The sequence below is a fragment of the Trichoplax adhaerens genome, genomic scaffold (genome assembly GCF_000150275.1).
Source record: "Trichoplax adhaerens TRIADscaffold_14 genomic scaffold, whole genome shotgun sequence".
NCBI classification, from domain to species: Eukaryota; Metazoa; Placozoa; class Uniplacotomia; order Trichoplacea; family Trichoplacidae; genus Trichoplax; species Trichoplax adhaerens.
This window is the reverse complement of record NW_002060956.1, coordinates 140,721-212,809: the sequence shown is the minus strand read 5'-3', so window position 1 is coordinate 212,809 and position 72,089 is coordinate 140,721. Positions and strand designations below refer to the sequence as shown.

The 72,089-nt window shown below is 33.4% G+C and overlaps 7 protein-coding genes across 7 annotated transcripts; 4 read left to right on the top strand and 3 right to left on the bottom strand.

Annotated features, from left to right (window-relative positions):
* Positions 1-13,533: 13,533 nt before the first annotated feature.
* TRIADDRAFT_30534 (uncharacterized protein) lies at positions 13,534-13,899 on the top strand (the record flags this gene model as incomplete). The annotated part of the gene is made up of 1 exon (XM_002116204.1): positions 13,534-13,899. A coding segment is annotated over one exon (366 nt), but the record flags the coding sequence as incomplete, so codon positions are not given.
* A 7,209-nt stretch (positions 13,900-21,108) lies between these two features.
* On the bottom strand, positions 21,109-25,374 carry TRIADDRAFT_30634 (uncharacterized protein; the record flags this gene model as incomplete). Its single annotated transcript, XM_002116110.1, has 18 exons — positions 21,109-21,285; positions 21,381-21,468; positions 21,550-21,725; positions 21,822-21,932; positions 22,001-22,091; positions 22,175-22,263; positions 22,359-22,648; positions 23,383-23,459; positions 23,533-23,597; positions 23,675-23,820; positions 23,900-24,056; positions 24,131-24,211; positions 24,335-24,496; positions 24,620-24,732; positions 24,822-24,885; positions 24,986-25,040; positions 25,111-25,223; positions 25,324-25,374. The coding sequence occupies 18 exons, from the start codon at positions 25,372-25,374 to the stop codon at positions 21,109-21,111; spliced, it is 2,106 nt and encodes a 701-aa protein (XP_002116146.1).
* Positions 25,375-34,890: 9,516 nt separating this feature from the next.
* Positions 34,891-39,298, bottom strand: TRIADDRAFT_50808 (uncharacterized protein; the record flags this gene model as incomplete). Its single annotated transcript, XM_002116109.1, has 14 exons — positions 34,891-34,953; positions 35,095-35,163; positions 35,345-35,441; positions 35,740-35,858; positions 35,954-36,013; positions 36,120-36,187; positions 36,254-36,358; positions 36,463-36,544; positions 36,661-36,771; positions 36,929-36,976; positions 37,062-37,123; positions 37,203-37,290; positions 37,755-37,799; positions 39,236-39,298. The coding sequence occupies 14 exons, from the start codon at positions 39,296-39,298 to the stop codon at positions 34,891-34,893; spliced, it is 1,080 nt and encodes a 359-aa protein (XP_002116145.1).
* A 2,428-nt stretch (positions 39,299-41,726) lies between these two features.
* On the top strand, positions 41,727-45,642 carry TRIADDRAFT_60127 (uncharacterized protein; the record flags this gene model as incomplete). Its single annotated transcript, XM_002116203.1, has 4 exons — positions 41,727-41,922; positions 44,077-44,274; positions 44,534-44,868; positions 45,592-45,642. 4 exons carry the CDS (start codon positions 41,727-41,729, stop codon positions 45,640-45,642), a joined length of 780 nt encoding a protein of 259 aa, XP_002116239.1.
* A 2,530-nt stretch (positions 45,643-48,172) lies between these two features.
* TRIADDRAFT_60126 (uncharacterized protein) lies at positions 48,173-56,067 on the bottom strand (the record flags this gene model as incomplete). Its single annotated transcript, XM_002116108.1, has 36 exons — positions 48,173-48,309; positions 48,417-48,486; positions 48,593-48,697; positions 48,800-48,938; positions 49,030-49,184; positions 49,275-49,328; positions 49,419-49,544; positions 49,663-49,719; positions 49,870-50,066; positions 50,153-50,255; positions 50,358-50,415; positions 50,861-50,941; positions 51,007-51,089; positions 51,478-51,557; positions 51,693-51,756; positions 51,831-51,889; positions 52,018-52,063; positions 52,226-52,293; positions 52,367-52,508; positions 52,586-52,659; positions 52,735-52,769; positions 52,881-52,990; positions 53,099-53,152; positions 53,268-53,402; positions 53,479-53,562; positions 53,701-53,802; positions 53,889-53,954; positions 54,109-54,151; positions 54,242-54,330; positions 54,451-54,498; positions 54,598-54,699; positions 54,819-54,849; positions 55,088-55,129; positions 55,545-55,624; positions 55,771-55,857; positions 55,966-56,067. The coding sequence occupies 36 exons, from the start codon at positions 56,065-56,067 to the stop codon at positions 48,173-48,175; spliced, it is 3,108 nt and encodes a 1,035-aa protein (XP_002116144.1).
* A 1,802-nt stretch (positions 56,068-57,869) lies between these two features.
* Positions 57,870-58,855, top strand: TRIADDRAFT_60125 (uncharacterized protein; the record flags this gene model as incomplete). Its single annotated transcript, XM_002116202.1, has 2 exons — positions 57,870-58,131; positions 58,644-58,855. 2 exons carry the CDS (start codon positions 57,870-57,872, stop codon positions 58,853-58,855), a joined length of 474 nt encoding a protein of 157 aa, XP_002116238.1.
* Positions 58,856-61,318: 2,463 nt separating this feature from the next.
* TRIADDRAFT_30550 (uncharacterized protein) lies at positions 61,319-63,690 on the top strand (the record flags this gene model as incomplete). Its single annotated transcript, XM_002116201.1, has 11 exons — positions 61,319-61,429; positions 61,753-61,829; positions 61,930-61,967; positions 62,118-62,218; positions 62,368-62,459; positions 62,608-62,683; positions 62,767-62,868; positions 63,020-63,131; positions 63,210-63,331; positions 63,413-63,471; positions 63,561-63,690. Coding segments are annotated over 11 exons (1,020 nt in total), but the record flags the coding sequence as incomplete, so codon positions are not given.
* Positions 63,691-72,089: the final 8,399 nt, after the last annotated feature.

Here is a 72,089-nt window from a genome sequence, read left to right as displayed (position 1 = left end):
GGTAGTTTGATTAAAATAGTCGACTTAGCAATTATTAAAATTAGTTTATTCAATGCGTTGTCTCGAATAACAAATATAATTTATAATTTCATTCCGATAAAATAAAGTCTTACATACATAGATCACATATCTAGTAAATATGAAATTGCCTGATTTTTTTCGCAGCTGTAATCATTTTAATGGCCGTCAATACCCATAAGAGATATAGATTTTACTGTCTGATCAGTAAAACTAGTAAATGTGGATAGCAAACTCTACTTAATTCAACTAAATTAATTACATAAGCAATGCCGAAATATCAATTGTTATTCTTAATAAAAAATAAAAGAGGAATGAGGAAGGAATGTAATATTGATAAAATTAGAAATTCCTGTTTAATTGACAAATTGCTGCATTATGTCTACGAAAAACAAATTATTTTTGTTTATTATTAATTAATTTTATCTTACGTATAAGGAAAGATATGTGAATAATTTTTCAGATTTAATAACAAAAGTTATTTGAATATATATTATCCAATACATTTCTATCTCTTGTATTCCAACTCAAACAGGATGTAACCTGATTCTCAAGTATAATAATTTTTTTAATGTGCCGTGCTCAACAACTTTTTACTCTCTGCATTCCTACTCCGATTGGATGTAACATGATTCTTAGAGAATTATTTTTGAAAGCCGTTAGCATGACAAATATGTATATATATATATATTATGCACAGATCAATGTTCTTATTTTGAGCAATTTAATTTCTTGCATCGTTCCCTTTTTACTTACTACAATGCCTCTGGTAAAATAAAGTAAATTCCCAGGAAGTAATTCAATTTTTTAATTGATATTGAGTACAATTGCGGCAAACTCGGAATATAATCAAATGGATAGAGGATACTCGATAAGAGTTTTTTTCAATTGTATAAAAAATGCGGCGCAACTGCTACGTATCCATTTTATGTTTATCACAGTTGATATAGTAGAAATAACAATATTTCTATTTCCCTGCTCGGACTCTTTATTCTAGTTTACCATTATGACCATTTCATAATTGATCAGCTGTGGAAAATGACAAAAATAATAATACTTCAACTACGTATCATAAGAATAAACTCTCTTATTTACATTATTTTATTTGTTGGCTACTTCTAATTCACCCTTACACTTATTTGATGGCAAATATAGATATCGTCTGGAAATAATTGGCTTTATTTTAAGTTATATTCTTACCTCATATAGTTTATAGGATACAAATAAGCTTTTTCTGAAATATTCGCAGTGTTTAAAGAATCAATAATTGAGACTAAAACGAAATCAAGCAAGAAATAATTGGCTTTTCATAAAGCTAATATTAAATAATAATTGCTACGCCTATCAGTAGTTTAAGTATGATAACAGTGAATAACTATTAAGTTAACATAATATAGAAGGGTATTTTTCCATGCTAATTGCTTTATAAGATATTATATAAATCATTACTGTAAAACTGAACGTAAATTTACCTAGATTTTAATGGCTTCAAGGTTCTCATAAATGAGGTAGGAAAAACGCCATGAAAATGAGCTTAGCTGCTAGTCAATCTACTCTAGCATTACTACTATATCGACAGACCGCAGCGCAGATAAAGAAGTATTATCAATTTCACAATTAATAATTTTTCATCCTATATACTCTAGCTGATAAGTTAAGGTAACAATCGAAAAGCTGTAAAATTTTGATCCATTGGCAATTCAGTAGTAATAAGAAATTGTTTGGATAGTAATAAGCTATACATTTGCGGTATAGCTACATGATGGTTACGTCAAGAGCCACTATTAGTTTTATTAAATAGATCAGTGGTCGGAAAGTTTCTGTGTTTTCGAAATGAACAGAATATTGACAGAACCTTACGCACATAGAAATTAGATAATAATGTAATATTTACTTTGTTCTATCCTAGTAAAAAGGAAAATTATGGTCAGATTGAGAATAAGTGAATTATATTCCTACTACAATGATGCAGTCATGCTCATAAAATAGGCGTACTGATGGACCAAGTAGAAAAAAGTTTAACGCCATGATTAAAGAAAAACTTTTTGAATATGCAGATTATGTCAAAGCTTGGATTCACTGGTGCCAATTTATTCTTAGCTGATTTTCTGGAGTATCTCAATCAAGAATGTGAATGTTTATGGTAGTAATAATTGCTCATTTATCGATCACTACTCGTCTAACTGTTACTTTATTTGTCATCTGCCAACTAATAGAGGTACTGAAAAATATGCTTAGATAGAAATTTGCCTTATACACTTTATTGTCTCCGTTTTAGCAAGAGTTCATAAAGTGATTATTCCAACCTACGAATAATGATGCCTATATGATACAATAGTAAATATTGGGGAATAATATAATTCCTCCATTTAGGCTGTCAAATAAGCTATCGCCTGTTCTTATTAATAGCCTTAAATTTTTTGGACCTCGTAAATTAAATTAATATCATAACAATAACAATAGCAATGGTCTTAGTGGCATGAAAATAAATTTTCTAGTGTTAAAAATTACATTTGTGATTTAAGTAAAATTTCTGAGAATGCACCTTCCTAACTAGCTACAATAATATTTCTACTAGACTTTCGGTACTGGTACTCCATTTAGTTATTGCTCATCCTAAACGGCAAAGTTTATTTCACAGTCGGACTACTGTCTCCAAAAATCCAATAAGTCACGTTTAATAAATTTTTTATTGACGAAAGCAATGAAGTAAACAATGTGTTGATTAAATTAAAATTTTATTTATTAGTACATAATATTAAAGGCATAAATAAAGGCTTCGAGGTAGAATTACTATAATTACTACAAATATGACGTTGCTATTTTTATTAGCTGCTCAGCCTACTGGTAGGAAAGTAATAGGATATTTTCTATCGATTTGATCTGAGTGTTTTCTAATAGATTTTTACGGTGCATGCCAATGGTATTTTGACCGATTGTAAAATAAATAAATGATCCAATCAGCACTAAAGACTAATAAAATTAAATTAGGCCGCACCCCGATATGTTGTCGCCATTTTGTGTACTGCATTTTACTACCCTAAATTATATGAAAAAGATATAAGTTTATTTGCTATTGAAATGCTAATCTAGCGACTAGCAGACATTTTTAAAGCTAACTTGAAAGTAAATCGTCGTTTCTATCCAGTTTTATCCAAGCTGATATGTATAATGTACTCCTTAAAAATAATTTAAGAAGTATTAAGCTGCTGTATAGTGAACTGAATAAATTATTATGATCATATATTATTTTACTACGGTGTAATATCTTACAAGCTGAGTGATGATTTATTTCATGTCAGCCAGCCCAAAATACTTTATTTACAGTATTTTTAAGCCTTGCTATTTGCCACTATTGGATTGACTTTCTCAGGAATTAAAATAAGCAGGTGCTCAATAGAATTCCATGAAATTAAATTATTTGGACATTTCACTGGAATTAGGATAGATACGCATTCAACACTGAAAGGAATTTCCGTGGAACCAACTGAATTATTACGGATAGAATAGGGCGAAGAAGGATAAATTCATTCCGCTCGAAAGCAATTTTTTATGCAATCGACTCAATTGACAAAGATAGATAGAAGATGAGAAAAGATTATTTGTCGAGAAATTTGAGACTAGAAATGCGTGTCGTGTCGAGTTGATGATTTTAGCGATGTGATTTCCTGAAATAAAAATAAAAATCCTACATATTAACTTTGGTAAAAATTACCGAGAACTAAGAAAACAAAATGAATATACCTTAATTATTAAGTTCATAGGCTGCATTTATCGATAGGTTTTACAGCATATTTACTATATTCTACCGTAGAGTTGACGAATTATAATAGCATCTTATTTTCATTCCATAAAGGATGACTAAATTTGTCAATAAATACAGTCATTAATAAATAAGCAAATTAAAACTTCTTGTAAAACTTGAATCTGGAAACTCTAGTCATATCGGTGTAGTATTGTGCTGATTGATACTAAGAATGGTATTTAGTAGTATATAGAATTATGATCGCAAGATCTTCAATGGCATTTTTAACTCGTATGCGACAAAAATTTCAAAATTGCCAACAGGATTTGAAGCTTCGATATACAGTACTAATACACTTCCTCATATCCAGTTTATTGTTTTAGTGGCCTGAAATAGCTCCAGTAAAAATACCTATTAAATCAATATTTATCGGAAATAAAAAGGCATTCATTTTATTTATTTTTATAATAATAATAGATTCTTCATGGTTAAATTTCAAAGTCCTTTCTCAATCTATTATTCCTAAAGGTCATATTTATATTGATTCTAATGCTTTAAAGGCAACAGCAACATCAGTAATCATGATTATGTAAAGCATGCGGGAAAAAATTATTAAGACATTATTGATTATTTCTCATTAACAATAATTTTACTGGAATGTCATAATAACTTTTATTACGATATTAAGATGTCGCTGCAATGATGATGTTGTAATCTTTCTATATCTATGGAACATTTTATACGTTGCTGATTTGACAGTAATTGCATAGCATCCAGCCGCGTGTGATAGAATATTTGCAAGGTATAACTAGTCATGTTCGGCTTTACAGATTATCCAGTCGCTATGAATTTAAATATTTGTCTGTTAAGGTGTGTTATATGAGGACCGAGCGAGAGCTGTTAATTCAGGATAAGAATTCAGGATAAAATATGGATAAGCAAATATATTTAAATCAGCGATCCTTCCCGACCACCTACTTAATTAGAAAAGTTAAGCAATAAGACTACCGATTTGTTATGATAGTCCATCACAGAGTGCATTAATAAGCAATATTGGCCATTATGCTGGTATTTATTAAGTCTACTAATTCTCGATGTTCAATTGAGCGATAAAAAATATTTTAACATGACATAAATGTCTCGATTATTCTTACCCGACAGAGACCGACCTAATTTAAATATACGCGTACGAATATCTTGATGGTTTAAAATTTGCCTATTCCATTTTCCTTGCTGATATAGACCATGCAGCAATCGATGAATACATAATTTTTATTCAATTGAAGGTGGTAAGCGTTTACCAAGTACGATATATCCTAGAATTTGTCAGGGAAAACGGCTACAGTATTAGCCTTTCTGCGAGGGTTGAGTTTATAAACAATATTAGGTATCATCATTGTTAATACCTGATCCTCTAGATGGCTGTGACAAATACAAATTTATTATCAGTACGATCATGAACCATTAGAGCTAAACTCTATTTATATAATAAATAGAAAAGTTTAGTAATTCATAGCGTATTAATGTATATCACATTTGCTATATATTAGCACACAACAGAGGAACATAACGATCGTTATGTCATACAATAAATATTTTCATTCATGTTCTTAAGAGCTCATATTTCTTCCCGCCTAAACCAGGCAATATTTAAATATTCCAACTGTAGACTTTCCGGAGTTACTATCATAAGATTATATTTCTATGTAATGCAATTCAATACTATTAATAAGATTCAAAGATGGAAAGACCTCTACTAGTTTTCCTGATATCGACTATATACCGTGGTTATCATATGTATGACATAAGCTAGAAGACAGGTATAAGGTATGCAAATTTCAAAATGGCCACTCAAATAGTTCCTTACTTGCCCAACCTCTCTGACTCATCCTAATTAAATGATTACTTGTAGAAAATGATAGTTTAAGTTAATTAGTATTCTGTTGCGGTCCAATCTGACAGATAATATTTATAAAAACTGGAAGGCAAAATCTCTATCAGATGCGTGTATAACTATCATAAGTGTAAGAAGATTAAATCATAGAATTATAAGCTAATTTGTAAATGGTATAACTGCATTGACTTCTAGATGCAGTGAATATATTTAGTTATACAGTACAAGGATTACTCAATAAATGCCTAAAATTTCATGTAAACTTTAGCGTTCTACCAAGTTATGGATAAGGTAACAAATGAACTCGCTATCGTATAAAAATAACTATCAACTTACTGTAGTCTGCAACCTGTGGATTTAGTAAAGCTAAAAAAACTTCTCTTATTGCTATTTGTTAAAGCATATTTCAAATGCATAGAATCAAACTGTGTTTCCAACTTGTCTTAGATTCAAAAAAGATTTTAAAGAAGAACTCTAGTCCATATTTTTAACTTATGCTCGCGTTAGATATATAGAAAATATGAGGCCATCAAAGTAGTATTCTGATCTAATGTAATAATTTATTGAAGAATGATGCTATTAAATGATTATGCCTCTATACATAAATATTTTTTTTCTTATACGTTTCCCATTAATTTAAATGGATGTTATTTTAAAATAATTAAAGTATAATAAATCTATTTAATGGCTATACAGTTAATCATTATAACTGCTATCCATAATTTATTATCGTTGAAAGCCTATCGTTTTATCCTTGGAATGAATAGGAGAAATGGGTATTTCTTTTTTTTTTATCACTACTTTTTCTATTAATATTCAAAATTTATTATGAAAGACTGAAATATGTTCATAGTTATTTCGTACTTATTATAAAAAATATTTCAGTCTTCAATTGAGATTTTCTCTATGGGTTGATGTTTGTTGTCTCTAAAAATTATTACGACCTATGCTATATATATATATAGGATTATAATTATTGACGCCTGGTATTGGGATCTAATTTACTTTGTTTCGTCTGCAATGAGTTAACTTACTTACTCAGTGCCCATGAGTTACGCCCATGCAACAGGAAACTCTCTTGAAATGCTGCTGCTATTGCATCCTAATACAATCAACAACTAATAGTAAAGGGTATATATCTATTTTGTATTTATTTTCTCATAAATGCCACCTATACGGTATGAAGGCGTATATCCTGCAGATTGAGCTATTTTGATATTTCTAATAATATGATAACTACATTTATTATTTATTAAAATAGAAACTTTACAATTTTATTTATAGTAATGACATTTCCGTTTTTCAATTTTTTTACGTTTTTAAGTAATTGCATAAGACTTGTTTGCGGGTACGCATATTGCGAGTCGGAATCAAAAAGAACCTTGAACCTGATATTTATGCATTTCCATTAATATCTGGCAAGCTTAGGAAAGAATGATTTTTACTATCGCAATGACTAATAGCTTTTCCCTGGGTAGACAGTATTTAAAAATTTTGAATAGATTTCTGATGCTGTAATTCAATTACCGTGTTATATTCCCGTTAGGAATCTCTATGGATGACATTAACTGTAAACTGAAGAATTAATTATCTTGCAATTGTATCATGCATGCTTTAGACCTTTAGCAGTAGGTCCAACGACTGTATTTCATATTGTAAATTTCAGGCTCGCTTGATATCAAACTGCCTAAAAAGTAATGATAGTATTGGTTACAGTAGAAGAACGAAATTAAAGTAAGCCTTCACAAATATTTTGGAGGGGCTATAAATGTTGACAAGGGTGTAACTTACTAAAGATCATGATGCCTGCTGGATATCGAGACTATGTAAAATCATTTTATTTTTCTAATTGTTGTATTATGAACTACAGCATTTTAGCACTTTTACTGCTAGAAATTTAAATAAAAAATTATAAGGAGTTATCTGTGCGCGTATATACTAGGCAACCAATGTGTGCCGTATCTGAGAATCTTTCGGCATAGAATAAATTGAAAGAGTAAATAATTTTAGTCAGACATAAACTTGATAATTCAATTAAATATTTAATTTAGGCACATTATGAATGAAAAACAGCAAAACATCACTTATGTGCATGATGAATGTTCTTTATAGCTGAGACTTAGAAGTTAATCTTGATGTTTTGATAACATCAATATGCGCTATAGTATTGCTTTCAACAGGTTTATGCAGCTAGAGTACATGATAAATGGTAAAATACTGTTTATGCAACAAGCATGTACATAATATTCTTTTTTAATGAATGTAGGTATCTTTTTTGACAAGGCCATCAATTAGATTGCAGACTCTAGTTCTATTGGTTATAGAGGTCACTGAGGAGTTGATTTTGTAAGGGTATAATAGTCTAAACCTTAACCAGTCGGTCGGAATATTTTTAAGTCTTTGCTACAAATACACTTATAAGAGGTACGGTTACAGTAAAATTTATAAGCTCTTATACTGTATTTATTAGCTCAGACAGAAGATAATAAATATCTGTACTTCTTTAGGTATCATGTATGAGGATAAATCGGCCCATTTGCGACGTATATCGATGGTGTTAGATAATGTACGATTCGATTAGATATCAGGAATATAAAATTGATTCTACTGCGTTGGATGATTTTAGAACTTCATAACGATAGCTGCTGCAGTGCATAACTTGATTACTACGATTTATTAGCATGCAGACTCATTGAATACTTCAAGACTGTTATAATTAGCAGGGCTGTTTGCCAAAGCATGATGCAAAGATTGCAGCTACTGTACGTATAAGTATTAATGACGTGATCATAATTAAATGGCTCTACATGTCTATTCAGAGATGGGTATGAATGGATAGCCATATGGCCTATACAATATTATGGGGCAGGGATTTAGTTTAATAATTTATTGCAGAATGGCAAATATCTTTCAAGTATTCATTACATAATTATGAAAATAAATTAACACCCATAATCACAACTAGTTGAAAACTGTGTCCAACACTTGTAAATTTTTTATACTAAAAATTTATGAAAGCTATGAATTACGTAATATGGCTAGCTAATTATATTATATACTCGCAGTGCGATGTAGAAAATATGATCAAAATTTGATTTCTTTCAGAAATTAATTACATCATTACTGAATTAAATTGACGCCCATGATCAGAAATAGGTGAAAAGCTGACTCAAAAACAACCCTTGTCATTTATTTTGACTTCAATGTTATGAAATCTATTGCACATATATCGCTAGATGATTATGGTATACTTACACCACTTTGCAGAAAATATGGTTAAAAATTAAGTAGATAGAATTATGCTCACTGCTTAAGACATGAACGACTAAATATTGTATCAGCACCTACTAGTCCATGCTTCAGATGATTGCCGATACCAACTTGAGTTAGAATCTGTCAATAGGATTGATTATACTATTAGAGATCAATATCCTGCTTATTAAGCCCATCAACGCTTAATTTGAAGACTATGACAATCAAGACTGCATATTATAAGTACAGAAGAATTACTTGTTAAAATGGGATCAATGATAGTTTAGGCGATTTTCATTTTAAAGTTAACGCCTAAAAACTTCCATATTTTACGTACAATGGGAGATTGCCATTACTCTCAGCTAAATGGATCAGCGGCATCAATATTATGCAGGTATAAGCGAGAGATTCATTAAAATGGAATTGCTCATGGATAAAGCGCGTTTTACAGTATTTTAAGATTAAAGTCTACGTATTTGTCTTTTGACCATAAGAGGGCATATACATTACTTTCAACTAGGATAGATGCCTCGTATTTTGAACTTCAGATCCTAGCCATTTTAAGGCAGATAGAGATGCAAAGGTATCTATTTGATCAATGGCATTATGATATAACTGGTAGCAATTAGAAACTTAGTTAACATGACGTAATAAAATGAATATGCATAGATCAATTGAATATTGGATAATGTCATAAATCCAAGTTTAACTTGAGTCTATACACGTAGTTTCTTTCGTTTAGCATTACTATTCAGTCCGCATAGAATGAAATCATTGCAGTAGTCATAATGAATTATTTCTCTATTTCTTAGCCGATAGAGATGATAGAATTCTACTAGCGGTTAATCAAGGATCAGAAAACGGGAAGGTAGGAGTACTGTGATTAGAATTCAATTGAATACCGGTAATGAGTCATGCCTTAATGAGGGGAAGTCTAAAGTTGTCTGTACGATACTAGTTAAAATAAATCATGCAGTTAACTTATGACTGTCATGCTGTTATTATTTCCTGAAATTGTTCCTATACATCATCATGAAGAATATTTCAGCTAGTGATGACTACAATAACATACATCACTGTAACAACTAATGATCAGCCGAGTTGTTACCAGACACCATGTATACATCACGTTTTATGTATTTGCTTTATTTTTCAGTAGCCTAGCAGACGATTAGTCATTACCGTACCTAATTTAATAGGCTACAGCCTTTTATCACAGTAATTAGATCTAGTATAGAAGTAGGGTACAGTAATGGTTATGAAGGCGGTATATAAATACTATAAAATCGGGTATTAAATTTATTAACGAAATACTGTTTCTAATAGCAATCTACAGTAGACTTGAAAAATTTTGCTACTAGTACGGTATTATCGACTATCTATGTATTGGTTATAATAATATTTTACGGAACAAGTGATGTTCTAATTATGATTATAGAAATATTCAATAGTCTAATTCTCAGCCAGCAATATAAATCAGCGTAAAATTTCCGCTTATATAGAATAGGAAATCATGGCCAATGGATTCATGAGTGTATAGGACTGATATCGTTATTAAGATCTTTTAACATCAATTCCCGGTACATCTATGGAAGGCTTGTAATCTAATGCTTGTTGGTAACCATTTTTATTCTCTTGCCCATCTAATCGTGATTTCCGATTTTATTTATTTAGGCTGTATTTACGTCAGCGCCAAGTCTTTAAGACTAGGCCCCCCGTGGATGATGATGACGAAATCTCTTCGTGTCCGATCCTATTTTTGACATATCTGCTTGAGGTGAAGTCATTCAAGGGTAATAAAAATAAACAATTTTACCACCTGCTTCTACAGGCCAATATTAAGTTAAAAATTAAAGTCGTATATAGTCATATATTTAAAAATCAAATTGATTTTTTCAGTCAATAATCTAGCCAGTTTGTGACATCGCTGTAGATTATTAAATCACCGTCTATTAATAAAAGTCTATTTCAACGATCGCTATAGCTTGGATCACTTCACTTATTCGATAACATATACGGCTGAAGTTGAATATTCTCTATCTTGAAAGCCATCAAATCGTTTCATCTCTTGTAATTGTTCTCATTGAATGTAAGTATGATTCAAAATATTAATTATACGGTATCCAACAACATTGACATTATAACAACGTTGAATTGAGAATGTTTTTATTCTACTCAAAAAAGCATGTTTTATTTTTTCTCCTTATACATGTAATTCAGGTATATCTTTTGCTACAGAATAACAATTGTATATCAACGATAATCTCCAGTAAAATAACTTAATAAGTTGATAATATTCACTCATATTGACAATTATTATTATTATTGAAATTATTGACCATTTTTATTTTCAATATTGCTGCAATACCAAATCGATTAATCAAGACAATCAATATTGATGATAATTGCAAATATATTCAATTGTCTACTTTATAATTAAATTCTTTATTTCATTCAAGACAATTTGCTAATAGGTAGCCAATAAATTGTGTACCTAGAAGTTTATTTATAACTTGATGATGTAGAAGTTATAGGACTTCGTAGAATACACCTACAGGAAGGTCTTAACATAAACTTTATTGTAGTCACGTTGAAATCCCGATAGTAGTGATAATTAATTGTTAATAATAATCCTAGCATTACTTAAGCTAGGTATCATTGTATTTAATTTTTCAAGAGTCACTTTAATTTTCTGCCGCTAGCTCTATAACGTGAGATTGAAATAATTATTTACCAAATATATTGGTCATACCGTAGTACATCGTCATATCAAAGTTCAAATTGTTACTTCTAGTGATCGCTGAGTTATTGTACGTTACTTGGTTGACGGTAAAAGTGGAAATTTGCGCCTAAAAATGCGTTACAGTTGGAAAAAGTAGAGCGAAAAAAAATGAATTTATATTCTAGTCCCTTCCAAGTGGCTGGTGAATTTAATCATGTCTAAATGTGAGCGACAACTGTTTTGATTTACGGTAGATATTGCGATAATTTGTATATACAATTAGAAAAGTTTAAATTAAATAGCTAATTTTTATCGACATGTTTTTTAACAATTAGTAGCATTGTTCATTTAATATACGATCAAAGGCTACTCTAATTGACTAATTAATTATGATTACTATGCCTGCAAAACTGAAAATGATCCCTTTAAGCTCATTTACCGAGTACATTTATAAAATAGTAGCGTTGTAACCTTAACAATTGAGTACGTTAGTCGATACCGAAATACTGAATAATTAAGTTTTTTCAATTCAAAATTTAATAGTAACATTAAGAGTGAAGAAGAATAGATGAGTCATGATATTCAGTAATTCGCTTTCAAGGTGAAAGTCATAGTGGATTAATAGTTCCACTACTAAACAAGATGATTACTGTAGTAATTGACAGAAATTCCTGGCTATCTTTACTGTAAATTAATTATCTTTTATCTTTTTAGAGTCAGTAGAAGAGTTATTATAAATGGAATATACAGTGTTAAAAATTTGAAATTAAACTGCAATTGAGCGTTTTCTCAACATTAACTGTTCTAGAAGGCTATTACACTAAATTTTATTGAAAATGTACCGTAGATAGATCATACTGACCTAAATTCTGATGATTAAATAATGATTATAGAAAGCTACTATATTATATTAAACTATAGTATATCGGAAGCGTCTCATAGGTAGACTATATACCGTTGGAATATTAAAATTTTTACTGCAGTTTTACCACAATTAGCCGATATTTTAATCGTACTGAAAATAGTATAACATTTTGCATATAGTACATAAATTGAAATTTAGGATAATTAAATATTGATGATAAAATCAACTAATTTTATGACAGTCATCTCAGTATGTACTTATTACCATATAATACCATATGTATAAGTACATCGAAAAGCTAATTGATATGGATGAAAAGTGCTGAGTATTTCTAATCTTTTGAATATGATCCAATGATTCTAGTGGTATTAACAGACACTTCATCTAGCTCGATTAGCTGATGGCATAGATATATTACAATTCGTGCTGATCAATGATAGTATGTTTAAAGAATTACGCATCTAAACTGATAACAAGTTTTTAAGATTATGACAATCTTTTTTTGCTTTCTTGATGGAATCGATTTCAGACGGTAATATTGAGTAGATCAACTAACCATTAGTTATCCCAATAGTAACATAGCAATTACCCACTTCATTTTAATCTGATTACTGTCTTAATTTTATTTTATTTTTTTTTTCGTTTGTTTCTATACAGTAACCATCTTTTATTAATATTGAAAGATTTGCGCTTGTATGGATATGAATGCCTATAATGCCAATGGTCAAAAGAATTTAACACCTACCAACGATTTAATTACGCCACATCCTGGCACTACACATTCCGTGTATGCTCCTGATAATAATTACAGTAGTTATGAAGTTTATAGAGCTGGCCATCCTTATCCGACGATTGCTCCACCACATCTTTCGTTACAGATGATGCCATCACATGCTAGCGGCGATCAATATCCTAATGTTGCTGCGGTGCCTGTTGCCGTTGCTGCTAAGGACCATTCGGTTTCTTTAATGTCAAGTCATACTGGAGCGCAATTTTATTCAACTCCTGGTGCTGTTAGCCAACGCTATTCAACAGCAATGACTAACCCTGCTACTGGAACTGCTATTGCTGCACCTAGCACGACTAAAGATAATGCAGTTAAACCAGCTTATTCCTATATTGCATTAATTGCTATGGCTATTAAGAGCAAGCATGATCGCAAAATTACCTTAAATGGTATTTATCAATTTATCATGGACCATTTTCCTTACTACAGACAAAATAAGCAAGGATGGCAAAATAGTATTAGGCATAATTTAAGCTTAAATGAATGCTTTGTTAAGGTACCGCGTGAAGAAGGTGAAAAGCGACCGAAAAAGGGCAACTACTGGACATTGCATCCAGATAGTGAAAATATGTTTGAAAATGGAAGTTTTCTACGGCGACGTAAACGTTTCAAGAGAAATTCTTCAAGTAGTAGCACTAGCAATACTAACAATAGCAGTAGTGAACTACAGCAGCAATCATATCATCATCAGCATCATCAACACCACCATCAGCAACAACAGCAAGACGTCAATAATAAATTATCAAATGATTGTTTAGCAAGCGATCATAAAGGTAAAGTATCGGATAAGAATCATCATGATAGTAATAGTAAATTATTAGATGTTCAACCATCTTCTTCATCATCTTCTACACGAAGTTTGCCTAAAGCTGAAATAGGTGAAACAACAGCAGTCAATAATGATGTTAATCGGTCATCGTCTCCACTACCATCAACACTCCACGACCAATCGCATCACACCCTAACATCATTAATTAATCAAAAAGATCATCCAAGTAAATGTAAAATTGAGAACGACGGCCATGATCAATCGAGCCATGAGAATAGCAGTATACCGCATACTTCGGTTGCCGATATCAATTCAACAGGTAGTGCTTCAGTAGGAACTTTGGGATCATCAAATTCAGCCAGATCAAGCCCCAATACTGCTAGTGGTAAAAATAACATGCAAAGAATTGTTAATTATCCCTTTGTTGATTACCCCGTCAATAAATGGCCTGGTGGAACTGGCAATCATTATTATACAGCTGGCACTTTATCCTATCCAAGCGGTATTGCTGTCGTATCACCTGGACAACTTTGTACTGCTCCAGCTGCTGTTTCCAGCCAATTTCTCGAAGCTCATAATACAAATCCAGTTGTAACCAAGCATGATGAATCGCAACAACAACAGCAATCACAACAGCAGCAGCAACAACAACAACATCTTATACCATCATATTGGCAATCACCAGCTGTTGCTACAGCAAGTACTAATCAGACACAAAATCATTCTAATAGTTATCGTGATATCTACGATATGCAACGTTACAGTGGTGGCCTTTGCACATCTGCTCCTCAAATTTATTCGAGAATGGGTCCAATGTAATACAATGGTCTAGGTTAATTTAAAGTATTTTATTTTAAAGTAATATGTCCATTACTATTCCACGATAATATCTCTATGATAATAGTAAGCTAAATCTAAATTAATATTACTTGTAAGAGAATAAGATCTTAATTGATGTTCGTATAGTAATATTTGTAGTCGTTGTTAAGGCTGTTTATAATAGCAAAAACTTTATTTACTGTACGCTTCTAATACAATTGTTGTGATAACTGTGATTTTAATTTGTTCTAGTAAGTGATTTTTTTATCTACTGCAGTATTTAGCCTATAATATATCGGACATTATTATTTCATATTTGTCTATTGTGGAAGCTCATTTTATACTGTATCTATCATAAAATTATCGTACGTAAACATTGCAATTGGATAAGAAAGCAAGACCGTAGGCTTATGGATTAGGTTTGTGATATTTTAGATAAATAGTAATAAAAATTTAATTGAAATTCCTACATTGGAATCACAGTTATTTTCAGTAGATTTTCTTTACCCTTTTGTATTTATATTTGACCTTTTAGAACTAGCTAAATCTGGAATAGATTTTGTAATTATTTTATCTCTATTGACAAATATGTTAATATTGTGTAAGATGAAATAGGACTAAAGGACAAATAAAACGTAAAATTTTGATTGCACTTTTTATGTCATTTATTTATTAATATACTTGCATTATACTATACTATCTTGGAGTAGACATGGAGTGTTTTTAAAATAAAGTGCTACAATAAACTTCAAGAATATTCACCATTTCTTCTGTGAAAGCTATCCTAACACGTTAGCCTTTGTTAAAAATATGCGAATGCAAATCCTTAACTTCATTAGTTTTTACTGTAATACGCTGGTAACATTTGCTATTCTAGGTAGCATCATGTGAATGACCGTATACATATTTTAAAATATTAAATAATAATTTGTGGCATTAATCTGATAATTAATACTTGAATTAGCCGCATTTTACTTTTAGGAGTAAAAAATCGTAATCGAAGGACGATTTTGAATTAAGTTTTATTGATATGTATATGATGAAGCTATGATGATACCTTTACTAAGAATGATATTTCCTGAATCGAATATTGCGTCAAGTGCTACTTTAGCACGCCAGACCCACTTTAAATACAAAATATCACTCAACTTCCAAATGAAATAACGAATAAATTTTAAAACACTAACCATTATAATTATTATTATTATGATTATTTATTAAAGTCAAAGGTTTCTTTCATTCATAAGCCAATAAATTAGATACTAAGAATAATTACATCAAGCAACTTGACACAATAACGGCATAATATTTATATCAACAGTTTTCATGTTTTTGTCCAATACGTCGATTTCATTTCAGTTTGCAAATTGCGAATGCTACACAACTGTTACATAATTATAAGCAGACTAGTAATAATAATAATAATAATAGATTCCAATGTCGAAGATTAAACAATTTTAATTGAGGGATATTCCCTCACTTACGGTACCACAGGGTACACAAATCGCACAATAAGGCGCTTTTTCGAACTGCAAATCAAATAGGTATCGGTTGCTGCACAATTTGTTTCATTCAACGTTAGAAACCGTAAATACAGTATGTTTGTACAATAAACGCTAACAGTATCATCTACGTAATTTCGAGTTAGCATATCCAAAATGAGACACCAATACAAAAAGAAACTAATAGCAATGAAATACTTCTAGAATATTGATCAGTGTATTTTGTACGAATTAATAAATTAGTCGCTATTTGAACATTACAAACTAGCTAAAACGATTAATATTTTATTACCTACTTAAAAAGTATCATACACATTCGTTGAACTAAAATGCATATCATATTACATACGATGATGATAATAATTGGGTCAAGAGTTAGCATTAGCTAAAATATGGGCTAAGTTCATGTTAAAGTAAAAATTGTACACATTTAGTCACAAAATCTTACCCAGTTTAATTCTCTCATCCTTGCTAAAATTATAAATAATTATTAGGGGTAAATCATAACTTTTGATCAATAAGCAAAGATATTTTCTTCACTTTCAATCCTCAACAGCTTCGTATGCGATTTTATCGCTTGTATCAAGTACAGGCTCGCCGGGGAGTAAGTTTACGCCAAAGAAATCTTCAGATGTAGATCTGGGAGAGTTATTACAGCTTGTCAGAATATCATCATTAATTGGTAACGATGGTGATGGAGTACTATACAGGTCGCCAGCAAATTCTTGTAACTGATCATCTTGGTAAGAATCTACATTTTGATTATTATCAAAAGAATGATTCGGTGAATTTCCCATCGATGATTCATTGCCATCATTTGATGTTTTGTGACTCGACATAGCTTTATCTGCGGATACTTCTTTATCATGAGATTTTAACGATATATCACTATCAAACATGTTGTCATCCTTACAAGAGTAAGGTTCATCATGTAATCCAAACGTAAAATTGTCTTTCTCCACATAACTGGGTGATTGACAGAATTGAGGTTCAGTCACGATCTGCTCTGTAGGAAAATTCTTAACTGTGGACGACAATTTATGGCTTTCCTCTTCACGGTTATTACGAGATTTTGATGCCTAATATCGATTATGTATTTGTTAAGATGAAAATATGATACCTTTTTTACTATTCTCCAAGATTTAAGCTACATGTCTTACCTTTGATGTCTTGCCAGGTTTACGTCCCCTCTTTTTTGGTACACCTTTTAGCTTCTCTTTCGTTTCTTTACGCTTCTTCTTGGTAGACTGTAAAGACGTAAATATTAAAAGCGCGCCTTTAACATATAAAACACAAAGGATTCTTACCGATCGCTTTTTCTTCGCTGGTGGTACCTTTATCGAAAGATTAACTTCTGGTATTGGCTTTCATGCAATATAAAGTATAAATTAAATAAAAGTCGTTATTACGGATTGATTTTCAATTTACTTACCTCTTTCCGTTTTAGAATATTCTTGTGACCTTTACTCTTTCTACTCTTTTTCTCAACAGTACTGGATTCTAGAAGATGAAAAATTTTTAGCTAGTTATAATGTTGATAGTACTATACCTTAATGCTATAAATCATACCTTGAGTCAGCTTTGGGAGCAGGTTCTTTTTAGGTTTTCTCCCTCTCTTACCTTTCTTATTAGTAATGGTAACCTTTAATGCGCTAACCTATTGTTATTACAAAAGGTTAGATCTAGCAGTCTTAGAAGTAACCATTATTAGCTTTACAATTGAGAGATAAACGTACTCTTTTAACTTTAAATCGATCAGGAGAGAAATCATCGTCAACAATTGCATCTTCGTTATCCTCTAGCGGACTTGCAGGATGAGAGGTTCCGGTAGGCCATATACCGTCAATTATTAATTTGCATAATAGTTCTAATCGTCGAATAATCAATTTGTCCTAATAAAAAGTAAAAGATTAATGTCAACGTAATACAACATGTTACCAACAATGAAGCATAAAGTGAAAATGCCACTAATCAGGATATTCAACGACTACTTAAAATAGTAAGAATTAAATAAAAATCCCAAACCTTTGGCCATTTATTTAATTTTGAAATGGAAGTGTCGTTTTCACGGTGTTTACTTTTCAATGATCCGGTATCTTTTACATCTTCTTTATCCATGATCGTAGCTATTTCTTTTACGTCATTGTGCTCTACCGCTTGATCAGCGTTATTACGGGAGTCGTCATTGTATTTTATTTCGTTCGAAGCAGTATTATTATCAGAGATATCGTTATCTTCATTTCTAGATTTTTCTATTAATACGATGTTGTCGTCGTAAGAATTAGTCTGTTTGCTTATTCCCCTATCATTTTCAGTTTTCACAGTAAAGAGAGGATTTGGGATCATAGACACTTCTGTTAAATTTTCTAAAAACATCAAGTATTTCGTTTAAGGATTTTTAGGCACAATGATTTCAGTGACAACAGTCCCCGAAAAACAAGAACGCAACATCTTTGCGGCTTGATAACTAATATCAGGTCAGGTAATTCAGGTATACCGCAAAGACTTACCATCATTAGTGGCAGCTGATGCTTGCACAGGGGACTCTGCAGTGGAAGCCTTTATTTCATTGGGTAATGTTGGAATTAATTTTCCAAATGACAAGGATGAGTCATTGCAGAGATTGAACTCAATACGGGTGACACCGTGTCTAAAATTAAATTAAATTAATTAGTGAAAAAGCCTTCTGTGTTTGCATTATGAAGAGGTTTCAGCATACCTAGCCACGCCGATTAATAATTCTTTATCATGCTGTTCGTAAATCCACCATGAAGGTAGATCACATGATTTCTCAGCTAGCATTAACCTTTCATCGAGTTTGGGATGCTGTAATACCTATTGCACATATTGCAATTAATAAAGCTAGTACACTTTCATATTATGCGTTATCATGAAATATGAAATCTTACTTCGCGCCTTATAGAGTTCAGGAGACGAATACGGCGAAGACATCGAGCCGCTTTTTCTTTCGAAATACGGCCGACGCTAAAATCGGCTTTATAGAAAATAGCATATAAGTTAAACGTACAAAGCGAAATCATAAACAAAACTTCGCTTACCAGTAAAATCACTTGCAGTACTTTTATTGCATACAGCTTCGCACATTCTAATAAAGTCTATATAGTATGCAGTTAACTTTTCGTTCGATTTCTTATCGAGTCGAGCTAATTGTCTGAAATTTTAAGGTCACAGCTTTAATAAAATAATAATCATCAACAATGATTTAATAAAGAGCTGTCACCGAAATTTCTCCCAGTTATAAACGTCTGTTCCTGATTCATATTCGACGCCAAATGTAGAAACAATACGATAAAAGTCCACTTCCTCACGTTTAGACCATCTAGTATCCAAAAATAAATTGTTTCGGCTTAGCTACACTCTTACGTAGATAAAATGTTTATATCTAACAGGAAAACATAGGACAAAAAGTTTACCTTGATGCCATCTCTATTTTCTTTAGCTTCCTTTGTCTTACTGCTTCTTCAAAACGCTCTTTCCTTTCACGCTCCTACGGTTATATCAAGAAACCATTTATTTGCTGATACATTTAAAATTTTTGTGGTATGTGACTCTACCTTTTCGGCGGCAGCTTTCTTGAGCTGCTGCTTCTTATGATTGCGTTGATATGCGGTTATAGCACGACGAAGGCGAGTATTTAATTCGGTAGAGGACGGCCATATATACTTTCCTTCGGCTGTTTTAATTATTACAATTATGGTTACTATTGAAACATACTCAGCTCATTTACATTCTGAACTCACCGAAAGAAGCATCTATTTCTTCGTTAATTTTCTAAAGAAAAATTTATCATATCAGCTAAATTTAGTATGTAAATAAAAGTATCGATGTGTTTGCATATACCCTTCGCTTCGGTTTCATAGTACGTTTGTCATCATTGCTGTAAATAGAGAAGCTTAAGTTAATATACAGTACAATTACGAATCAACTGATTGAATTACACATAGCATACTCTGAGTCGTAATCCATATCGTCGAAAGTATCTTTATTAGCTAACTTTTCATGAACTGAAGTAAGCTCAACCAAATCGAAGAAATACAACGCTGGATCAGCAGCTATTAGATCGTACTTTTCATAACCTAGAGAACAACAGTCGTTTAATGGCCAGGTCTTTCGAAAAAGTGAACAGTAACTGAGTATTTTTACCATGTTTAAGGACACCAATTAATAATGATTTGTCAGCTTCTTTATTCCACCATTTACAAGGAGGATCTCCTTCAATCGCTGGGATGTGCAACAGAATTTTACTACATAATAATAAAGAAACTTAGAATTCAACAATGAAAGTATTCTTTAGCAAATGTATTCACGAATTTACCTAGCCGCTGCTCCTGAGAATACTTGCTCTGCGATATCATTAGCAATATCGAAACGTAGATAGTACATGAGTCGAATCCTAAGTAAGATCCTAAACAAAAAATGTATAATATAGATGGATTACTTAGCAACTAAAAGCTGGATTATTAAGCAGGACTATACTTAAAACATACTTATTGCAGTGATGTCGCAAGTGTTTTTTGTATCCATCATCTTGAAGCAATACATCAGGACTATTCTTTGATTTCCACTATAAATAGGGCATTTTTAGACCAATTTTACATTGATATATCTATCTAGCCATATTTATAACTTACCTTAATAGTTGTGGGAAGTTCTACAGATTCCTGATTTTTATTCTTTCCTTTCCTACCACGCCTTCCTCGCCCAATCGGGCCGGCTACAACTGAAAATTTTTATAATCTTCATTTTTAAGGCTAAACTTAACCGACAGCGGTCGGTGGTATTCATATAACTCACTTTCTTTGGAAGTCCCAGTAGCACTTGAATCGACAATTGCGTGGACGAAGTCTTTGACTTTATCATCGCCATTATAGAATTGAGCACAATACAGCAGCTGCGAATAGTAAAATTTACGGAATTTATCAATAAACAATCTTGGAAATTCAATCAGTATCTATTTTTCGACTTAAGTAGATAATAGCTGCTCACAATTGTTTTTGAGATAGCTTCAATGTCTTTCTCAGTAAGCTTACGCTTAAACCGAGCCACTCTTAGTATATCCTTCCACCGTCCCCAGCTACAATTTATGCATATCCAGTTTATAATAAGGTATGGGTAGAATTACTGTAACGCATATCTATGTGTATTATAGACTTACCCGTATATTAATAAATACTTTTCTACACGAAAACATTCGACTCTACTCCAGCCTACTTGCTTTTTAGGGGTGTAATCAGGATCCAAATCTTCATCCGAAATATCATATATGGTATCATCTGTACCATACCGCTTCGTTTGACGTCTTTGCCGTGGTTCATTCAAAATTAATCCCTCCTGTGTGGCAGGCATTAATCGAACATGTTTTTATATTAATATTATGGAGCTACGCGTATTAAACAGATATATTCATTAGTAAATGATTACGGCTACCTTAGACTTGCTGTCATCCATATCCAAGTTAGCCTTCTGTGCCCACTTCTGCCAAAAGTTGGGGTCATCAATATCTATGTCGTCTTGATTATCTGAAGACACAAAGCTTGCCTAAAGAGATCAAATATCGTTAAAAATGGATCAATTAATTTAATTTCTAAACATTTGTTTAATTGCACCTTTGCAAAAGTCGACCCTTTTCCTTCACTTTCGATGTGAATAACTTGAGTTCGTCGCTCGAGAATTTGATCAATATCTTCTTCACAGAATCTGTAATAATTGATTTAGAAGGACAGAAAAATTTTGTAAATTAGCATTAAATCATTAAATGTTATAAAAAATGAGCAGCATACTTCGAACTATCTTCATTGTCTTCTTCCATCAGAGCACCATATGCACCTTTGCGTAGAAGATCTTCAACATCCCTTTTCGATAATCCCTGCTAAATTTGAAATTATAAAACATATAATTACCTATATATACATACACGATATTGAGTGACACAATAAGATTAAGTCTCACTAAATTAGACAATACCTGAGTTGGTACAGAGTCTTTATTTCCACTCATCGATTGAAGGACTGCCCTATCTAAGCCTAACTTTAAGCTAGCGCGATCAAACATTTCCCGTTCGTATGAATTCTGAGTTATTAACCGGTAAACTTTTACAGCTTTACTTTGGCCAATTCTATGGCACCTAGCCTGAGCTTGTAAGTCATTTTGGGGATTCCAATCCGAATCAAATATTACTACGGTGTCTGCGGCAGTAAGGTTTATACCCAAACCTCCGGCTCTTGTACAAAGTAGGAATACAAACCTATCCGATTCTATATTAATTTATACAGAGAATACATAGTCATTATTCACTTGTCATAGTCGTAATTGCATACAATATTGAAGGTTTCAAAATTAACGAAACTAGCAAATAGCCTAAATAGTACGACTGACTATGAAAAATACCATTCACTGTTTCACTTTAGAGATACTGTGACCAATTCTTAAGTTTATTACTGCTACCAAAGGGGGCTTTTTAAATAAATTTCATCAATTTTCATATAATTTTAATTGAAATGTTCTTGCACTGCACTGTGTCTAATAATACAATATAATTTACACTTATAGTATTCACATTGAATTGGAGGCCTGTGTATAGCACAGTAATCGCGATAAACTGCTGCAACAAGGACTATCGTAAACACAAGTTTTTCCTTTTGACTGCAGAGATTTGCTAGAAGATCGTCTCGTAAATGTTTACAGTAACATCACCAATTTGCAATTGGTACTATTACTGACATCAAGTAACATTGCATCCATGACAAGTAAGAATTTGTCAGTCATTACAATGCAACATAATTATTACTGCATTTGCGATATTGAAGTCACATGATCTCAGAAAAAATAATTATCACATAAAATCCATGTAATACACATCGGTGCTAGAGCATACGAGTCTTCATCAAATATATTTTGTTGCATTAAGTATGGGAAAGTAATTATTTGTACGTCGTTACGTATTTAACAAAACGTTAACTATTCAACGGTGATAATTATTCATCGATACCTGGTTTACAGAATCTATCAATAGCTGCCTGACGGAGATTTCCTCTTACTCTTCCATCTATCCGTTCATACTGATACCTGGGTAATCATACGTATAAGGTTTAGACGTAGTGCAATCTAGGGAATATTATTTTCAAGTAAAATTACCTACCTTCGGTATACTAAATAATCTTCCAGTATGTCCAAACAACGAACCATTTGTGAAAATATTAGAACCTACCGATAGAATCACTGGATATGAATTTAAAGTATTTTAAAATTATACAATTAACATTCGAAATTTTTGTGAATACCTTATGGCCTCCGTCTTTTAATTTGGGTAGCAACTTATCAATTAGTACCAACTTTCCTGATGCCTGGATCATAGCATGGATAGCTGCATTTATTCCGTTGACTTGATTATTTGCTGTAAATTCTCCTACAATCTTTTCTTCGGCTCCTGAAATGAAATAGGTTATACAAGGATAGCACAAATTACAGACGCATTAGAGGTATCATAAATCTCCGTTGTATCCTACCATTAATCAAAAATGGATGATTACAACATTTTCTTAATTCCATCATAGTATTCATTAAATTAGGGAGATTCGAAGTATTCGCTCCTTTCGATAGAAAGTTAAAGTTTCTTTCAAGTATTGCCCGATAGAATTTTTTTTGAATTGGAGTTAGTTCAACCTAAAGGATAATTTTCAGAATATTATTGTAATTACTTATTACACGATAACTTAACTCTTAATCAGCAATGTTACCTCTATGATGGTTTCTTCCTTCGGAGCTAAATTCTTTTCTACGTCCTCTTTCAATCGGCGTAACATCATCGGTTTTAGTATCTACGAGATTAACGTAATTTACCAAAAAATACCATCATAGCAATGTAATCGTATTAATACACTTTCAAGTCAACATATTGTATATATTTTATACATATATACTTGATAATCCACATTACTAACAGTTTGCAATTTGTCCACTTGGGCTTCTGTTTTCAAGTTACCAAATTCTGATAAGAACATAACATCGGATGCAAATCGAGCAGGTTCTAGGAAGTTTAGTAAACTAAATAATTCTTCTACATTATTTTGTAGAGGGGTTCCAGTCAGTAATATTCGATGATCCTAAAAATATATTAATTAATCAATCAGAAGAGTACATGCGACCTTTACCATCCTAAAATTGCTGAGGGTTCCACGATCGCATCTAGAGTGTCTATAATATTAATCTTAGCGCCACTCACTAACCATATGCAGCAATTTTAAGCCTTCCAATAATTTACAATGACGATTTTTTAAGCGATGTGCTTCATCTATAACCACTACCTTCCACGGAATAGCACGCAAGTCTGGATTATCGGCTATTTTTTCAGTTCAGAAAATGTAGTCACTTTAGATACGCTAATTTTAATACTGATATATATTTCAGAGACTTATGATAATTGCATACAAAGTATTATTTCGTAAGTAGTTATGATAATTTGAAATTTGATAGCATTGAGATTTGGAACGCCCTTAAAATAAAAATTTTATAATTTAATATTTAAAAAATATGGTATTTCCAGAGCGAAATACCCATTAAATATATATATATATATATATATATTTACGTACATTACTATCACGATAATACAGTTCATAGTCACGTATAAGTTGCCTGCTTGCGGAGCTACAAGGGAAAATTTCAGAACTGATTTTAAAATGACAACATTTTAATAGACAGTGATTTTGTAATGTACCTTCCATGATAAACAACGACATTCATATCAGTCCAAGCTTCAATTTCTCTTTGCCAGTTAGCAATCGTAGACAGCGGAGCTATTACTAAGAACGGCCCTCGAATATTGTAGTTCTATTGTAATTTATAATTTAAAAGTGTTACAGCCATATTCAAAGAAATCAGGTTGTTCAGTATAATTCCAAGCTTATTCTATCCATTAATGAATTCTTACTAGTAAATGATTCAGAAAGGAAAGAGACTGGATGGTTTTTCCTAGGCCCATTTCATCGGCCAATATAGAATTTTGTCTACAACAGAAATGAATAGAGAGTGATCGTCTTGTCCGGCACGTAAGTAATTGTAGCAGAACTAACATACCTATTGAACCAGCAGAACAAAAGCCAGTTCAGACCCTCGAGTTGATAATCTCTGAGAACGTTTCCAGATTTATACATTGGTGAATTAGTCAATTTTATCCACTCACTCGGGTGTGGTCGATAATACGCCTAAAATATGATGTAAATACTAAGTATAAAATAAAAAGCGTACGTAAAATTGAAGCTGAACCAACCATTCTTGGATTTATGGGAGGAAGATTAGTTAATCTTTTCATTTGCTCAATCTTTTCCTGTTGGATATTGTCCTTGATTTCATATTAAAGCACAACAAAAATTTTCTTAGATGATTTAGTAAAACACTGTGAAATTAGATAGTAACAACTAACTTGCATTTCCCATGTACTGTCTTCGTAAGGGAGTAATTTCCACTTAACAAGGCAGTGTGTAATAGACTATTAAAGGATAAAACTTTAGTGACATATCACATTTGAGAGGAAATAGAGTTCATAGTATTTTGGTTTATGTAAGTATTAACTCTAATAATGCAATATAAACCTCGTTAGTCTTCGGATCTTGATACGTTTTAATGTCTAGGACCCGATCAACTTCAACGTATTCAGGGTTAAATGGTTCATCATCTTCGAACTAGTTACCAAGTATAGTTCTATTTAAAATTGATATAATTAATTTTGGTATAACAATCGCAGATACTTACCTCAACCAGATATCCTAGTAAAGCTCTTTTTTGCAAAAATCTTTTCACTTTCATGTTAATGCGTTTATCTCCATAGGTAAGTTTCGCTACGCTTGCCCATTCAGCATGTAGATAAGAGCTGAATATATAAAAATGTATCATTAGATTGGCTACGATATATATATATATAATGGCTTCTGAATAGCATATAGTTACGTGTATATAACAATAGATTGCATAATAATTTAATGTTAAATTTAACATATATGATAAACAGCATTAAGCATAAGATTTACTAATTTTTATATTTGACGTAGAATTCTTCGATTTCTCCTGGATATCCTTCTTCCCCTTTCTTAACGATGTAAGTAATTAAATAGCAATAGAATGTGAGTAAATAACACTATCCTCATAAACTATCATTATTTCTATGATTAAGCCAAATTTTAGTTTGATCAGATACGAGTTAATAATCACAGTGATCATTAGGTGTCCTAAGATATATCATCATCTATCATACTTCATTTACTGGCTTTGCCAATAATATACTGTTGAACGAAAATGTATCATCTTACAAAATCACATGCAACGATAATCTTACCTCAGTATTTCTTTTTCTGGCGGATAAGATTTTCTCAACTATCATTGCTTCTTCTTCCTATAAAAGCAGGAATACTGGGTTCTTTAGTAGACTGTACTGTACATTAAGAAATAATATTACCATTACTAATTAAAACAAAGGATTATTACCTGCACGTTTTCTTCTTGATTTGGAGACGAAGTTTTAGATTGATTGGCCTCTTTTATTCTATTCTCTTCCTCCTCATCGGTAATGTTATAATCAAAGTCTTCGTTGTAAGTTTTTTGTTTTCGTTGACGTAATGACCTTCTTGTCTAAGGTAGAATCAAATGATTAATATAAATACACAAATGTCTACGGCATAGAAAGAAGTTGTGCAATTATCTATAAAAATTAAAGCGATAACTTACTACAGTAGGAGAATCTACATGAGAAGCAATATGCGAGACTATTTCTTCATCTGAAGAAGAATCCCCAAAGCGGCTCTTGTTACGACTTGAAGCTTTCTTGGTTAAGACAGTTGCAAGTGGTCTATTAAGATATTTTAAAGTTAATATCAACAGCAATATACTTAGTAACCATATCAATTTGTAACTTACCGTGTGCCTTTTACTCTCCCAGAATGAGATAGGACCACGCTTGACTGATAATTTGCCGATGGTGTCGAGGATTGCGTATTATTGGATAAATAGCGAGCATTTGGTGTATTTTGATTGTGAGGATAACTACTTTGTTGTTGGAGTTCTAGATACTGCTGCATCTGAGATTTCTGCCGAGCAGTTGCTGAATGAACACTTTGGCCATTACTTTGATATGTATATTGTGGTTGGGTATAAATTTTTGCATCAGGTTGTTGTAGCTGACTAGAATTCATGTATCCTTCCTTTTTATGTTTTTGTACTTCTTGTAATTCAGTCGTGACATAACTATCGGTTGGCATGATTTTTTGACTGTTAGACTCGGAATCGGGATGACTGTAATAAGGTTGAGTTTGTAGTTGCTGTGGAGCATTCCTTGTATAATGCTTGATATTGTTATCTTTGCTACCTAAGTAATTTGAAGAGTATCGTGGAATAGCTGACATGGTTTGCTGATATTGTCTATCTTGTGTACTACTGGGTTGCATTATAGCATTTTGGTCATTACTTATATTAGTCTGTACTGCATTACGATAATTAGTTGTTGTAGAGTGTAAAGTTGGCGCAGGTTCATCATGTCCAACATCTACTTGCATTTCTGATTTTAGAGCATAATTCATTTGGGCTCCTTTATTCTGGTTGTAAACTTGGTTGAAGTGCTGTTGTTGTGGGTATAGCGTCTGGCGTTGATTGTGTGATTGATGCACTTGATAGTACTGTTGGAATGTATCTTGGGATATTTGTGACGGATCCTGTTGCGAAGGCATGATATTTCCCGATAGAATCATTCGTTGGCTGTGATCGTTGTTAGAAAACTGGACTCGTTGGGATTGAGGTTGATGTCCTGAACTCTCATGAGGTAGAGTGTGTTGTTGAGGCTCTATACTAGAATTATGTCTGTTAAAAGCTATAGTACCTTGTTGCTGTTGAGAATTCTGCGCTGTCCAAGAAGAATTTTGACGCTGTGTTTGGACTTGTGGCTGTATACCTTGAACTGAATAATTTTGAGAGACTTGATAATTCTGTTGTTGAGGTAAAGCAGCATTCGACACCGTATGCATACCCTGGGAATGAAACGACTGATCTTGAGAGAGATTTTGAACTTGTAATCCGCTATGACTATAAGGCCCCAATTTAGGTTGTGATTGCATCCCACTGTACTGATCATGTTGATAGACGTTATCAAACTTTTGCATGGGTTGTTGTACGAAACGTTCATGGCGTTGGGGTACAGAGTCATAAGTTGTTGGGCGATTTATTGCTTGTGGATGATGTTGATTCTGTAACTGCAGAGTTGAATAGTAATTGGAGTTTGTATCGACAGCATTTGATGAAGTGTCGTACATTGGTAGTAGATTCGGGTCTGCCATATCGGTCAGGAAGTCGTCAAGTTCTGTAAGTACTGATATCCAATTATAATAAACGTAGCATTCAAGTCCGCAGAATAGAACTGAACGATCTTCCTTTGAACGTTATGAAATTAAAATTTCATTCATTTACAGTCTTTATACAGACAACGCTGGAAAATAAATCGGATATTTTACGTCATTAGGGATATAAGACGTAGTGAACTATTATAAATTATCTCTTCATCACTATACAGTATGATATGTTAGGTATGACGTCTAAAACTGAGATAGTTGCAAATTTTTCAAAAATCTAGAAATATTACTTACAGTAGAAGACAGGGTACTCTAGTTTGTTAATGACATTCATACATGTGTAGATATAATATATACTCCGTATATAGCGAAAGGATAAAATGATCACTTAAAACTAGAGTGAAAGCTAGGCTATTACCGTATTTTACTGCGAGATTTAACGTTTTATGGTTAGTCAAGATAGTTTAAACGAATAATTACAGCCTCTCTGAAATAAAGATGTTTGGACTAGTAAAAAGAAATAGAAGGCTCTTCTGAAGGAAGGTAGTCACCTATTCATGAGTGGTGATGAACGGTAACCGTATACGTATAGGATATTGGTAATTCATTTATTTATTGAAGAAGTTGCTATCTACGTGTATTAATGCAATAGCATAATGATGCTGGGCTTTGAATGTTCAAGTGGGTCGAAATTACATGTAAAATTAACTGCCAGACTAGAAACCAGGTTGGACAGATGGAAAGTAGTTAAGGTGGTAGGTATAATGGACTTGATCCGGAGTATCATAGCATCACAGTCAACATTACAATTGCTGTCTTGCAAAAAGGCAGAGAATTTGATAAGATATCAAGTAAAAAGGTGATATTAATTCATTATCGATTAGGAAATCCACTATATCGTCATTCATTAGAATGTTGAAGTTGATAACTTTGTGACAACGCAGAAGTGCTGTCATAAAACACGGTGTACTTTTTTTGTCGCATAATGTTATGTTCTAAAAGGTATTGATGTGTTGCATATATATATATATATATATCAAGTTCTTCATACTTGGTTACTAGTAAGACTGGTGTATCTTAATGATAACTACACGGTGTTCCATAGACTAGAAACTGAACGACAATGTCTAATTGATGGACGACTTTGGCTAACAACTGATGGTACTGCATACTGTACATGCGTCCATAGATCCTTAATGGTGATGTAACGTTTGCAAAATCGACAAGCATTTTCTTACATTTCGCCAGATAGGTAGTTGGTTGATATTCTCTTACCATCCATAAAAAACTCGATCTACCATTACCGTACTGCATGGAGTTGTCTATGCGCATCATGGTATTGTATTAGGATTGATTGGCAACTAACGTACTGTACTAGCCGCACTGGACCACATTTTGTAGTGGACTGTTTTCATACTGTATGTTGGGACTACTAGAGACTAATAGTGATTTCTATCAAGTTGTAGATACTGTTACGTGTACAGTAGAGTACCGTACTGTACGACCGATCCTATTGTGTCATTTCGGACAGTGGATTGTACTGTAGTTTACAGTACAATCCAGGGTGGACTAGACTGTGTCGACCTCCAATTCATTTCTTGACCCATTCAGGTGTCTGATTTCAGTGAAGAGTTGAGGTCAACAAGAAAGAAAACATTCTTTATTCATCTTAGTCGTAGACGTCGGGTTGTGTATGGCAAACTGGAGTACAATCACTGTGACGGCTAAATGTTCAGTAGTGAGTGAGGTAAGTTCACTCCACGTTTTATTCATACTATAGACATAAAAGAAAGCAACTGACAACGGTACAGTGTGCTCATGGTGAAAGCTTGTTTTAATGACAGCCTCCATGCTTTGTACTGTACTGTATGGAGATTTCACTACGAGCACAGTCACCGTTGTCAGTGGCTTTTCTTTTTCCAGTATGGTGATGATACTGACTAAAGACTGATACACTTGATCTATCGACTTGCCATTTCCAGACATTGTTATTTTATGATTTTTATTCAATGTACAAATGGTTTATTGAACTTAAAACTAGCGTATCATCAACATTGTTCTACTAATTGGATAGTCAACGCATTTCAATGATTGTTACAGTATAATTCTAGAATTTCTTCTTCGTGTACTCATTTCAACTTATGCTATCGTGGCGAAAAGATATCAAGTACAATACTGCCAGTGCACAGCGTCCACGATACTACAGTACTGTACGCTACTAGACGGTGTTGTAGGAGAGGTGGCTGAGCACTACTGCTGCCTCCGTTGAAGCTTGCAAATTACTGTAGAAATGGTGATCGAAACAAAACCTACTGTACCTACTCTACAAGTCTCAATTTTCGATATTTTCAATGAATAAGTAGCTGGGATCACTGGACTTTCATCGCAGATTTTATGTGTTACTGAATCTTCTGCTATGTACAGTACATTAGTCATACAGACATACAGTATATATATACAGTATATCGTAGAGACGAGAACGTGCTGTACTGATTTCTGTCATGACAGTGAGGCAAAAGAAGACTACAGTACAGTAATCTTCAGTACCGTCCAGTATTACTTAACAGTTATCAGCTTATCATTATTGCATGGAACATGATCAAGTCCATTATCTTATCAAGTAATGTAATTTACGAGTGCTAGTATGCATTGATGTTGCTATTTTAGGTATCATTAGCTTTTCCATATCAAAGTTCTTGTATTTTAGTCACGCTGCAGGCAATATAAGCGCGATTTTAACCCTGAATGATGTATGAATTTTGCGCACATTGATGCCTGTCGTCCAACAATTACAGCCTTTATCGACATCACAGTAAGTTGGCTGTATGAAAGTGAGCGTTTTCTACGTTTTTATCCTACCTAATATAGCTTAGACGTTGTATATGTACTGTAGATTACGTGATAGGGTAAGCAGACACACGTATTTTGAGACAATCATTGTGATAGTTACGGTTTACATCACACTACTTGAAGTGCAGAAAGATCAAGCATCAACTGTTATTACCGTAGATTTGGTTATGTAACTGATGTCAATGAACGTTAGTCAGCCATGGCGATTGTGAAATATAAGAGTGTGATAGCGTATTTTCCAATGAGTAACAGCACTGTACAAATCGTCTACTGAATTATTATGGTGAAGTATATTGAAAAGTCGAACGAAGTAGAGTATTTTCTCAATTGCTAAGATTCCTTATATTAACCATTGCCGGTAAAGTATCGACTTTATGAACAAGGAAGGATTTGATTAGGCTAATTTTGAACTATTTCGCTCCATTACTTTTATGAACAGTCCTGTTCATCCACAAAAATATTGTTCGTTGATTTCAATTTCTCTTCAGTACAGTAATTAAAGTTAAACCATGCCGACAGAAAACACGCGCGTAGAATGCTTTTAAACTTTGGGGCTGTTGTTCTTAACCAAATCAACACTGCATATTTAATAATGTCACTGACTGCATTGTAGTAGATCTTTCAACAAGAAAATTTACTCACTGCCACTTACCTAAAGCCTTCAGAAAGAGTAGAGCCGATTTCTTTATTCCAACATCCAATGTTATCCAGTACTACAAGAAAATGGTAGAAATAGTAATATTTGTAATTGTGGATTTGGAGAGGCACAGCAGTTCTTTCAAGGCACTTTCAATGTTCGCCCTAGGGATCTCCTTCCCTACTGAATCTTCCTGGTTAGGTATTGGCTGAGACACGTATATACTGCACAGTATAGTAAAGTGCGCGGTTGCAACGCGTTGTCAATATTCCAGGTTCAAAGTCGTTCCAACCGTTGATTGATATGGGAACGTTGAAGCGTGCAGTACGCACAATGCCCGTTAAAGGTTTCGCTGTCAGGATGGCGCCTGGATTAAAAAATCTTTCAAAAATCCCTTTTACGGTACCAGTACTGTACTGTGCGCAGGATTGAAAGATACTGCACTGTACTGTATCATTCAAAGGTTTAGCTGTGACGGTACAGCACAGTGTACCGTACATTGTACTGTACAGTACAGTACCGTACAGTACAGTTACAAAGAGAAAATTGGGAAATCCTTGTACTGTAGCTTGGGTGTGGTTTGTAATATTGTGCTGTGAGCGAAAAACTTTTCACTGCGCAATGCATACTGTACAAGATCTTGTCACTCTTCTCTTCCAGTTTGTATAGTACTGTACTGTACAGTACAGTACAGTACAGTACTGTAATTACAGACTACTGTACAGTACAGTACTGTACTGTACCCAATATACAGTACTGTACTGTACAGTACTATACTGTAAAGACTACAGACTGCGTGTACTGTACGTACTGTACCATGCGCTACTAGAAATTACTGGTACACTGCGGTACGGAATAAGTACAGTACAGTACTGTATAGTACTGTACAAAGGGTTTGTCACTCTCTCTTCCAGCCTGTACAGTACTGTACTGTACTGTACTGTACTGTACTATAATTACAGACTACAGTACTGTACTGTACAATACACTGTACTGCACACTGTACTGTACACTGTACAGTACTGTATAGAATACAGACTGCGTGTACAGTACTGTAATGTACAGTATCATCGTTTAAGCTATTTACGCTGAGTATCTGAGTAATCGGGGTTATTATGGCTGGGCCTAGTGTACACTGTACAGTACTGTACAGTACGCTACAGTACAGTACAAAGCGTTGTTACTCTTCTCTTCCAGCTTGTACGTACTGTACAGTACTGTACTGTAATTACAGACTACAGTACTGTACGCTGCAGTGAAAAGTCTTCTATTCACAGTCCAGTACAGTACTGTACTGTACAGTACTCTGCTCTGTACAGTTCCAACTAGTTTAGAGTGTAGCTTGGTTCGGAGCGCCTAAAACACTTTATTGAGTTATCTGCATATCGAGCTTTACTGCTTCGATATTTTTTTTCACTTACAGTACTGTATTTTGATCTGGCGTACTGTGCTGGACTGTGCACCATACGGCCTCAATAGTTACGTATGGGCACTTAACCATCAATAGTAATACACCACACGGCCGCAATAGCAACAGACCTTCATCGTACTGTATACGAAATTGCAAATTATACTTTTTGGTTGATCTGTTTGTCTTAATACTCCACTGTATAGTGTACAGTATGCCTTTAACTTGCTCTATACTCTAATGCACGGTATACTATACTGTATGTTGGTACGTGGTACTGTACTGGGACTGCTTTTGATCCCGGTGCAAGATTATCAATCCCAAAATTGGCAATTCTACAATTGCTTGTAAAGTATATCAGTAAATGTAACTACTGGTATGGTATTTATTCCATGTAATAGCTAGTATTAGGTCCTCTTGCTTAGTACTGTGTAATGCACGTACCGGAATTCGTGTTGTACTATACTGTCCTGACGGACACAGAGGCAATAGTGCAGTGTTAATGACGTATATATGTCATATACTGTACAATACACATTATACAACTTGAACTGGTAGTTATACAATCGACCGGAGGACTGGCAGATCAACTAATCTAATCAGAAAGTATCTTTTTCAATATTTTTAGCCAATTAGGGAAATGCTGCACAGCCAGAGGATCACACATTTCCCTACCTAAACAACCTCCCTCTGGTCGAAAAATTAGACTTCATTTTAGTTTTAAAAGAAATTTAACTTTTCATTGCATTAAAGCTAGTAGATAATATTCGAAACTAGGAGGGTTATCAATATGAATAACAATTTCCACTTATCCATAACGCCTACCATTATATTATTATTAATCTCATAGGCTGTTCGTTTCATTGACAAGATACGTAGCAAAATGAACTTCTTACAATACGTAATAAGGCTAGACGTAGTTTTATTCAAGAAGATCTAAATTCAAAAACAATCCAGGACAACTAGTGAACTTTTAGAATTGAAATATCGACTAACTTTCAATGGCAAACAAACATCGTATTAAATCCTCATTGCTCAAAGGGATCGAGATAAATAGAACTAAAACATTAGGCTTTAGCTGTCGATTAAGTACAAGGGATGCCGTATTCATCCATTTTCAAGAGAATGACTTTTGCCATGCAAACATATAAAAAGTTCTATATTGATACATGAACCCAAATATAACTGTAAAAGCGTCAACAGTTGACTAAAGATTTAGTAAAGTTGGAACAAAAACTATCTTTGAAATAACTGTAGGAATATCAAAAATATTTAAGCCAATGGATTTTTCTTCATTAATTCAACATCTGATGTAACCATTTCTGTAACAAGCTCCTATAGGTGTCATAATTTATAACAATAAGAGATTCAAATAATAGAAAAACCTACGACATATGCTAATACAGCAACTAATAATGCTATATGCGGTGAATGAAAATATTTTGCTACCACTTGTTTAAAGGTATAATACCGGACCTCAAATGTTACTTTCGGTTTCCATCCCAACTTTTCACGAGCTTTGGTACTATCGCCTTGCAAGAAATCCTTATCAATGTATCAAACACTTGTTATCAACAATAGATAATTAAAGAACATACAGTATAATACGTGCTCAATTTATCTATGCTTAGATACTGGTATTCGACATTTTAGAGATGAAGATTACACATATAGATAAATGAATTCTTTATGAATTCGCTCATAGCTAAGGTGACTACAGACTTACAACTTCTGCAGGACGATAAAATTTAGGATTAATTCGAACACGAACTGTATCATTTGCTTCATCAAAGCCAACTTCATCAAGTCCAGAACCTTTCCAGCTTGAGAGGACAGATAAATACAATTGTCACAAACGTAAAATATCTATTGTAACATTGTTATACACCCTATAATCTTGATTATGAAATCAATTTCATATCAGCATGTGCTAATTGACATCTTAATATCTGATTAAGCTTGCAGAACAACATAAATTACAATCTTATGATCTCAAATACAGTAACTATAATGAACATACTGTGAAAAGTAACGTAAACAGCGCAAATTTAAGCTAAACATTTATAATTGTATACACAAAAATCAGCAAAGAAACAGTTAAAACTGTATTAAAAAACAAACCCAATTTTTATTCCGACGACAGCGAAAGCAGCCTCAACAAATTTGCGCACACTGTGTACTTCACCGGTAGCTACAACAAAGTCTTCAGGTTTGTCATGCTGCAGCATCATCCACATTGCCTACGGAATGGATAGGTTATATCTTAAACAACATTAAGTTCTACAAATCAAGCATTGCCTAATAACTTTATGAAACTATCTTCGCTATACCAAACCTCGACATAATCTTTAGCGTGGCCCCAGTCTCGGCACGAGTCTATATTTCCAAGGTGAACCTGTGGGGATACGAAATATTGGAAATAATGCGCGTTAAATAATGCCGCTAAACACATAAATTTACTTTTACAAATTTTAACAATACGGATGAATAATGGGAATTACCTCCTCTTGCAAACCTAAATGTATTTTAGCAACTGCACGTGTAATTTTTCTTGTAACAAATGTCTCTCCTGAAATTTAATGATAAATGCTAAAGCTGATGAAGGAGATATGCGTCACTAAAAACGTATCCATACCTCTTCTTGGACTTTCATGATTGAATAAAATACCGTTACAACAAAACATATCATAGGCCTCGCGATAGTTTATCACAATCCAAAAAGCATACATTTTAGCAACACCTTAAGTCAGAAGGTAATACGTAGATTAATGATGTGACAACTTTATGATAAAATAGTAACTTCACGTTTTAGATGTGAATTAGTTATATAATATCAAACCTTACCATAGGGTGATCGAGGATAGAATGGCGTAGTTTCTTTCTGGGGTATTTCTTGAACTTTCCCATATAATTCACTAGTAGATGCCTATTAAGTATTATAATAATAACTATTAACTCTGCCTTGGAAATAGAAAGCAATGGTATTGATATTTATGAAATATGCTTGAAAGCAAGAGTTAGCGAGCGCTTAAATTATAGAACCTGATAGAATCGAATCTTGTTACTTAGATTACAGGTCCGAATGGCATCGATCAAGCGCAACGTACCAACAGCGTCTACATCAGCGGTGTACTCACTCAAATCGAACGAAACCTTATAAAATGTTTATACAACAAAGTTAAACGCTACCTTATTATTTTAAGTATATCAGTCTATACATGTAGACAATTTTATGCAGATACTAGGAATAAAGCAGATAATATAAAATACTTTGGTGTTAAGAAATCGATAGCATAAGTAAAACACCTACTTTGACATGACTCTGTGCAGCTAAGTTATAAATTTCATCTGGCTGTACCTGAAATCAACCGTACAATGTAGCAAACCATGAAGTAAATGCTATACTGTAGTTTACGAATATAGAGCATCTTGCAATATCTTACCGAAGAGATAATTTTTACCAAACAAGTACTATCAGTTAAATCACCATAGTGCAACTTCATAGCTAAATTAAATGACAAGAATAAGGACATTAAGTTAAGATTTAGCAGTGCAATTTAATAAGTAAATTTATACTTTTGAACCTTTAGCTGTATGAGTTTTAGGGTCTTCATATAAGTGAGAGATTCGACCAGTATTAAATGAACTTGATCGCCTAATAATTCCGTGAACCTGAGATAAGATGAATATTACATAATTACTATAAGATTTCTTATACTAAAGTGAGATATACAATTTTAAAAAGTGAATAGATTTGTCTTGTAACATGTGCTAAGGCATAAACTGAATTATAATAACGTCATGACGGCAACTGGATAAATAATTCACTAGTTTAAGCTTTTTTACAAGATTTAGATTATGATACTAGCACATAGGCAGATTCTTAATAAATAGATAATTTAAAATTGTGACATTGTCGAGCTTATACTTTTACAACTTTTTTAAATTGTCAAAATATAAAGTGAATAGTATCCGGTGCAAAGTATGTTGGAATGATACAGCGTACATCCAAACATACTGTAGAGTGATAATCGTGCTCGAATGAGAATAATAAAGAGGCTACTTAATACTATACATAAAAAGATGGTGTACCTTGAACGCAAAATTAATTACGACTGATGCTTTTAGGCGCTTACCTCATAACCTTTATTGATAAGTAACTCTGCCAGGTAAGAGCCGTCCTGTAAAGAATATGAATTCTTAGTTAGTTTTTATGGAGTTGCGATAGCAAAGATTCGGCGATATAAAGCATTAAATCTAATGGTGATACCGTAACCAAGAATAGAGTTAGCGGTATCCAATTTCTACGTAGTCATGCAATTTATAAATGTTAATGGAGTATTATTATTCAGCACAGTTGCAGACTCAGTCAAGTTTTGAACATGTATAAACACTGTAAGAATCTAGGATAATATCGTTCGTTGAGAAGATAGTATAAAGAATATAAGTAATATATGTATGTCCTATATTATAGGATGGGCTAACTACGAATCTTGAACTTAGATTAACGGAATCTATGTGTGCATGCCATTTATATTCAAGAAGTAATAGCTGTGATTAAGAATGTAAGTGATGTAACGGTAGGTGATGAAGTCCATTTTCATTTGTGCAGCAGGAGAGTTCAAACGAGACAGTGATAGAACGAGGCGTTGTTTTTGGTCAAGAGAATATAGAATGAGTCAAGTTAGCTTTTAATGTGTTGATTTGATATAATCATTCATATTAATCACTCATGTATTATACAGTAAGAGACATGCAGTACTAATACGTAGTTATCGTGCATTGTAAGTCGATTAAAAGTGGAGTACTGTACTACTGTACCGTATATGTAGGAGCCGAAATGAAAGTTGCATGTGTTCCATGTGCAGTTTTCCACTGTACATTTACAGTGGAGTATACAGTATAAACATCCTAAGAAAGTTTTGATAAATGACTAATATTATGTAATGAACTAGTAAGATACTGAGACCTGTAAGCTACTAGACAAGAATGTTTCAGATTCTTCCTCAAACTGGATTAATTTAGTTTATTTAAGTTCAATAAAAACATTGGTCAATTTTCTATATTTCGTTATAAATTGCATTTAAAGTATCAGCTAAGTTGAGGAATCAAGATACCATATTGATATCAAGTAACGATTCAACACTTAAGCCTGTACTATCATTGAATTGGTGGCATCTAAGCCATTTCGCATTTTAGTATATTGAATGGTTTATATTATAGTTTTAAAAGGGAACTCTCCATTTCGGAGTAGCGAATAGGGAGAGAGAAATACTGCAGAAGTGATAGTCATACTTGGTCCTAGCTTAAGATTGTATTGTTCGTGAATGCGGTGTTACTGTGCTCCTTACTTTGATATCACTGTATTACTCCACTTACTTCAAAGTTAAGTCTCTCAAGAATGTGTTGAAGGACTTTGCAGTATGGTCATGGTGTCGATTTTAAAAAATTCTATCCAAAATTGGAAGGTGTGTGTCATTATAGTTTACAAGTGAAGTTTTGCTTGGCATCCGCCTGTTGTAATATTATATTAACCATTTTGACTACGATTTGGAAAGAGTCACTGAATACTCCATTTCGTTCTAGTATAATACTAAGTTGACATGTATTGGCATACCTGGCCCGTAATCCCGGTTATTAATGCAATTTTGGATCGCGATTCAGAAGTTTCGGAAGCCATTTTCAAAGATTAGTTTACAAAGTCTACGAATCCACAGCAATTTGAAGGCGGTCGTTGCGGGTGAGTGCACACTACTGAGCGGAGTCCACTCTACTGTACTGTACTGCTGTTACAGTTTGTACTACCAGAGTGGTCGACAGGAGGTGTAAGCTGGCGTACGCATGAACCACCAGAAAAAATCATGGCCTTCTATGGACAACATGTCCCTCATTCATGCCACTAGCGAGCAGAGTACGGTACTGTATGACGTATCATTGGTCTAATGATGAGGTGGAGGATTGGATATCGCGCATGCGTAGATGCTGGATGGACGAATATCAATGAGTTTGGAATCGCATTCTACTCCAGACTGGATTGGAGTAGAATGCCGCTCACATTGAACAGTACAGTATGCTAGGCTACGGTTAGATTTTGACTGAACACTTCAATGATTGAGTAGGATGGGTAAGGCGAGACGCACTACTTCACTGCTACAATTTACGTTGTACAGTACTGTCCAATAGAATAGGCTATAGTCCGATTTTGGCTGTCGTTTTGAATCATTTCCTGTCCAATATGATAGGCTATAATCGGAATTTGCTTGTCGTTTTGAATCGTTTACTACTCAATCGGACTCATCCACAGGACGAGTGTCGTTAGTGCGTACGTGCTGCACCACTTCACTTGTACAATGTACTGTACAGTAGAGTACAGTACTCAGTACTGTACATTGAAGAATATGACAGGCTATAGTCAAATTTTGACTGAACACTTCAATGATTGACTAGGATGGGTAAGGCGTCTGAGATGCACTACTTCACTGCTACAGCGTACATTCTGTACAGTACTGTCCAATAGAATAGGCTATAATCCGATTTTGGCTGTCGTTTTGAATCGTTTACTACTCAATGGGACTCATCCACAGGACGAGTGTCGTTAGTGCGTACGCGCTGCACCACTTCACGTGTACAATGTACAGTACAGTACAGTACAGTACTCAGTACTGTACATTGAAGAATATGACAGGCTATAGTCAGATTTTGACTGAACACTTCAATGATTGACTAGGATGGGTAAGGCGTCTGAGACGCACTACTTCACTGCTACAGCGTACATTCTGTACAGTACTGTCCAATAGAATAGGCTATAGTCCGATTTTGGCTGTCGTTTTGAATCGTTTACTACTCAATCGGACTCATCCACAGGACGAGTGTCGTTAGTGCGTACGCGCTGCACCACTTCAAGTGTACATTTACTGTACAATGTACAGTACAGTACAGTACTCAGTACTGTACATTGAAGAATACGGTATGACAGGCTATGGTCAGATTTTGACTGAACACTTCAATGATTGAGTAGGATGAGTAAGGCGTGTGAGACGCACTACTTTACTGCTACAATGTACATTAACATGGTACAGTACTATCCAATATGATAGGTTATACAGTAGTCCGATTTTGGCTGTCGTTGGAATCGTTTACTACTCAATCGACTCGTCTTAGAAAAAGAAAATAATGACAACGACTTGAAGTCAGATGATGGAAGAATAAATGAAAATCTCAAGATGATGTGATCATGTTTCTACACGTTAATTTATTGAATTGAATTAATCGGAGAGTCCCACTTATTCACTGTTCAGTGACGTACTGTACTACTGTACTGTACTGTGCACTCACTGAGTGTGCAGTGCATTGTAGCGCTTACAGTGTACTGTACTGTAGTGTGAAAGGAATCGAAAGGTTTCTAGTCTATAGTCAACAGTATCTCTCATACTTTGACTGTACATGTTATGACTCATAACTCCTGAGTGCGTCACATCAGTTCTGTCCTGTACAGTACGACGATTGTAGGAATTGGTATCCTGTGACTCAAGTCATACCATTCAAATGATTGGTGACGAATGACAAGTGACAACGACAACCCGACAAGCTTAAACCTGCTCAGTATGACACATTGATTTGGCTTGAAAATAAAAACAGCTTAGAATCAATATTAAAGCGATCGCGATATCGCTTTAAAAGAGGAAATGCCAGCAGTCTCCATTGCAAGTGTGGAATGTAGTAGCATCTCTTTTCTTCTTCGATATACTGCAACTTTCAATGGAAAAATGGATACTTGAATAGTTCAAAAGACGTCAATCAGATCATTCTTAATACCGGTAGATCGTACAGTCGCGTTATATAAATAATTAGTCTTTTATTCATCGATTAATCACTACGAGAGTTCCAATTTTCCAACCAGACTGTCTGTTACACTGATCAATCTTGGCGTCGAATAAGAGACGATTGCTTGATTGATCAACAATCACTAAAGGCATCCAGACTGTCAATTAAAGTGATCAATCTGCGCGTCGAATAACAGACGACTGATTGATTGATCAACGATTACCAAAGGCAATAACAATCCATTCATTTTTGTGCATGCAAGTTGATCAAAAAGTACTGCTAAAATGTCCAGTAGGGATGAATTTACAACCGTGGTCATTAAAAAGTTGTTACAACCCATTGGATTATATGATCGCTATCATAGCCGCTTTGAATCTCAAGGATACGATTGTGAAGAAGATCTTTGCATGCTAGATGAAAGCGATTTAGATCAAATGCAGATCAAAAATCCAACTGATAGATGTGAAATTTTAGCTGCAGGTGAGTAACACAATTGTAATATGCCTAAAGGTGCTACCTTGATGGTTCAATTTAGAGCTAGTCTACTACATTTGCAGTTCATTTCAATGACTCTTGAAATTGGTGCCATGACGAGCAGGCGTAGGCACTTGTCCTATCTGACACGCAGTGCAGGCATTATTTATTGGTCAGGTTATCTAGTCGCAAGAGAATAATCCGTTTTTACAATAAAAGTGACAGTCAGCATTTTCATCTTAATAAGTTACTATCGTAACTACCTGCTATTATCTACACGTAGAGTAGTTCTACTCAATATGATGCACATCGGTAACTTTTTATCCGCCATTCTAGTTAAATGATACATTAATCAATCCATAGGTATGATTCAAGTATTGACTTGTGATTTGCTTTGGCTTCTCCGACGAGTTGAAAGGCTGTTTAAATATGAATCTTTCTTTTATTGTTCTGAATATGATGATGTATAATAATCATACTATATACATGGATAGTGAATGAATCACTCCTTGGCAATAACCATTTTGAATCACATATCACTTGTAGCTTCTCAAATTTATAATGCATCATCCTAATAGTTTATTAGTGTAAGTAGACAGTAAAGCTTGCATTAAGTCTGTTCAACTACGGTCTTCCATTTTTTTATTTATATTATTAAAAGGATCACCTTGATCTAGCTAGAACTGAAAAGAGTCTCTATTTGTGTAAATTCTTTGCGCTTCCTTTTTCCGTTGTTACTGTACTTAGCGCCCTATCATTCAGTCTTCGTATTTGTCTAATGTTGCTAATAGCTGATATTTGTTGTTAATGACTACAGGATGATTATACTGTATAATCGGATCGAATGGATTCGTTCAGTATAGACATATGGAGATAAGGCCAATGTTTACCATACTTTCTGTTGTGCAGGATAGAAGCTACCTATAGTAATTCAGTTAGTTGTGCTTATCATTCAATACAGTATCAAAATAAATGCATTACTTGATTGGCAGCGATTCTATCGACTTTGCCGTATGATAGAATCATTGCCTGTCAACTCTTCCGATCTCAGTTTCTTAACTAATATTCTCATGCCAAAGAGCATTTGCTTAGTTTCTTGTCCAAAGCAGAATATTAATGTTGTACGATCTCCTCCCTTATTATACGCATAATAGCTCTATACTGTATGATAATAACCTTTACAAATCACAAAGATGTGTTATATACAGTAGCATGCAAACCCGCAAAATTTAAAAGTAGAAATACGCGCACACCTGTGGATGTACATAAAATAGAATACCACTGAACCTACCTGATTAACACTGTGAAATATGGGAGATGGAAATGTTGATGACATGCCTCTTTGCGAACCGCTCGATGATATTTAGTACAGCGTACAGTAATGTAGACTAAAGTACGTATATCAAGCGTATCAAATAAAATAAGCATTCAAAATGATGATACTGCATTGAGTTGTAAAATAACATGATACTAGAACAGTACTTGTATACGCACATGAAAGATCACAAGCATAATTGGGTACTTATGGATAAGAAAAATAAGAATTGTATCAAATAAAACAAGCATTCAAGATAGTCTTAAATGATACCATTAAATAACATTACAACAGTATATAGATGATTATCAAGTAGTTGGTGTTGATCGATGTTAAATAAGAATATTACCTATAAGACTGGAATTACATACATTAAGTAGAATAATCAAATCACGCCAGGTTACACCTAAAGAGATGTAATCCGTACCATATTGAAATTATACAGCTACATCAGCTTTATCATGCATGCAATTCTATAAGTATGCATATACATTACGATGATTAGATAGTTCTTAATTTCACTACTTGAGATATTTACACGAGCTTTCGATTTTTCCTTGAAATAGATTAACTTATACACATTATATGTATACAATTGACGATAAATTAATTATTCTTAACACCCATTTGTTTTATACCGTGGTTAATTTATGATATGTATAACTAGTTAATAAAGCTGTATTTGAACGGATACTATGAAAAAATTAAACTTTATTCAGTTCTTTTGAAGAAATATTTTATGAGTAATATTGATAGAGTAAATCGTAATAGAATCTGTTTTTATTTCTTTTAAATTATTTGCCATGCACTTTATTTACAAACCAAAATTGTCTTGCAAAATGCAGCTAAAACATATTGTAGGAGTGGCTCTGGTGAAGTATATCATTGGCTGCGCCAATTTGCATTAGAAAAGTATCATTCTAAAATTGTACAATTAGGCTATGACAGCCTCCGTAAATGTAAACAAATAGTTAAAGTAGATGATTTTATGGATGAAGTGGAAATCATGATTCCAGGTCATCGCAAGCGAATTGCAAGAATGAGTAAGTGTAACGTAAATTTGTTTCACAACAGATCGTAAGAAATATATTACAGTATGAAATTACTATGCCGTGATATGGTGAAAATATCGTAACATTAATTGATTATTATTAAGCGGACTTTACTTAATATGTCGCAAGTTGTGCTTTTTAACTTGTTCAGAATTTTTCGTTAGATAGTGATCTGATAATCCTAGAAATCGTTATAACATAGTTTACATCTATTAAGATTTCACTTTGATGTCACCATCGCTGTTTATAGTTGAAAAGTTAAAAGAAGGAAATGTCCGGATTACTGAGCCTGAAGAGCCTTTAGGTGTTGGGAGTTGGATTAAACCGGAGGCCTTAAGTAACGCTAAACACGAATTCTTATGCATCAAGGCAGCAGTTGGATCACCTGAAGAGGATAGCATGTACATTCAGAAATCATTTTTAATCGACACAGGTAGTGATGTTGTGACACTTCAACCGGAAATAGTTGAAATTCTTGGATTAAATATCATAAGAACTGTCACAAGCCATGGTGTCCATTCTACTGTAGAAAAGCAGCTGTACGCTGGGGTTTTTAAAATAAAAGATATAGAACTTGAGATTGAAGTAAGTATTTAAATTTTATCAATACTTTACAGTATTGATGTAATCTCATTATTCATTGCGATGCAATAAATACACATACAACACGCTTATTGTCGGGTTATTTATTGCCCCAAATATTTTTCTAGGTAATAAAAGAATCCTATAATTCGGTTGGTGTATGTGTTCTGCGACATTTTCGCCATTATATTGATGATAAAGTACACTTCTGGTTGAAGAAGTGTGAAGATAATTGAGCAATTATTCGAGAATTTTCATAAACCTAACATGGTATACTGTAGCACTATTCTATATCCCGAGCTGGTTTCTATATTTCATTCAATGATAATAATATTATTAATACGGTATAGCAATTGACAAATCTTTGATTGTATGTGTTGGAAACAGAGTTACTCAAATGTCTGAGTGAAATGGATTTCAATTATTTGTGTACATAATTAATCACAGAAGGAAATAACTTAGTTTTCGGGCGTAATTCAACGCTACATACAATACAATTACAGTAGCTGTGTTATGTATTTTAACTGGCTTCTTGGCTAGTAGGGCGCTGCAATTTAATTTGGAAAGATTAACTATTTTATCAATTTCTTTGAACGATTGGCCAATTTGGCACCTTTACTGCAATAATTGTAGTTACCACATCGTGTGTGTACTGCTTTAACATACTCGTATACAGAATTTTCCGCTCTTGTGATACCCTAAAATCAATAAAATTTTATCTTCTAGAAGCTATTGTTTGCAGATGAAGGACGAACGAGTTGCTTACCTTTTTATTAGGTTCAATCACGTAGCCAATGATCCAAGCTGATATAGCATAACTTCCGCACCATCAATGGCAATTGACTGATCTGCCTAGGCTGTAAGACGAAATAAAACACATACACACCTTATTCAGTGTCCTAACATTTATGCACAGGATATAATATGAATTATACCCATGCTATTCGTATCAGTGTTTGTAATACTGATGGATCACGCGTTTAGCTCTATGTATATAAAAATGTGAAGGAAGAATGATCCAACTTTTTATTTTTTTAATTGATGCTACAGTTAACCTTACTTTATTAATAAAAGCAACACTGTATCAGCAGATGACTAATCCAATGAAATCACTAATTTGTACTTTGTTTACCTATCATGTACTCTTATACTTACTAATATTTACATAGTTACACATAAACGTACATAGTAGCAATACTTCACTTCTGATTTATTCTAATCAGGTGAATAGTTGTAAATAGGCCGCTGGTATAAAATTCTGTAGTGTAATAAGCTTCAGATTGACATCTCTAGGTAAACTGCGGTATCTTACATATTAATAATCGTTTTGTGCATAACTACGGAACAGACTTGGACAGCATTGAGTTTACTGGACATCTGCATTTCCCTTCTAGCCTCAGAATGGCGCCTAAAGTTTATGACAATTTAACCTTCCGAATATGGTAGCAATAAATTACTACATGTAGTACGACAAAGTCAGATCGAAGTAGTGTTTGAATTGGCTTAATGTTTAAAAGATTTTATTGCCTATCTTTGATTTCAAGGCACCACAACTACTGTACGCTAATTAATTAATAGGGTACATGCCAGGTACCTATTAGTCTAAGAAGTGATTCAGTAGATATGGAAGTTAGGGCACAAATAATTCGCCCTACATAGCGGAATAATGGTATAATGTGTTGAAATTTTAAGAAATAAATTACAATCATATGGTCAATGATGCAGTGAAGGAAGCAAGGATAGCAACTCAAGGTTAATAATTATAATCGATTAATGACCTATTATTAATAATTTATATCAATATATTTACTATAGGACTGTATGGGGCTTATCATGGATTACATGATTAGAGGTGCAGCCATTGCAATAAATTGGTGACTAAAAATTTGAAAGCGAGCTGTTACGAACTTCAAACGCAGTACTTTCTATCAGTGAAACAAATTATCGATCAATTTTGACCTTTTTACTATTCACTATAGCTTTTATAAATTACGATATCTACTGAATGATCAATATCTCTTATCTAAGTCTATATACAAAACTTCATCATTTAAACTTCCCTAATAGTGCTCTAAACGAACTTAGTCATTTTGTATTTTACTAAAAGTACCGTAATTTTGATCAACTTTCGAATATCGGGTTATTTCCTGAGATTAATAAATATACAATAAGGCGAGAGATTGGTACATTATACGATTAATACAGAAGGATGAGAAGATTCGGAAACGCTTATAAATGTGTAATTTGCAGCTTTTAAGTGGTAAGGAATACAGTAACGGACATGAACGTTTCGTAAAAGCATACAGTACAACTTTCTCGAAAATGGTGACGCGATTATACTCGAAAGCTGTCAAAGTTAGTTTACAGTTAGAAAGAAGGATAGAATTTGACTGTTATTAAGTATATTCAGTAATTAGGAAGTGCGGATATAATTTTTATTACATAGCTATTCCAAATTTTATGATCAGATATATGATAACTAGGGTAGAACATACGATATACGTTACTACACTTTCTGGGCCTTTTCTTACTAAGATGGATAGAATTTGCGGCAATAGATTCAGGAGCATACGTAGCATCAATGATAATACTGTATCAAAGGTACAGATTCACATTATAATTACTGCGCTACAAAATTATTTGAATTAAATTAGCACGCAAGAGATTATTGATCCGGACGAAAATTTCAGTAAGTAATAACGTAAATAAGGTTAGCAAATAATAAAGAATATCCAAAAGGAGAGTGTCTAAGGACTTCAATACACAAAAAGTAATTAGCTTTTATAATCCTATTTCTTACATACTAGCAACATAAATTTATTTATCATTTGTACCATTTTTCAGAATATGTCATGAGTATCAAAAAGCATCGTGTCTAATAACGTTCTTAATCTGTATATGTATATGTATATGTATATGACAGCATATTCGCATCTATCAATACGTACGTAATGACACCTTCTGTATGACTCCATTAGGAAAAGACTAGATATAATGTAGATCAATAATGACTAAGTTATGATAGAAAAGTTAACCTTTAACAGTCAAAGAAACTATTTTTTGTAGCCATTCGGTCATTGTCTATATCATGATTGGAATAATGAGAAATTTTCTACGATGATAAATCTATAATGAGTAGTAAATTATTATAGCCTTTATTGAATTGTAGAGTACAGTAATAATTTGACTTAGTTAAATAATTATTATGCAAATATGGGCCTAATGACTCAAAGCAGTAATAAGAAAGATTTTTACACGCTTTGCGCAGTACGATTATTTAGGTTAGAAAAAACAGTTGCTTCTGTAATCAGCTGGATTTTCCTTCAAAAACAGCTAGCATAGCAGCTTTCTGAGATGCATTCATCGTTGCAACGACTTTATCAAACTCGGCAGGAAAGCGCTGACGCACATTAGCTACAATATGATGGATAATAGTGACAGTATCTAATAGCATGAATGAGATACGATATGAATTAGTACATTTCCTGCAGTCAGTACTGCACAATCATCGTTAACACAAGCAACACTATAATATTTTTTCAATTATTTACCCTCATCGACTTCGCTGTCAGATAATACCGTAGCGAAGATGACTATTAAACGGTCCATATGGCTAAATACCTTAACCGATAAGTAATAAAAATTATTTCGGATTATATTAAAGCCTATATTCCTTTATGACAAAAGAAAAATTTGCACTAAAATTCACAATTCGTTATGAATATACCTGAGCATGTCCAGCATTTAGTAATTTGAGGATACTTGTAAAAACTACTTTGTTTTCCTCCTTGTCCACTACTAGTGGTAAATTAGATACAACTTGTGGGAATACCTATTCAGATAGCAGATATTGTTTTATTATAATAGCATTATGATTATTAAGCTTAACTACTTCTCGTTAACGATGGCTGAATAGCAATTACAGCAAACTTACATTATCTATAGGCACAAGTGTATCATTTGCTATAATTAGTCTGGAAACACAAGCACATATATTATCCAATAGTTGGCGGCATCTATTGCCTCGTTTAGGTGCTGCGCGAAATAATGCTTGTAAAATAGCCATGTAGTTTCTATATTAAAGGGACAATTATACATTAGAGTTGGATAATTGCGACTATTTTACAATAGTCGGCGAAGGTAAACAAAACAATAATAACCTACCCGTACATAACTTGATCACCATGCTGCGCTAGTAAACCTAATCCATAAATTGCATTATTGCAAACATCATCTTCTTCGTCATCAGTTGATGACAAAAAGAGTGGATATAAATCTTTCACGAACGGTTTTATTGCAGACCTCATTGAAGCACTCATCTACTCCACAATTGTGGTATTGATATTAACGTTGATATCATGCTAGCCTTTAATATATTAACTACAATAATGGAAAATCGATTAACCAACCTCAGCTAAGGTTCCTATAACAAACGAACGCTCCGATACTGAAGAGGATGGACGCTATCAAACAGTTGATATATAATACACAAAAATATAAATAAGAGTTACTGCAAACTCTTAAAAATATTGCTGCATCAGTATTGAGCTTACATTTCTTTTTACTAGTAAGGACGAAATTTCACCAAATGAAGGGGCAAAATTTTCTCCGCCCACTAAATTTATAATTATTGGCAATAGATTACCAGCGTGTTCTACCACCAATCCATCGTACTCCGCCTAATATAAATGTAAAACACAAAACGCAAGATATATTTAGTGGAATTTTTTTTCTGGATCAAAAGAGTTCTTATGACACAAGTAGTACGCATTACTACTGCTTAACGCTTTCGCTTACAATGCCTTCATCAATTTCTTCTGCATCTCCATTATCGCTATTATCTTGACAAGCAACCTGTAACGAAATCAATTATAAATCAATAATATTCACATTAATAATAAATTTTTTTTATTATTATTATGCGTATACGAAATATTTTGAACAATAGCAGCAATTTATACGTGAAAATAATCTAAGAGAATTCTCCAAAAATTATTCACTAACACCATTGTTTAAGACTCTTGCTACAATTCTGATAAATCCAGGAAATAACTCTGGGCATTGGTTTACAAAGTCTTCCCGTAAATCACGCATGATTTCTTCAGCAGCAGCCAAGGCAGCTATCACCACTATTCGATCTGGATCTTCTCCAATTATCTGTATTACGGTGTTTAGTAAATTCTCCAACGCCTTAAAAACCGCTGTAGTAAGTAAAATTCAGATTAAATTTTGGTGTTACGGATGCCAAATCTTAGGATAAAATTTATTATCTGATGTACAGTCTTACTTGGTGCACTTCCACTCTTAAATTGTAGGTGGCAGGCATACAGAAGGCGGCAAAGTGTGGCTAAACATGATACTGCAGCTTTTCGGATATTTTCCCATTCAGACTATTATTTTTAAGTGAATAATACATTAGATGATGCTAATCGTCAAGTTTGCCAATGTTTGGTCCTGCATTTATAAGAGTATAATAGATAGCTTAGACCTACCGTTATCAACTTGTTAACTTCAATTAATGATTCGTCAAGATAGGGGAGGAAGCTATTACTGTAAATTGTAATAGCATTGACAATAGTCCGTCATTAGAAAAATATCAGTTATTTGAAATTAGTAACATCGAGTGATTTAATTAAGATTGGCAAGATGTAGCTTAGTCCATATAGCATAAAATGTTACGATTAATTTAGATATCACTATGTTAATCTTTTGATATTTCTAAAACAGTGTAAAAGGGAGCAAAGCTAGCTCGAAAAAGTACTCTCTGTGCAAATCATGCAATTTAGCATATTACGAACAATCCCCCGTAACTGATTTAAAGACATAGATCAATCAATTCATCATGTGGCAGTTTTTCAATTGGTAATAGTATCGTGTACTCCAAGGAAGATTCGAATAGCTGCTATTATCTATGTCAACTTTTTGTAGGGATGCAGGGTGAGGTGTACACTATATAAAAGTCTATATAGAATTGCTATACAGAATTACTTCTTACCCTATGTTTTTTGCAATTTCACTTATCGAATTGCACGCATCTTCTTTCTCAGCGAGAAACGCATTAGAAACCTCGCAATACCTATTTAATATAATTAGATAAGATTACTATAGACCCAATACCTTTTACAGAAGTTATTTACTTACTTATCATCATCGTCATCATCACTACCGTTATCTTCGAAGTCTATAAGACCAGACAATGGACCGTCTCCAATACCAGTTGGAATCTAACCAATTGAGAATATGTTAGCTAAATTAAAATTTTACTATCAAGAATTGTGTACTGGTAGTGAGATACCAAGAGTCCATCGCGTGATTGAATGCTTGAGATCATACGCATAGCAATTGTATTTATGTATTTCCGAATAACATTTGGAGTGGGATTTGAGATCGCTGCTATGAGTGAGTATCTAAGGCGGAAATGTTAAGATGACATTACTCATCAGGTAGACGAATATGAACATTTACTGTAAAGAGTACTAAGCATAGCTTACATGCACCGCCTTAAATCAGGATCATCAACTTCATTAATAAGATTCTATGGGTAAGAATTAGTAAGAATGACCATATATACATTACGGTGTAGTACTGCATTATTAGTTAAAAAAATCTAACCAGGCCTAATTGGACACACTCTTCGGCAAAGCTGCCCAAAATTTCTTCATTGGTGCACCGAATTAGGCACCCAAGGGTATCTTATAACACACAATCATATGATAGAAACATTTACTACAATGAATCAATGCGATAAAATAAGCTTTTTGGTAAATCATCTATAAGAGAACAAATTAGATTTTATTAAAGCAATATTTGTTGAGTAGTATTCGTACCAATGGCCTGAAGTCTTAAGTCAAAACATTCTCCGGAATCGGCCACGTGCAATATGATATAAGGCTAAATATGAGAAGGTCAAATTTATACATAAGCAACTAAGTATAACGTAAGGAAGAAAGTAACAGTTAGCTAACTTTTAAAATGTCCACAATGCCCTGAAAATACGGTCTAATTGCATCTTTGGCAGCATTAACTGAGAAAAAAAAGTACATTTAGAGAAGTTTTTTAATTGTTTAAATATTCCGTAACAGTCAAATTCGTACAATACATGTAATCTAGTATTATGAATGATTCGTTCAAGATAAAAGCTAAGTAGAAAACCTGTAGCGCCGAGAGCACTTATGGCTAATTCTTTAATAAACGAAATCTAAATCGATAATGTAATCAAGAAAAGTATATTCTTATTAGAATTATTATAGTTTTATATGATGTATGTGAAATCGCTTCTGATCTATCATTGAGGTATTTCGCAGTCCTGTATTTCAGAACTCAGAACTTGATCTACTGTAGTATGATTGTGTGACTTTACCTGTGTATTATTCAAAGTCGCTAAAAGCATTTCTAGAAGGGACTGAAGATATGGATTAATATCGGCATCTGTTAATGGAAATAATTTTGTTTAGATCAACTTCTTCATTAAGTATGCATGACAATTACCACAATTACTTACCTAAATGTTCACAGAATTGTTCAAGCGCATAGTAGGCACGTGAGATTGCGAAAGTTTTGTTAGCAGTGGCTTTCTTAACTAGATTCCCCAAATGATTGAATAGTAGTGGCAGTATATTTGGTGCATATTTATTTACATCGGGCTGCAAAAATAATTGAAAAATAGAAATTTTTTTATGACGATTAGAATGCTACTAGAGATTTGATTAGGTAACTTTACCTGTAAATACATAGCAAATTGTCCCAAAGCATACAATGCAGCGTTCTGTACGATCTCATGATGGCTTTCTATACCTAAAATTTGATAATATTGTAAACCTTAAGGATAAGGTAATTGATTAACCATTTATATAAGTCTTATATTCTTACCTTTCCCAATGCACATAACCATTCTATCTAACAATCTACAGTAGTTGTTTTTACGGCATAAAAAATACAAATAATGTACATTAATAGCATATGGTGATAAAGATTATTAAAACAAGAATGGGTACATATGAATATATAGCCTTTACTTGAATCGTATATATTCACTGCAGCCTTCAGCCACGACAGCGATAGAAACAAGTGCGGCTTTCACTTTTAAAGGTTCCTGGCTATTGAAGTATCGATCAATATAAGGAAACTGAAAAAATGTAGAGATTCTGATAAGCCTGTATGTACACCGTAAATATTCTCGTATATTTATCTATTTTATATCAATTTATGAATTTAGCGATAAGATGCTACTTACTAAGAAAGAGAAGAACGTTTCAGGCGGTAGATGTAGGGCAAAGACGTCAATAAGCTAGTGAGTAACAAATAAAAACATAAATTTCGTAGTTATCGATTGCAAAGCGCGTATTTTGATAAGAAATTCAAGGTAGCATAGTAATGGATCTTGTTTGCTACTATTAATATACCTGCCCAGCATTCGTTACAACAGAGTTTTCACTTTCATCATCATCCATATCAGTGTCATCGCTCGAAGCAGAAGATGACAATATAGGAAATATCACTTCCAGTACCGTTGGAACCAGGTTTAATCTTAACATCGACTGTAAACATTTAAAAATAACTTATTTTAATCGAAGGAATGGAAACATTTAGGAATGAATAGATATCTAACAGTACCTTCTTTTTAAGAGTTGTTACCCAACTTATAAACGATAAGGCTTTGCAACGTGTGCTGTCTTCAAATTGATCATTTTGAGCAATCTAAAATGGGGAAGTAATTCGTACTAATATAGTGGCAATAAGATCTATATTTCTATCGCTTATGAAATATGTAAAGTAATTTATAATAACTTTAACCGTAATAGTAACCGACAATAAAGGATACCATCTAGATTTTACCTGAAGACAAAATTGAATAACTTCTAATAGATTGGAATTTAACAAGTTAATATTAGACTCTGCTATTTGGTCGAAGAATTCCATAGCTTCTTGAGCTCTGATCTATGTGATAATGGATTTAAGATTTTAGTATCATTCTGCTAGTTCATGCAAAATTTCATCCGTATATTAAAATTATAGTGCTGTACCTCATCAGTTGTTAACAGTTTCTTTATAACATCTATGGCTTTGGGAATGAAAGGTTTTATGATAGCCTAGAGAGATATCTTATTCATTAAATAAAATTTCATACGTCGAACATAACTGTAGCTCATGAATAGATATATTGCCATAGTAGTTCATATATGTGATCCTTAACTAATAATGACTATGTATGAGTACTGAACAAATATCTGCAGCCAAACTTACAATATCATTAGGACCTAAATAATCCATAATATTGGTCATTACTCTGAAAAAATGAATATGGTATTACTATATACAAGGCCTTATGATAAACATTAGCTGAAGACCTATGCCAGTATAAATGTATTCGACTTACTCTAAAGCATATGAGCTTATAATGACGTTGTCAGTATTACTTAGGCAAGCACCAAATAAAGGAAATAGTGACGACAAATAAGGTTTTAGCTGTAATAGAATCAATGTGACGGGGGTTAATTTGCTATTTTCAATTAACTCCGGATTTAATGACATGATTTAATTCTCATATGATAATGAAGATTAATATTGCTTCAAAATTATGATTACCGTTTCTCCACCATTAGACGAAATAGATTTTAACACGTGCATTCCAATCTAATTGGAGGTGACAAATTCAAGAGTAGACTGTTAAATATCGCAGTAATCAATGTACTACTGAAATTTTGTTATCTCAACTGTCGAATAACTCCTTACTTCTACTAGCTTTCCATCGGGACTTTTGGTATACTCACTAAGAAGGATCATCAACTCATTCCAATTTCCTTCAGGTAAGTCGTATTTTGCAATTACGCTTATCTAGGTATAGTGCAAATGTGTATGTTTATACATGGCATTTGTAAAATAGAGTAATTGATAACATACAGGTTTATAGTACAGCAGAAGAAGAAATTTCATTATCATCGATAAAAACTTACAATTTCGGCGATAGAGTGTTGAACGATTTTGCTATATTTGAGAATAAAGGTAAGTACTAATTAAAATTAATTAACCCTTGAGCTATTTTTAGCCAGAGCTTGATATTTCATTGTACTTGATACCATAATATAATTTATTATGGTCTACAGTCTATATATTACTTACAAGCAGTAAATATCTCATATTAGGAATACTAAATCAACACAGCAACGTTTAGAGATAGCATATGAGTACAGTAGTGTTACATTTATTTCATTTTCAGACTTACATTGATTCTTGTGTCAATGCTTGTAAACATAATTGCTTCATCCTACGTATTGTAAAAGTATTAATGCATTATATGAGTATATGAACATGTGTGCTAGTATAATCAATTGTTTCACTGACTGCATGTAATACCGCCATATATCTATTAAGGTAATTACTAGTGTTCTAAACACCTTTACTCTAACGTTAGCGTTCGTTGATCTTAAATTGCGATATTTTAGAGGCTACTCAAAATGTACGTAACATGATATTGCCATTATTATTGACGAACATATTATAAGAGTTCTGCTTGCAAAAATGTTAAATATTTTTTAATGATTTTTGGTGATGGCTTATTAAGTTCTCCAGTTCAGAGGTACATTCACGTCTACTGCATGATTTATATTTAATAGATGAGGCATACAGAATTTGTTGCACGATTAACGTCGGTATATTCGGGCATGTTAGGTTTAAATTACCTGAAACGTGAATCAGAATCCAATTTATTCCACAACTTTGATATCTTTCGTCTAAGTAAGATAGCGGCATACTGTCGAACCTTTATAAGATATAAATTAGCTAATAGATTTAATGATTTTTTATATATGTGTAGTGGGTCACAGAAGATTGGTCAAAAGATAAGAATCGTACAGTTTTCCTGCTTCGTAAACATATGAAAAGATAGAAAAAAGCAACATTTCTCACTTGTGGAAATTGGGAAACGGTTAACAAAGAAGCAAGTTGTCCTATTACGGCAGGAGATTTAAGGATTTCCTTCAATTCTGTGGTAGCCTAAGAAGAATAGAGTATTCGTATGATAGAATAATTTCCCAAGATGCGTTAGAAAATTTCTTTATTACTTGCTTGACTAATCTGAGAAGGTCATAATTAGTATCTTACAGTGAATATATCCTTAGCATTAGCTTCTACAACAAGATGACTCGAACTAATTACAGTACAATCAATAGCAAAAGCTTGCAGAACCGTATTATTCATCATCATAGTTTACTGTATATAAATGATTGATTAAATTAATTATACGTCTAGAGCTATTAATGATCGACTGTATTGTGTAAGGTCTTATGTTACTGTAAATTTGGTTTCTGATTTTGTGCTACTCCTACTGTACTGTGTCTATGCAGTCAGTACAGTGGCTATGAAGAAAAAATGGCTAATTTATGACTGCACTTAATACAGTGGATGAATGCCTTCACTGTCATAACTTGGGTATATCAGGTTCAAAAATGTACATTGTACACTCTTCGATGTAATCAATTTTAGTTCATACGTATATCTACGTCCATATTTATCCATTGTACAGTATACGTGAACAAATCAGATCTTAGTTCCATGGTAACAGCTGCACACCTAGTGGTTAATGGCTCGTGTTGCAGTGCCATTTGCGTTTTATAGTGTTACTAGGGTATACAGCTAAAAATTGGCAATTCAGCTAAGCAACGGGTTGACTATCGCTGATTGAGGAGATTCAATGATGGGTGGGTCGGCTGCATCTAAAATTACAAGTACTTCATTTTCGATTCATGCATAAACGATTCAAATTGAAATTTTAATTCATTCCTATAGTCCTAGGTGAGTATCCCGTTCAATAGAATTGGTTTACTATAGCGATTGCAGTTTTATACACTGTCATCTATCAGGCTTAAAGCTAATGATCAACTCACTCACTTTCACTGTTAGCCCTAAAATTTGACAAGTTTTTTTCCTATGAAAATCATGCATACCGTGCTCGACTGTGTTTGTAGAACATTTCTAAATTTAGTCTCTTTATAACATGATATCATGAACGAAATGTTAAGATCAATTTAAACCTGTTGAATGACTGTATTATCCGGTGTTAACAGCCTGCCAAGTATATTTTCAAGTTTAGCAGCTTCGTTTTGGGCCATGATCGCATCCAATTCTGCCTCAATTAACAGTACAGTATGGAATCATTGATTGCATTGATGGAGCTGTAATAAGACAGCGTGGAGCTCAACGTGAGCTTGTGATTGATATGATACTCAAGGGCTGTTTGCGATACTGTCATAACCTCTACGGTTACAGTGTACTGTACAGTACAGTACAGCACCGTATAAGCGTACAGTACATTGTACAACCAGTTCAATACTATGTACTGTTGAAGTGTACTGTACACTTGAGTTGGTGTCCGCACGTCCATCGGCCTGGGTCAAGTTAAGTTGAGGTTGAGTGACACTGTGACAGTCTACCCACAGGAAAACATCGGCCTGTCAATATCAATCAATATACGTTAATCTACTCACAGGAAAACATAGGCCTGTCAATATCAATCCAATATACTGTACGTAAATGGCTGGTCGTAGTCGTCGAAGCGACGGAACTATAGTTGAGTTGGTGTCCGTACGTCCATCGGCCTGGGTCGGAGTTGAGTAACAGTCTACTCGCAGGAAAACATCGGCCTGTCAATATCAATCAATCTACGTAAATGGGTGTCCGCACGTCCATCTGCCTGGGTCGGAGTTGAGCGACAGTCTACTCACAGGAAAACGTAGGGCTGTCAATATCAAGCCAATATACTGTACATAAATGGCTGGTCGCAGTCGTCGAAGCGACGGAACTACGATACAGTATAGTTGAGTTGGTGTCCGTACGTCCATCAGCCTGGGTCGGAGTTGAGTAACAGTCTACTCGCAGGAAAACATCGGCCTGTCAGTATCAATCAATATACGTAAATGGGTATCCGTACGTCCATCTGCCTGGGTCGGAGTGGAGTGTCAGTCTACTCACAGGAAAATATCATCGGCCTGTCAATATCATATACGCAAATGGCTGGTCGTGGTCGTCGAAGCGACGTAAATTATATCAAACCTCAAGTGCCTAAATTCATACAGAAGTTTAAAGATAAAGTAAATTATGTCGATGAACCGACCATAAATACTAAAAAGAATATACCAACTTTGGAAGATTTACAAGATGAAATTGATCGAGAAGACGAACAGCCTGTTGTCGTCTTTGATCCTAAGGAAGTAACTTGTGATGAAGCCGATCGATTTAAGGAGCAACTTTCTCAAAAAAGGCAACATGACGGTATGATTATAGATTATATTGATCATAGACGCAAATACAATCGATCATATGAAACTATTACCTTGAAGTTAGTGAAATACGGTACAGTCAATAGGGATATTGGTGCTATTTTACGTCCATTACTTGTCTACTCTACTCGAAGTTGAAGCTATCTATACCATCTGCGCGTATCTGATAACCGTGATGTAGGTGAACAATTCCAATCAGTTCAGCAGTGCTCTACCAGGGACTGTAAAAAGTACAGTCTTCTGATTTGCGGTTTACTAATTCAGTTATTATCTTGTCCAAATTTAGACTGCTCGAAACGTGCTATATTATATGCACAGTGTACACTGCACAGTACAGTATAGTAGTCAGTAATCGACTATCTACTTGGTAACTTTAATGTGTTGCAATCGCATTAAAAAAATGCAATGGATATTGATAGTTATAGAGCAATACTTGAATAATGAAATACATATTCTACAAGCTTCAATATGATTGTTTATTTAAAATGTAATATAATTAAATAGACGAAGAGCATGAATCTACAAGCGAGGTGTCCGGGACTAAACACGTATTCAAAAAGAGAGCCAAGAGCAGTGAAAATTCGAATGAACGAAATAATAGTAAATTTTCGACGAAAAGTTCGGCTAGTTCGGATGGAAAATCTAAAAAGAGTGACATGAAGAGCATCAAGAATACAAAATTGCTATCATTTGATGATGAAGGCTTGGAGGAATAACTGTATTTGCCATGTGAATTAATGACATAGACTGTCGCTGTCTTGCATTGTATAAATATTAGTATACGTATAGCGTAGGCTATAAAAGGGTAGAATGGATTGGCACAACTGCGTCAATCAATGATCAAGCGATAGAGAATTGTAAAATGATGTACGCCTGATTCTCAATATTTGGAATATCATGCATAGGACGATAGGCAACCAAGGACTGATATTTTGTCCTCTGCTATGATAAAACCGTAAAAATTGTATATGGATATAGATGTAGTGTACATACAACTGTTTGTGATACAATGTATTATACGCGTAAATATACAGCTCAAATTAATGATAAGTTCATTAAAAAGTAATATTCTGTTGTTGACAATAACTGTTCAAGACCCCATCGAGATGCTGCAAGCTTAACATCTGCAAGTCCTTGACTATTAATGAATATACTGTATGTAATTGAACGGTAAGTGATCCGTGGATGAGAGAATTTTCTGTATTAGTTTTATTTTTAGACTAGCTGCTAGAAAGACTATTTAGCTTCTTTTCTTAGTATTATAGCATTACAGTATTAATGCCGTATAAGTACGTGATATTTCTACCGATGGCTGTAATTATTCTCTTGGGAAATTTTGCATGCGGAATTTTGAATGTAAACCTTGTCAAGGACAAGCCAGGCCCGTCGTCATCTGAATCAGGGACCTAGTAGTATTATAGCATTACAGTATTAATGCTGTATAAGTACATGATATTTCTACCGACGGCTATAATTATTCTCTTGAAAAATTCTATCCACTGATCGCTAAAGGGAAATTTTGCATGCAGAATTTTAAATGTAAACCTTGTCAAGGACAAGCCAGGCCTGTCGTCATCTGAAACAGGGAGCTACAGGCTACAGTACATTAGACCTTTTCCAGCAAAATACTGTACTGTACAGTACTGTAGATGGCTGTCTTTTAATTAATGTACAGTACAGTACGTGCTGCACGGTGCTCGTGCCAAAATTACAGTATTTACACTGCAGTATTTTACCCACTAGTCCACAGTTAGCGGTGCTGCACAGTGTACAGTGCTAACTACTGTGTATAATGCACTTTACACTCTACAGTACTCTACCGCTACAGACTACAGGACAGAAGACGGAGAAAGCGCCAAATTCAAAAAAGTGTACGTTATTTACTGTGAGTGTACCAGCTGTGCTACATCCCCTTGCAACGTACAGTACTGTAAATGCGCAGTGATCCAGCCAACTGGCTTTAATTTTAATTGAAATTTTGTATTCAAGGTTGTAACGTTGCGAACGTCACCTTTGAAGTGATTCATTCTACGGTTGAACTGGCGACACTGTAGCGGCTCGTTTTGTAGCCCGTGGTAGACTGAACAACATCAGTGGCTGGAGGCTTTCTTCGTTTTCTCAAGTTTATTAATTGCCTAAATTTGTAGAATAGATAGAGGACAGGTATGAAATCATGCAGAAATAATCAATACGTTTGCAGCAGTAGTCTTGTCATTTTTCATCAAGCGATGCAAATTAAAATGGTGTTAATGGTATCAACTTTGCATCCGTTACAGAAGATTTTAAATAAACTTCGTAGTTTATACATGATTTCTACACGTATACTATACTCTTCAGCAAACATAGAGTAGACTTAAAATAGTATAGTGTGGTATTAAAGGGGATGCATTGATCAAAATTCAAATGTTTACTGTGTTTTTACGTGAAAATATCATAAATTGTACAGTGTACAGTACAGTAGTTTAGTATACAAACGGGGTAAACTTGAATAGTAATGGGTAAATTAATTTCCTAAGATAACAACACTTGGCCTTATTGTGAATTTGTCCTTTTTGATAGATATGCCAAAAGAAAATTCAAGGTAAGTTATCCATGTCATCTTACTGATTATTGATCAGTGCTATGCTAAATATTTGGTTAATCGAGCGTTTGCATGCTTTCCTTACCTGCTGATTGACTAATAATTATAATTATTAATGAATTAAGAATTAATTACAGCATAACCTAACCAATTCATCCTTCTGTCGTGATAATTAATATATCATATCAAAATACCGATTGGATGAGTTGTACAACTTAGCTTGTTGAGTACAGTACTGTAGACGAGTCGACAATAACGTCGATTAAAATCTTGCAAGTAAAGGGACATTAAGTTTTGCGTATGATACTGTGCGTGCTAGCGACAGAACTTTTATTATTAAATGTACAGTTGATAGAAAAGTTGACTCAAAAAATTAAAGTAACCATGTTCGTCGACAAATCAATGAGTACCTACACTTTACAGTACGGTAGTCCATGGTATAGCATAGAGTCGTGAACAAGAATAGTAGCCATACACATACGAAAAATTACACTGTTTGATGTAACGTGTTAAAACCTTGTATGGCTATAGAGAAGAAGATACAATTAACGTTTGCGTTCGGATACGCCCACCAGAAGGAATCGATACTAATCGTGTCGAAAAGGAATGCTGCATTACTGCTAAGAATACCACTTCATTGCTGCTTAAAAGTAAACCAGATGATAAAATATTCACCTATGATTATGTAGCAGATATTGCTGCCACCCAGGTAATAATATTACTGAACCTTTGCAAGACACCACATACAGTATACTATACAATTGATATTAGTGCTAAGAGTTAGAAACTCATTACTTTCATACATTCATAAGCCAAAACTTTCAAGAGTTCCTTAATAGCTCAGTTGATCAGTCATATGGGTAATGAGCTAATTTTACTGAGCGATGTTGATGATTTAATGTTATACAAGTAGAATAAAAATTATCAACTGGCTGAAAAATGTCTGCAATATAGAATTTATATCATCGCTTAAAGTGTTCATTGTAACCGCTCTGCCCAATAACTTTACTAATGGAACTAATATTCTCGTAGGAGGAAATCTTTGCTTCTGTTGCAAAAGGAATAGTAGACAGCTGTGTGGCAGGCTACAATGGTACAATTTTTGCATAGTACGTATAATGTTATCACCGATACATACAAGTACATAACACGTTGAACTTTATGCTTTAATTCTAATTTTAATTACTACTTATTACGCTATTGGTGCAGTGGCCAAACTGGATCTGGTAAAACTTTCACCATGATTGGTATGTAAGACGTAGGCTTTATCAACGATATTTTTTTATTGCAGCATACAATAAATACTCTTCTTATGTAGCCATTAATTTCATAAATTGACATCGATATTCATATCTTTTCTTTAAATATTATTGACTTGCAAATGACAATAAATGCAGGGCCTTCAGAAGAGTCTGATAATTTAACACATCAATTACGTGGTATTACCCCTAGGTGTTTTGAGTATTTATTTAATCTCCTAAATAGGGAATTACAAAAAGTACGTACATATTTCAGGAGTAATTGTTTTGAGTTATAGCTAACTTAAACGTCCTAAGCAATCTTTTATAGGTATTTTTTGGCTAAATCAGAAAGAATACTATCTTCTAACTGTCTATCATCTTCTTTTTACTTGACATATCTACATAGAATGGGGACAATATAGAATTTTTATGTAAATGCTCATTTCTGGAAATTTATAACGAACAAATATATGATTTACTCGATGTTACATCCATAACGTCCTCCGGATTACATATCTACGACATAAAAATAAAAACTGCTGTACTGCATTTAAGTGTACTGTTTGCATTCTCGGAGAATACGTATTGCACATTTGCTATAGTTTAAATATGAATTCATATTTCTTTAACCATATCAACATCTCAGAGAAGATATTAGAAAGGGGGTGTATGTGGATGGGCTCACTGAACGGTATATAACTAATGCTCGAGATGCTTATCAGGTAAAATGCTATTCTCGTTAATAAAATTAAACTTATGAAACAATTGATATTACTAAGTTATTGATCATTCTGGTAAAATTCAGGAATTAATGACTGGCTTAAAGAATCGACGTGTTGCTTCTACTTCGATGAACCGCGAAAGTAGCAGAAGCCATGCCGTTTTTTCATTATCTGTTGAATTAAAGGTAAATAATAAGTATTTAACTACAGACTTTCTGTGCACATTTTTGTATACTTCCTGTATGTCACTTAAACGTAATGTTTTGAATAATACAGTAAATAATTTTTATTACTAACATCATATAATCTGAATATTACTTATTGTTACGTAATAAGGAAAAAAAAGGAAAAGTTACAAATATTCGCACTTCTCGGTTAAATCTCGTTGATTTAGCTGGCTCTGAGAGGCAGAAAGATACACAAGCGTCAGGTGCTCGACTAAAGGCAAGTTCAACTAATAGTTCTAAAAGATTTTAATCTTAAAATATATTAAACTGTTATGAATGTAAAATACTCAATTAGGAAGCCGGTAGCATCAATAAATCGTTATCCGCCTTAGGAAATGCCATTATGGCTTTAGTTAATATTGATCATGGACGAGCTCGTCATGTTCCATACAGAGATTCCAAGTTAACTTTCTTACTGAGGGTAATTATAGGGAAATATTATTTTTGACGTATACTTCTTGTAAGATTTTTATCAATTTGCATATTTACTATATTTTACAAGGATTCACTTGGAGGCAATGCGAAAACTTTTATGATTGCAAACGTCCATCCGAGTAAAAAGTAATTCTTTGCATTAACGGTCGTTAATTGTAACTCTTGCATAACTGTCGGTTATTTGATTAATGTTGTTTAATTGTGTTATTAATCAGATGCTTTGGTGAAACGTTTTCTACCTTAAATTTTGCAAAAAAAGCGAAATTAATTAAAACTAAGGTAATCTTGATTCATAATTTGTCATTTAAAAGTTGTCTAATTTTCTCTAATTTGCTTTTTGTATAATTTTTAAGGCTGTAGTAAATGAAGATACACAGGGAAACATTGAACAGTTACAGTCTGAAATCAGACAGCTGAAGGAAGAATTAAGCAGCGCTAAAGGTTTTCTCTTTTGATTGCATTAGTAATTGACATCTTCAACTATTGATAGCATATTTTATCATGCCTCTGTTATCATAATTATAGTAGTACTGTATAAGTGTATAACGGTAAGGTGAAAGTGTCCATAATACATATTGTAACACACTGGAATACCGTATTTTAGCTCTCTCTACCAGTGATCTCAGCACACTATCAACTGGAAGTAGCGGCGACAATTGGCAGGCAATGTGTATAGCAGCTATGGAAATTCGCGATAAAGCTGAGCAGGAAAAGAAGGTTTTAAAGAACTTACTTATTCCTTATTGTTAATTGTTATGTCATAACTGATCTATCTTAGAATTATAACATATTCTGAATGTCCTCATTCTCTAAGTATCTTGCCGATAAATTATCGAAAAATGGAGAACTATGCCAAAAGAAGGAAAAAATGCTTCAGGTAATGGATTAAAATGTCTGTAAATGGTTAGAGTTTTAAGAAATTCTGGAATATAAAAGTTTAATACGATAGGCTGTTGTTAATTGTTTATATAGAGTACCAAGATGATTTTAAAATTCAGAGACAATTTAATAGCGAAACTAGAATCAAACAAAGAAAGTGTCTTAAACTCTGAACACATCGAAAGCAAAATTGTAAGGCTTCAAAGATTACTTAAAGCTCAAAAATGTGGACTCTTTGAATATTTGTACTCATTTTATTATAATTATCGATAATACTGATATCTGATATCTTTATAAACATTTAATAAAGATAATTCATTTAAAATTGTGCTGCAGGAGATGATGGAAAAGGAGATCGAACAGCTTCGATATCAGATTGAACATCATCCTGATGTTACTAGATTTGCCACGGAAAATTTAGATTTAAGGGGTAACGAAAAGCTAATACCATTGTTAACTATAATCTTGTCTATCCATGAATAATTTATATAATTTTACAGCGGAACTAAAAAGGTTACGGAGCCGTACACCGAATGATAGTAGTTTATCGTCAGAGCTTACCAAGATCCGCCAGTACACATTATTACTAGAGAGAAAAATTCGAAATGCTACTGGCGATGCAGGTGCATAAAATGAATACCTTGCCTCTTTTATACTATGCTTCTAATTGATTACATATTACAAACCCTTATACTTCCCTATTTATCATATACCCAACCGTACTAGTAAGCCATGCATATAGTACAATATAGCTTTTTCTTTTAAATAGGAGTTGAAGTTAAGACTGAAGTGAATAAAGATGAAGTTAATGCAGAAATAGATCACCTACGGAAATTAGCCCACGACCTCCGATCCGAACTACAGGCGGTATGTAGCTTGTATTATATTCGTGATTACCTAGCAATACATGCTATTTTACCTTGGTCATTACTAAATTTTGTTGTGATATAGGTAAAGATTGAATCAAGCGAGCAACAAGAAATATCTAACAGAAAAATGGCAGAATATGAAACGGAATTAACTTCGAATAAGAAAATGCTAGAGGAAATGGAGGTACGGTCTTTAAATATAAATCAGATTTTATTGCTGGTTCGTGATGAATTCGTTAATATCTTACTCCTAGAATGCCATAAAAGCTTTACGCTTAAAAACAAACATGGAAAGAAATGCTTTGAATGACCTACATTTAAAAACTATTAAGGTGCTACAAACATGACTGGACATATTCTGAATGCTGTGTAACTAGCTAAAAATGAGATAAATGTGTGATTATTGCTCATCTTAAGACTATCACAACGCCTACGAGAAAGACAATACGATTGTCTATTGGGACACCAACGAGTCAAAATATTCCAGAAACACCGAAAAGCAGTAGAATAAGGAGAAGTTCAGAAGATCAACAGACTTTATCATCATTACCTGTGCATACACAGATACCAACTGATGTCAACACCGATAAAGAGTTAGAACTATTAGAAGCAGAAAAACGTGCAGAAGCACTCACAGAAGAGTTAGGCACAGTACAAGTAGGCGTATAATTACACAACATGCATGTTTTATAATCATAAAATTTATGTACTCATTTCAGTGTTTCTTATTTAGAAAAAGTTAACGCAATGCGTTCAACAACTAGAAAGTTACGAAATGACTGTTATGAAACTCCGGCAAGAAAATTGCAAATTGGACCAAGCAAAGCGGGTTCAAGAAGAGGTTATTCTGCAAATCTCTTACAAATCAATATTAAATTTTATTGTGAATAATGTTTTAAATATATATTCATAGCTTACTGATTTTAATTATAACGCAGAATCTAGAGAAGGAAATTAACAGGCATCATGCAATAGAGACTGAACTTAATGATAAAGTGAAAGAACTTAGTGCAGGCATCCAAGCAGGAAATGAGAAATTACGAGGTAGCTGCATCTACTGCAATATGTTGGTACTGAATAATTTTTTGAGTTTGAGTATCAACTGATTAGCTTCTAATTATTCCATACTCGTACTTGGTGAATCAATAACTGTAGTATAATGGATTATCAAATTATCGATGTTTCACAAAGTGCTTAACGTTAATATTAGGTTTTCAAGGCGAAATTATGAAACTTGAGTCTAATCTGGAGGAAGCTCGTGCCGAAAATCACTTACTTCGACGAACAAAAGAGGAAGATAAAAATAAAATTTCTAGTCAACTTGCAAAGTTGGAATCCAGAATTGTAAGTGCAGATCTAGAACTGTCTTCGAAGCAAAGTGAACTATCGACTATCTTGGAAGATAAGCAAAGGCTGCAGGTTATTCTCTTTATCATTATTGATTGTCAGAAGACTATTTTGGTAATTTTTTGGTTATTGGACAGGATGAACTGGAAACAGTATCTGAAGAATTACAGTTTACTAAGCATATGACAGGCGAGTTAGAGGAACAACTGTCCGTAGAAATTGAGGCTAAAAGAGTTTTAGATGAAAAGATTGGAAACCTAATGGCAATGCTCGATAATGAAAAACAAATAAGCACGCAATTGCTAGCAAAGATACAATTGGAGAATGATAACACAGAAATTGTTAAGGAAAAGCTATCCGAGAATACTGCTTTGCAGGTAGAAATAAGCGAAATAGCTGAGAAATATAAAGATCAATTAAATAAGACATCGAAAATGGAAGAAGAGTTACAAGAAAGAAATTCTGAAATATCAAAGTTACAAAAGAAAGAGACCGAACAGAAGGTTAATACTTTTTTAAATTCTACACTATTGGCTTACGTTAAAAACAAAGATATTCATGTTCTGGTCCTATTTTTTAGAACGAAACAATGGGTTTATTACAGGCCCTGCGCGATTTAAAGACAGAACTATCAGAGAAAGATGTAATACTTATATATTTTACTTTGGATACAGGTTATGTAGTCAGCACAAAATTATCACATCTTTTATTCTGCCTAGGAACAATTGATAGCTTTGCAAAGCGATTTAAGTGAAGCAAAAGCTCAAATTACCGAATTTGAGAAGTACGAATCTGAACAGGTATGCAAAATAATAGTCCTAAGGACTTTGTGCTTAATGTGTTGTAATATGCATATGTAAACATTTCATTACTAGATGAATGCTATTAGATTCTAACGTTGTCTTTATAAACGAAAAGGATAAGTTAATAACAATGTTGCGCTCCAAAGTTACTGAATTAGAGGAGAAGCACGCTAAAATGGAAGCATCGTACCAACTGGAGGTTATATCATAATGTAAACTGTGATTTATTCTGCTAGCTAATTGAATTTGGTCTAAGTTTTATAACTCCGCCTGTAGGTTGAAGCTTTAATGGACGACAATGAATCGTTATCGGCTGTATTGGATCAGCAAACGCTACAATTAGCTGCATCTCAGGTTCAAAGAATCAACAATATTTTATCAAAAATTATTCTTTAAGAGATTGGTTATTGTATTAAAGTTAAAGAATCTGCACCTTTCACTATTAATAGGATCAAGTACAGTCATTAACTAATAAGTTGGACTCTCTAGAAACTGAGGTACAAAAAAAATGTTTACTTCTTTATATTATTTATACGAATCTTTATTTGGCATTCAAGTAATCATAAACTAGGGCACTTAATTTTTGCATGCATAAACGTATTTTAATCTACTCAGTTAAAATCTCGAAAGAAACAATTAGATGAATTAAAAGAAGATTACGGGAGACGATTGGAAGATCTCCAGGATGAGGTAATTTATAACGCGAGCAAATCATACTGGTGCACAATCTTGGCTTCTTTCGTGTTTTAAGCATAATGAGACTTTTAAATTACAATTTTCTTTTTGATCAGATGTCAAAGAAGGCAGATCCGAACGATGTTTGCAAATTAACGCTGGAGATCGAACAATATCCTAGCTATTTAAGAAGCTTTAGTTGCACCGTTCGTTATATTGAGTACAGAAATAATTAGATATCTATACGCGTATAGTAACTGTCATTACTTTTTATTGTTAATGTCCTTAATTAATATTAACGTTAAAAGAGAAGCTTCAGGTTCTATCCAAAATAATAGAGGAGTATGAAAGAGGTCGTGAAGAGAAAAATTCAGAAATACAATCTCTTAAAGTAAGATGATAATTCTGCTATGTAATAGCGCCATCGGTACATGTATTGATAACGTCATGATTGATAACTGCTACTCTGTTATAATTGAAACGAAAAAAATCTGACCATCTATGTAGGCGCAGTTGTCTAATCGATGTGACATCGACGTTCTATTGAATAAATATAATAAACTTGAAATGGAGTTTGAGATCGAAACAACAGAGTGGAATGATAAGTATGCGTCCCACATAGGTTTATTGTTGATAATTTATTTAAAGTAGAATGAAATTGATGCTACTGTATAATATTCTTCAAAGATTGTGATTGCCTATAATTAAAATTCGTATTACTACTATAGATATCAAATTTTACAGTCAGAATTACAAGAAGCTAATTCACGAGCTATAGAGTCTGTCACTGAAGTGGGAAACTTGAAGCGTACAATAGTAAGTAAATATCTGAAATAAGAATGACTATAAAGTATCATGCTATATCTGGAAATATGTATTGTATTGTATGTTATAGGATAATACATTGAAAGAGAATAATTTACTGCAACAATCGTAAGTATTAGTTGAAATGGTTATTGATGTACATGTTGAAAATTATCTATGAAAAACCTTGAGATGTAATATATTCATGTGCTATACTTCAAATGCTTTAGACTAAATACAGCAAATGATAATGCTACCGATATCGAAGCTAAATTGAAAGCTACGCTTGATAAGTTATCAAGGTAAGAATAAGTATTAATTATCTAAAGTGCTCTTTTTTATTGGCTACAATAAAGTTCCTCATACTATATTCATTAGATCGGAATCTCTAGAAGCCAAATATTTCAAGCAACTGCAAACTGTAACATCAGAGTTAGAAAGTACCCGAGAGCAGAACGCACGCTCCGAAAAGGTAGATATTTTCTGAAATTAGAGTGTGCATTAGTTTTCCAATAGGCGTATATACGAAATATTATCATTTTATGCAGGCAATCACCGACCTTACCAATAAGAACGAAATTTTATCCTTGAAGCTCGAAAAATCTGTTGGTCAGCAAAACTATAAACAAAGAATCCAGCACCATATTGCGGTTAAAAAGGAAAACAATCAACTCAAGGAGGTAAAGTTTGATTGCTAAAATAGCCTTTACTCATAAATTATCATCATACATGATATGGTATAACGTACAAGTTATATCCTGTATTTATTTAGATAATTTGCAAACAAAAGAGCGAGTTGGCAGGTAAGACTGAACAATGCAAAAAGTATATCAAGCAGTTACAAGAAATTTCAAAGGTTACTTTAAGTAAAGGGCCTTTAAGTACTGCTCAGGCTCTTTGTGATAAAGAAAATTGCTAAGCATCTCTTGCTAAAGTCATCACTATCAGTCAATAGAATACTTCCTTCTTGCGTTTAAATGACTTTAAATTACCGCTGATAACGTTAGAATACATAAAAGCTTTGACGTAGATTTTTTAACAATTATATGATGACATTTGCAAAAAATTGTATCCCATAATAGCGCTCTTTAAATTTTCTACAGTAACAAATTTTTAAATTTGAAGTTCTAGCAGCAGATAAATGCATTTATTAGGCCATATATGGAGAATAGATTATATATAGCATCGTCGATTAATCGAGCACTACTTGATTGGTATGTAATTTTAAGACTATATTTGTGCAAGATAATAACTTAATTAGACGTCATATCTTTTCAATTAAACTGTTATGTTAAGAATTGTCTTTCATTGTTATATCATGTTATTCATTTTAGTTACCTGTACATAGTTATACGTAGTATGATATCTCTGTTATAACTATTGCTTTGATCGAGTTTGCATCATATAGCGTGAGGTTTATAGGTTATAGATTTTAATTGCCCATATATCTGAAATATGTGTCGATCAAGATGGACTTGCTCTAACATTGGATACATAAATCTACCATTGTCTCACGTATCACTGATTAAATTCATAGCAACATCTATATTGTTTCATTTTTACTCGGTCTTTTTTATTATAAAAAATGACAATTTTAAGTTATAAAAATTAGTTGTTTCTGTTTCTGATTAAAGTTTACTATAATACGATAAAGCGTTAACACGCATGTAGCAATGCGAAGAAGTCAATTAACTGTAGATAGGCTGAAATTTGAGTGGATTATGGAAGATTAGCGATGCATTCTTTAAGCAGTCCGTATATTTGATATGGGCAATTGTAGTCGGTTCTTAACCTTTAGGAAAACAGTTTCTGATAACTTTCTTGTAGATGAAATGAGAGTTCTAGAAATCTTTAAATCTATAGTATACTATTGTATCGGCAAGGACAAGTACGGTATATGCATCTTATCCATATCGAAATGATTCCCAAGATTGCATTAATGTCAGAATTAGTTGCAATTTAATCGTATTATTATAATTCTAACTTTCGCATCCATTTATTGATGATTGGGGACAGAGTATTGGTTTACAATTCTACTAAAGTAGCTCATCAACCGCACAAAAATCAGAATAAAGTAAATAATAATTTTAAGACTGTAAGAGAATAGCCATCCAGGAGAATGTGATCAGCCATGCAGTGACTAAAATTTAATGATAAAGAGTGCCAGTAGCAGTGAAACTAATAAACATTCTGATTTAATATATCGTAAACTCAGACGGATGAAGTTTACTCCATAACTGTCGTTCAATTTACGCGAATACTATCACTACTCTAAGCGACTTCATAATGAATTCATTCGATATACAATCTAACTGCAATACATAAGAACTAAAAAGGAAATCGTGATTATTAGATAATTGCATAGTCCATTTCGTTTTTTTAATGGTAGGGGAAACTAAAAAACTAAAAGTGTACAGGCCTTACTGTGACAAGCCTTTACCAAAACTGTCAGTCTCGACTGCAGGAACGTAATTAATTACTTTACTGTGATAGCACCATGAAAATAGCTGCAGATCGGGTGACTGTTGAATAGTTGTATCGTCCATCTTTTGTTTACCCATAAAATAGTGAAAAATTATACTCATACGGCACTATGTCACTACCGAAATGGTCCATATTGATTATAGCAACATAGATTACTTTACTGGCAAAGCATAATTCAATAGCAGTAAAATTATCGACACAATGCTCTTGGGATTTACTTAGAATTTGCTTCTCGGTGAACAGTATTTGCTATTTTCTTTCGAGGATTATTCGTATATGAGTATTATCGAAGGGTTATCGGGCCACTCTTACTTTATCACCCTTAGTCATTGATTGATATTGTTGGGGAAATAACATTAGTAAATTTTTTTTCTATAACGTTAAAAGAGTAAGCAGGAGAAAAGTGACTGGAGTAAGGGAAATAGTTTATTTTCTTGTGCTATCTCCTATAGTGCATCGGGTCCATCCATCGATGGATGCCATTGTTTTATTGATGGAATACTTCAATTTATGATATTTGTCTGCCATGTAATGACACTCAATACCAAAACAATACTTGAGTATTGTGAATTGGTGATGTGCTAGTAGTATTGGAGTACGACGTTATTTGCATTTCACATTTTGGTAAAGAAACGCCGTACACAAGTATCCATTTCCATTGATATATTAAAATTGATGATAGTGCCATTCATTTCATTTAATAATCATAATTTAATTTAGTTGTGTAACCAGCAGTCATCCATCAGTCATGGGCTTTTTACAAAATCTTCGCGGTAAGATCGATTAATCCATGGTACAGGCGACAGACGATTATGAGGTAAAAACCTTTTTTAGACCTCGATGATCGTCCTGTACGCCTACTTTCGTCCATCAACTCGTTCAC